Below are 60,948 nucleotides of genomic sequence, written 5' to 3'. Positions count from 1 at the left end.
TCTTTTTGTTTCCTTTGGTGGCCCATATTTTGACTGTGCATATTGTTATTGGGCCTCCTTTCTTGTAATTATCTTGTGTTGGTATGAATTTTCCTTTCTCTCAAAATTTTTTTTTCCCTGTACCTATAGCATTAAGGTAGGGGAGATTCGAAAATAGAACCGTAAGTGTATGGGTAAACACTCTTAACTATGTTAAAGTAGTTATTTTATGGGGCTTTTGGATCTAGGTCCAAAAATATAGGTAGTTTTTGTGGTTGAGTCCAATTATCCAATTACATATTTTGATATCAATTTTAACCCTTCAAATAAAAATATTTAAATTCTTTAATTTTGGATCATTTATTCAGTTTTTAAATTTTGAATATTTAAATACTCAAGCTAAAATATTATCTAGTAACCACCTACTATTTATGAAGAAAACAAAATCGATATAATCTAGTAACTACCTACCTATTGTATAGGAAGAAAAATGCTTTATATCTACAAAGCAGATATAATCTACCCGCAATACAAAAATAAACTACCTATTGTATTGGAAGAAAAATGCTGGGAACCTATATGTCGGAACATATAAATATAAATATGATATAATATACCTCCATTAAAGGAACGAATTTGGAGGGAAGAACACAAAAATATCACCCATGAAAAGAAGAGACAAAAAAGAGGAGGATTGATAGAGGGAATTGTTTGGAAGAAGGAAAAAAGGAGGGATGAAATGGACTGGGGGTTGAGGTGATTATATGGCTATAACTAATCCCACAATTAAGGGATTAGTTAAACGACAAATAATCCCATAATTAAGAAATTTTGTGTATTTACAACAATTCGTAAGCCTAAGAGGTAAATATGGTACAAACCACAAACAAGTATACGTGGAATCTCAATTATTGGACCTATTTCAATGAAGTGGACTAATTCTACTAATGGCTCACAAAATTGGATCTATATCAAGTTATCCCTTATTTTATTAGCCGTGGAATTACACTTGAAATTTGAACTTGCAATATCGATTTTAACAGACTTAGATCCTGTCCAGATCATTTCCGTGGGGATCCTCCTGACCGATTGATATCAACCGTTGATACAAATCCAACGGCCAAATTATTTTCACCTCCTTCTCTCTCTTCCCCCTCGACTCTTCTCCTTCTCCCTCACTTCGAAGCACCCACCACCGCCACACTCGCATCTTCTCAATCTTCTCAGCCCCAACCCACCCCAATTAAATTCCTTGTTAACTTTTGTATTTCTTATCTCTAAATCTTTAATTTTTGCAGTATGTTCAGTTGTATTTTTGTAGGTCCTTTGAATTGGGACTTTATTCAACAGGAAGAGGAAGAATTTGAAGCAGGGGAGGTTGGGGTAGGAGAGAGCCGGAAAGGGTTGCTGGGTTGTGCAAAATGTGGAACTACAGTGGGAGGGTGGATGTCCAGAAAAAGATTTTGAAGTATTTATACATCTATTGGAGATTAGCTTTAGAATTGGCTGAAATGGCTATTTCTTTAAGGGCTAGTAGAAGGATCCAACACTCGGTGGAAGACCATAGTCACGATCAGAATAAAAATGGAAGTTTTATGGGGAAGTCTGGGATGCTGGTTCAAATTCAGTTCGTAACATGGTGGTGGCTGGTCGGATGCTTCAAAATGATAGAGAAAGAGGAGTTGAGGGAAGAGAGCAAGGGGAATAGAGAGTAGCACGGAGAGAGAGAAAAGACGCGAAACACATTTGGCCGTTGGATTTGTATCAACAGATGAGATTAATCAGTCAGGAGGATCCCCACGGAAATGATCCGGAAAGGATATGAGTCCGATTTTAACTGATCATGTAGGCTTAGGGCTGGTTTGGTATTGTTGTACGTTGAAAAAAAACTGTTTTTGCTGTACTGTGAGAATAAACTCATTTTTGCTGCTTCGCGTTTTCAGCTTTTTTCCACCAAAAACTGTGAAAATAAGCTATTTTTAAGTGTTTACCAGACACCTTTTTGAATTCATTTTTTTATACCCACTTTTTATAAAATCACTTCACTACCAAACTAGTACTTAAGCAGTAAATACTATTTTCAAAATAATTAGTTTGCATAGTTTTTTGAATGGGCTTAATTTGATATTAATTGAGTTCAAAGCTTTACCCAACCATGGTTTGGGTAGGCAAAAGTAAGACACATCTGTTGATTGGGCTTTGACCTTCAACAACTTGTCTTCAGTTCAACTTTGTGGGGGTGTCCAGCGATCAAAAGCCAACTAGCTACTGTTTTGTAATGTGAGAGGTTAAATAGGGGTTTGTGCTCAATGTTTATTTTTTATTTATTTTTTTAACCTCTCATTTAGCAGGACGGCTTGAACTAACTATTTCAATTAACTTGGACAAGTGTCATGGCCCGTGTTTGATGCATTGAAAAAACTGGGATGATCATGATATTTAATATAAAAAAATCCTTAAGTCTTGATCGTACAAGTTGGAACAACTTGTTCTTTCTTAATGTCTCGATTCAACGCCGAAAAATTTCATGTCTTTGAAATTATGAAATAAATCAAACTCCTAGTTAGTATCAGTTATTACTATTTGATAACTGAGTTTGTGGCTATTAAGTATATTCATTACTAGCAGAGCTATCGTATACTTTTCTCGGTGTTTTGGCTAAGATCCAAGTGTAGGTGACTTGCATGAAGGCCACAGATTCCTTGAAATTTATGCGTGTCTACTTGCTACGTATGGTTGATTAAATTGTTGAAATGGACTGCTCAACTACAAGTCTGTGCGGAATCAGTTAATGCTGGTGCCAAACTGGCAATAGTTATGAGATATGTCAGTAGTCGTAATTCAACTGCCACATGCATTTTGCCTGCTTACTTCAACATACAGGGCCCCAAATATTAAGTTTGAATTGATTTATGATTGGAAGTTTGATGGAGTATTTGAATTTTAACTAGTTTTATCACCGACTATCTCCTCAGCCGTAACAGACTAACAGGTAATAGGAACCTTGAATTCAGTTCTTTTGGAGTGACTGTAATTCTAAGATAGAAAAACACACTTGAGAAATTCTGTAACCCCAAAATCAACCCAGGTAGCTCTTTCAAGGTTAATTCCAACTCTAAACCCTAAAATTAACTAAGAGAGCTCTCTCAGGGTTAATTTTAACAAGTATATATGACGAGGGGTTGGAAGAAGTGATTTGAACGGCAAGCGCCGAAGTTTTATTAGTGAATTTTGATTTTCCGATGTCTGTTTTGAGCTCATAATATATTTTTCGAAAGTAAATGGCAAGATGAGTCCAACTCACTGCTTTCATGTGACAAAAGACCTTTTTTTGACGTTTTAACATCGTTTAATGGGTCAAAAATAAATTTCAAATTTATTGGGAGTTTTGAATAATTTGTAATATTCCTTTTTAATTCCTTTTGCAACTAGAGTTTTCTCTAAGACTTTCTAACCGACTTTTAGGGTTGGCATTGATTCAACTTTCATCATATTATCAATTAAATGAGAGTTTTTCTCAATTCTTGGGATTTCCAGAGTCATATCAAAGGAGACTCGTTCGTGAATCCTGAACCGAATACTTCTGTTGTGTCAATTGGTATCCGAGCCTCGGGTTTTTGATTCGATGGCAGAAGAGCGAGTTGCAATACCAAACCTAACAAGTTTTGAAGATGTGAGTCGAGAACTTGTTGCTATAGACGAGCGTTTGTATGAAACCACGCGCAATTCCGTTGATGAACCTTAACCAGATACTAGAAGATGGTAGGTAAAAAAAACAGAATTAACTTGACTCCTCGAAAGGATGAGGATGAATTCCCTCATACAACTTTATAGCCAATTCACGTAAGTCACTGCATATGATCTTAACTACTGTTGTAAAGATTATCTCTACAAAAAATTAATAAAATATAAGAACGTTTAGTCATCAAACTGTATAAAAATAGATAGTCGGAATCAGTAAAAGTATTATAAACCGTTTATCTATTTGCTATTACTGATTGAATAAACAGATTTACTTTAATTAAATTTTTGCATAAATGATCATAATGATTTATAATATGAATTTCCGATCATAAACAAGAATTTTTATTAACCGGCGAAATGAAATGAGAAATAATTTCTCCTCATTTTTTAAGGAGCCGAGCATTCCTCTCTAGAAATATATCAACAATCTTGACAAGAAGATTATAAACCACTTTTCAACTTGAATTTATATGGATATCTCACAAACAACTTCAGGGCTCACCATTCCAGAAAAATTTTAATTACACAGTTGGGTCATCACCCATTTAAAAACCATAAAATTAAACAAGTTGAAAATAGACAACCAAAAAGAAAAGAAAAGAGAGAAGATGAAGAAGAAGAAGAAGCAAAAGTCCGGAATATTCATAGACTCATCTTTCCATCTCAATTACTTCAGGGCACTCCATGATGCTCTCCAAAGAAGGCTTCCACCCCTCAATAGCTTTGGCTCTACTTTTCTGGATCTCCTGCAAAACATCTTCCAAGTTCTTCCCTCCACTTTCTTTCAGCTGAAGCATCAACCACCCCAGCTCTTCTTTGGTCAACACGATCTTAACTCTTACGTTTCCATCTTTCCCCAAAATGTTTTCTTTCACAAATCTACCTTCATTTTCTCTCTCATAGTCTTCTTGCTCATGCTGCTGCTGCTGCATTTGAATATGTTCTTGCTCCTGCTTTTGTGTGCATGTCTCCACACAATTTCCCATGATTAACCACCTTAATTCCTCTACACGAAATTATAAAACTTTTTTGTTTTGTTTAAATCAAACCATGTAAAGCATTAGTTGGAAACAAGAGAACCACTATACATATAGTTGGTTCATGTGAAGGGAGACCATCTATTGATATAGGTGTGAAATCCAATAATTAAATAAGTACAAAGAAAAAGATTACCTACAATTGTTTTATTTATTCACGAGTGTTGATTCTTCTTACATAAAATATTGTGAGAAAATTATTTTCTCACTGCCCCTGTCATGTAAGTGTTTGTTCGTGATATTTTAAGGGACCATGATGTACAGCTAAGGCTCTCACGAGTCAATAACTATTGTCCGATATATTTTTTTAAATTCTATTTTTTTATTGTTTTTATAATACTTGGAACATATAATTTATTGTGTTTTGATTAAAAAACAATCAAAGAACATAATCATATGTCGCCCCCAAATTTCAGGCCGACTGATTCATTATTGTTTTTTTTTTATTCATATAAAACAGTTGAAACTATACTTGTGTTCACCAAATAATTGATTGAAAATTTTGAAAAATGTAAGATATATAGGACATACAACAAGAAGGAAAGAAAATACCATCTTTTGTAACGAAAAAAACCTCTTGGTCGAGAGACTAATTAGAATCTGATAATACGATACTTTGTTCAGGAGAAACTTTCGTATGTATCAAACGCATTACTGAATTTCTCTCTGTAAAAGTGTGGAATCTTAGATACCGACACATCAGAAGAACTTTACGTAAGAATTTTTGCTTGTTATTAATCTTGTTATTTTCTTCTCTTGTCAATTTCTTACTGGTGTAACAACAGTATCAATAATAGAAGTTTCATGTTCATATTAATAGAGACCCCATTCCCCGACATGTCACGGACATACAGGAAATCTGTAAACCTAACCTCCCTGCCCACCACCACGACGACAAGGTGCCAAAATTTACAGATATGCAGTCACAGGCAGTAGGTATGCGCCCTTTTTCATAAACTATCTAATACAGCTTTTGTTTTATGCATGGATATGGATGGTATATATTGCTGAAAATTATGCAGTCACCGACACCCTCTATATATTTCTACGATTTTGCCTACGTCGTCTCAATTTCTTATTTACAATTTCCTTTATTTGTTGTCAACTGAAAATCATTTATCCCTTGCCAAAATTATGGCAATGCCTCCATTTTCTTGTTCCATCAGATTTTAGGGTTTAACCAGCACCATCCTCATTTTCGTGGAATCAATGTATCCCTAGTTCCAAATCTCCGATTCCGTCTTCCGTTAACCCAAAAGCAATCACGAGGATCTATTGAAAAATAACTAAACATGGTTTGATGTGTGAATTTTACATGTAATTAATTTCTTTTTATTAGTAAATCACAGTTTAGAATTATTGACAACTTAATTTTTCTAAAAGTAATAATATATTTATATTTATTGAGAATGAGTCTCGTATTGATGGGAGAAAGGACCTTGCATGGACTAATAAGAGGTTGTGCTACTCTCCATATTGCCAATTGGTTTTATAGTAGAACTCTAACTTTTTTCATGGTATCAAAGCAGGTTATCCCACGTTTGAAGCCAAACGGCCACACACGCTCCACTTCACCCCATTGTTTGTCCACGTGTTAGGCTTGAAAATTCGCCATACATGAGAGGGCGTGTTGAGAATGAGTCCCACATTGATTGGAGGAGAGATCTTGCATGAGCTTATAAGAGATTGAGTTACTTTCCATATTACCAATTGGTTAGTTTTATGGTGGAACCCTAATTTTCTTCAGTATTAAGGAGGTGAGGGAGACTGTAGAATAAATTATGATTTTGTAAAGGTATGAAACCGTACTTTGTGCGGAAGAAAAAAAGAATCCTTACAAGATAGGAATGAAGTATATTTAATTTTCGGTACAATAATATATTTATATATCAAAGAGAATAAATTCATATTGAACTCGTTATTTATAGGATTCATACCAAAACTTCTCATTTATAATTAAAAAAAAATTATTAAACTGTAGCACTAAGTAAAAATATATTTAAAAAACATATATATATTTCCCTCCATCTCCCTAGACTGGTCTGTCTTCTATTTTTATCCTTATCCCTTTTACTGTTCAAGACAACTGGTCATCCGTCACCCCACTGAGGGAAAAGAAAAGAGAAAAGGACAAGTTAAGTCCATTTTTTCATACTGTGCATGTGGTGTACCATAATTTACGTAGAAAAAGTCTTTCAAGAGATTTACCTAAATGAGATTTTGTTAAAATAAACAGTGATATGTTTGATGTGATCAACATTCGGTGGACAATGCAAATCACTTTACCCTTTATTCTGTATGAAAGAAGAAAGAATTTCAAAGGCAGAACTAGAAAATCGTAAAGCAAGAAAATGATTACCATTTAGCTTTTGATCGAAGACATAATCTGGTGAAAAGGGGAGCTTATATTCTTTTCAATGATAAAAGTAATCTTAATTTATTTCGTTAAAAGGAGGTTCAACTTTAGTCACTGTCTAAATACAGTGACATGCAGCGCAAATTTTGTAACAAACAGAAGAACAATGTCATCAGACTTCAGGAAAAAGTTACGTTTGAAATCAAAGACTACAGAACGTTGAATTGGGTCTGCAAATGAGGCGTAAGTCCCTTGCTAACTAATTAAGGATAAAGTTTTCACTATGCTTCATTATATCGCGGATTGTATGCAAGCTTCTCATCTACATAAACTAAGCATCTGTTGAAAACTTCAAGTAAACGCGGCATAGATGACGATGGTAATTGCACCAAAATAAAACGTACGAGTCATAACACGCATGAAAAGAAATTGACTTGCACAAAATGGAAGGTAATTTTGGAATAATTCATGTGAACAGTGATAATTTTTTAACATAACTAGTTCACTAACAACCACTAACTATAAACTATATGTATCTTCCACAATATCTGATTAAAATTTCAAAGTTTGTAATTAAAAATACAAGATTTTCCTCCATTTAGGGTTAAAAAATAAAGAGAATTTCACTATCATAATTCAATGGTGCATTAGTCCACATTCAGACAGTCTCCATTGTTTAGAAAATGATTACTTTTTATTATTTAATTATCAATTAAGACTCGATCAACTGTAAAATAAAAATTCACAACATGAATACAGTCATTTCCCTTTCTTAAGAGTAAGTCAAACCGTTGAGCAAAAGGTATTGCCCATAACCCACAAAACTACCTCCAGCTCCCCAAGTTTTTGACTCCGTCAAACTGCCCAACCTTTTTTTGCTAAGCCTTGAGCCCGCTGGCGACGTCAGTTTTGATTTTGGTAACATAAGATTGAACTATAGAAAGAATCATATGGATTTTTTTTATCGATATTCCTGGTTACTAATACTAACTAGGAAATCTCTATTAAACAAAATAAAAGAATGAATTCTTTCGCTATTATGGCAGGGTTTAGGGTTTAGGCACGTCACGGAGCAAACAAAGACCCCACCCCTCTGGGGCACCCGAGGCAACGACTCTTTATGCCTATCGCCTTGGCCATTGGATTTCCAATGGTTTGATAAAATCCAACGGCAAAAAAATTTGAAAATTTCTAGTTTTGCCATGTGGCACAACTTGGGGTGTTTGATTTTCAAATAGGAAGGACATCAACTGGCATGGTAAATTCAAAGGTAAAAATAAAAAAATAATAAATTTTTACTACAACTCAATATTCATTCCCCATAATACAATTCAATATTTATTTTTACTACAATCTCTGTAAAACACAATTTATGATTTTATCTACATTAAGGGGGTCAGGGAGTGGATTAAGCCTTATAATGACATTGCCATAATAATGTAGTTCAACTTTGCCTTTGGCGAGAATTGAACTTAAGACAACTCACTTACAAGTGAAGGGGAATACTATTAAACCGTAGTACTAAGTGACTCCTTAAACACACTTAACAAACTTACAAAGTTCACTACACTCACAAACAGCATACTTCAAATCAAACACACCAATAAAATGGGGAAAAAAAGAAGAAAACACTTGTAAAGTTCACATGGAATTTTATTTCAAAAAGTAAACTTTACAAAGTTCACACTTAAACAGACTTAGATGGTATAACATATATATATATATATAATCGTCATTACCCTTGCCCAAGCCTGACGGGTGAAATTGCACAAAGACAATCACTTTTTAGAGGATAATTTACATGCCATTGCCCTCGTAATCCCAATGGGTGGTTCGGTATGGGATTCCAAACCGAAAATGGGATCCCGAATTCCAAACCGAAAATTTTCGAGATGAAATTTTGAAGACCAATCCCAAACCAAAATTTTGGTTTTCCCAATTTTTGGGAATCCCAAAATATTTTTGGTATTTTGGGATGGTTTGGTATTCCCAAATTTCATACAAATTAAAATAACAATCATTCATACCAAGTTAAATTAACATGCAATCAAAATAAAATAAGTAACAAACCCAAAAGCAAAAAAAATAAGTTACAAACCTCAAATGTTCGAAAACTAACAATACAATTTCTCGATTTTGTGTTGAAGAAATAGACACATTTGTAGGAGGTTTGTACCGGCAAATGTGGTGATAAAAAGCTATGGTTACTACATTAGACCACACCAGTTATATCGCTACTAGTAGTTAGCAACAATTCAAATGTATAATAATACATATATAAATATATAATATATATATAAATAATATATATTATTTATTTTCGATTCGGTATGGGATCACTGAAAGATTGAGTAGACAATACTGAATTCTGTACCGAAATTTCTATATCGGTTAGGTATTTCATCCTGAAAATTTTGGAAATTTTGGTTTGAGATCGGGATTTATTTTGGTTTGGTTCGAAATTTTAGGGAATTTTTTTCCAACCCTAGGTGGACCAACTCTTAGGGAGAAAAAAAAACTACTACTTTTGTCCCCTCTTGTTAAAAAGGTATTTGACAAATTTGCAATTTACACGGAGAATAGTTTCTGTCAAATCAGAAAATCACGGCCCCTAGATTTACCAAGTCGCCCCACCCCATTATTTAAGTGTCACATAGGCTCTAAGAAGAATGCTACGAGGTCACAAGTCACACGTAAGTGTGGGTGATTCCGAGACGTTGTTGCAGTATGATCACCACACTATATCAACGGCTAGGAGTCACCCATGCGTGGCCGACTTTGTCACAACAGTTGTTGAGTCTTGCTCTTACTGTCATATACACATTCAGAGGATGCATAGCATGAAACCAACCAAAACTTAAAATTCTCCAGATGTAAATGATGCAGAAGCTTCGCTAACCAGGTATGGTTCCTACTATTTTTCACACAAGATTTGATTCATTTGCTAGTTCTGCAGTCTAGTTTAGTTTCACATGCTTCATATACAATCATGTGATTACACAAAAGCACCCCGATGTATGCACCCGTGCGAAGCACACACCCGAAACTATGCATAATTAATGAACATTTCATACTGCGAATAGTGGAAGGTAACTCACAGATTGCAACACAAAAATTATATGATCCAGTTGTGCCAATAGAAGCATTGCGTGTCTAGCAGTTGAAAAAAAGCACCTCAAATTAAACATCGTAATTTGTTAGAAGATAAGTCTGCAAGGTAGCAACACCGATACTAGTACAGCATTCTAATTTCGAACAGCCTAGCTACGTAGGCTTTTTAATGTTACTGAAACCAGGATTAACTCCAAAAGCAACCATACAAGGTTAATTTAACTAGTCCATATGACTGCAGTAAAGATCCAGTTATGACTCACTCTACACGCCTGCGTTTCTTTGCTAGATTCTCAAACATCTGGTGAACATCAGCAGAGGTGATTGTCTTCGATGGATCAAACGATCCCTGCAAAATTAGGTAACATAGTTTGATCAGAACTTAAAATGGTCTCTTATGTGATTTTAGATCATAAAGCAATGCTTGGAACAAAATTAAAGTTTATAGTCATCGAGGACATACCAGGAAAGAATGAAGCTCATCTTTCATGTCTGCAATGCCACTCAGAATCTCCATTTTCTCTACATGGCCAAGTTTATCGAGCATAGTCAACTCAGCCCCCTCCTGTTCCTGCAATTTTTCCTCTCTCTTCAGCTTTGCCATTTTCTCATACTCCATGATCGAGTCTTCCTTGTCAAGCAGAAACCTAATATGCTTCTGTACGTAAAACTCACTGCATTTTTCACACTTGCAGAGTGCATCCCTCCAGTTTTTAGAAAGAAACATTGGTTTACACTCTAAAACAGGGGAAGCAACCACCAGATTAACTCCAAGAACACAAGTAACAGGTGGATTGGCATCTGTAGTGCATTGACCCGCATCTGCATTCTTCCCAGAATTTTCCCCATGTAGCAATCTATCCCCACCAGATACAGGTTCAGAAATGGTATTACAACTTCGAGAAATATCATTCTCTAGCTTTCTAGATCCACAAGCTAAAGGCATATTGCTCAAAACCTCTTTATCCTTGGCAGACTCGATGGGAGCATCCTTTTGTCTGCCAGATGCCAAGATGTTTTGATTGTATAGTCTGATAAAAGAGCAAACTGCTGAGCATCCCTTGCAAATAAAATCTTCATAAAGTGGTTCACCTTCCTCATCTCTTGGAATCTGTAGTACACAAAGGGACAAGTAGAATGTCAGCATAGTACTTTGGATAGAATATCAGCCATTTTGAAAATTGATAAAAAGTTGGGATGTGGCCTTAGCAATTGAGAGAGGTGAGATAATTTCTTTCCAACTATGTAGACTCTAACCGTATACAAACAGTCCGATAAGTCTTCATACTAAATTTCAATTTTTCATGAATGTCTAGATTCAAAGAAGCTAAAGACTTGGTGAACTGTACAACCATACTAAAATTATCATTACGTTGATCAACTTTCCTCCAGACTGATGGAGAACTGACTGATTAACTGATAAGGATATAGCTCGTCAACAGAGATCAAATTACAATCAGGAGCATAGGGTGATCCCCAAAATATTAGATTCACTGTTTCTAATGATTCATCAGCAGAACAGTGAGAAATTGTGAGGCTCATCCAATGCTTCAAATTGCAACCTGCTCGTCAATATGAGTTTAGTTTATGTTACACCTAAACATTGGCAGTTCAAAATGGCAGGATGAGTTTCATTTATGTTACATCTAAACTTTGGCAGTTCAAAATCGCAGAGAGACCCAAAGCCTATCACCATTATACTAATTAAACCACTTGAACATGCCTTGCCTAATAGAATGAACACACATAATGTCGAGATAACACCTACAATATAATACAAAAGAAGCGGAAAACAAGGCAAACATGTATCCCAAGCCACCAACCTCATCAGAAGAGTCAAGACCGATGTGTTCCTCATGGAACCAGTCTTCACACACACAGCATTGTATCATCTCTACTTGTTCTTCAACATCTGGATCAGGATAGGGGCGACTGCAGGTGCAGTATGATCCCTTGAAATTTTGATTGTAAGAATTTTCAACGTTTTCTACATCTTTATTGGGGGAAAGCTTGCAAAAGAACTCTCCAAATTTTGAATTTCCACAATCACATCTAAAATATCTTTTGGTCCACAGTTCTACAATCTGCTCCAAGTAACAATAATAGCCATCATTAGATTTAGGAAGATAAATAAAAGAAAATAACCTAGTCAAATAAAGCACAAATACATCAATGTATAATAATTTTGTACAATAGAAATTTAAAGCAATACATATAACAAACCAGGAATCCTAGATCCCAAAATAACGTCATTTTCTCCAGCCCAAGGGGTAGAAACTATCAAGGTGACACAAAAATTGAACGGCTTTAGAATGGGGGAGCAAGAGCTACTAGGTTTGGGTAGAAGGAACAGAAATAAAACCAAAGAGTTCAACTTGAAAGGTATCTTTTGAGACTTAGAGGGGTACGAGACAACCATCTTTCCACCCCAGTCCAATAAACTCCACCAGTCTTGCTCCATATAATCTATGTTTCTCTCTATGTCTTAAATTTAAATCAATTCATATTCTATTAATAAGCTACTAACCATCTTTTTGTGTTTTTAGAACAAAATCTTTTTGTTTTGGTGAGAGAACAAAAATCTTTCAAGCCAATATGGAAACAAAGATTGCAAACCCTCTAAGGATATTCATCACTTCCCGCAGTCGACAAGGTCAATATAAGGTTCTTTCTCAGTTGGAGTGATTTGAATTGTGCAACTAGTTTGGTTATAAATAATAATCACATCACAAAACAAAAGAACCCGCTTTAATTTTATTGAGTTTGGATAATGGCTCACACCAGTAAAGATATCAAAATACCTCATGGCCATCATGGCAAGACAAGCTACAAGCTGTGCAAACTCCAGCATTCCCTTCTGGGGTGCAAGTCAGACATGAAAAAATTGCTTGCCTCTTCATATAACCATTATTATAGGTACACACCTTGCCTTCATCGCCTCCCAAAACCAAATCAGCTTCCTAAAAGTGATCAAACACCAAAAAGTTGGAAATAATAGAAAACATTAGTAACTCGTTATTTGTATTCTATTCAAATTTAAAATTACGAGACTATGAAGAGAGACAAAGCAGTCCCGGAAGATTTTTGCTCATGATCCTTGAACGATTTGTCTTGGCTCGTTGATTAAACAAATGTAAAAACAGGACATTGTTTTGAAGCTCAATAGTTATATTAGCCCTATTGCAGAATCCATTGTCATTTAGATGAATCCTTCCTTATCATCTTGTTCTAGAGTACCACACATGACCATTGTTAACTTATTCAAGACTTGTGAACCAGGCTGTTCTGTGCCTAGCTATATCTCTAGAGAAGCTCTTAGATAAGTTACCAAGAGATCAAAATTATTAAACTTAACTAAATTGAGCTTGTTTACAACCTCAAAAGCAGCAATTCCTCGCAACTTAATCCCTCCTTACAAAGTTTATTGTCTTTAAAAATTGCCATTCTCAACATATACTTATTTTGTATTTACAAGAAACAAACATTCTTAAATTCATGATGAAAATACAATGACGACTCAATGGAAGAGAAGTTACACAAACCCTTAAGCCAATCGTTCCCTTGGGATCCGATTAGCCTATTATAACAAGTAACACAGAAAATCTACTCAATAATAAGCACAATATTGTCTTCAAAATATCAGAAACACAAAAATGCTACATTTTTAACCATTTAATCACACTAATTAATTCCACAAGCCAATTGAACATGAAAATATTAGTTATTAATTATGATCAAAGTGGCAAACCAGTTCCTGCTCCTCAACATCCTTAAGATACTCTTGGATCGAAACGGTGTGCTCAGCCTCATCCTCGAATGCACTGTCCATCTTCGCAAAGACAACCGATTGCTCCGGGCCAAAGCCTCTGCACCCAAATTTTAAAAGTAGAAATTAGTACAAAATTAATCGACAATTACATAATTGCAAAAAAAAGGACTAATTCGCAGTAGAACAGAAAGAACCCTAGATTTCGAAAAATAGGAAGTGGGATGTCGAGAAAAGTACCAATTTTTCAGGGGACGTGGATTAGGGCACTCAGAGATCGAAGAGAATGGTGAAGCGGGTTGGGATTGAAGCACGGAAGAGGGGTTTCGGAGAGAGAATAGGAGAGAAATAGGGTTAGGGATTTTATTAATGTTAAGGACTATAAGGACATTTTCCCGCCACATTGATCCACTAAAAGGAGAATAGACTATAGGGTATTGGCGTATTGGCGTATTGGCGTAGCGTTTTTCACATGCCGTGCCCTCCAAATATGTGAAATATCTATTTAATGATTGCCTTATTTTTCATTTTTAAACTGACCAAAAAAAAAAAAAAACCTAAACCTATGAACCTTTTAGTATTATTCTAAATTGGTTTCAATCTTTTTAAACATTCTAAATAAGTACTCAACCTATTGAAAATGTCACATCCGTTAAGTCCCAGCTAATTTTTCCATTAAATGTACATGTGGCAACAATAGGTCTTACATTTTGTTTTTAGGAAAACTAATGAAAATGGCTTGAAAACTTTGAGTTTTAATGATAAGGACAAAATAAAGGGTAAAGTGAATGGTACCAAGAGCTTTTCGTTAAAGTTCTTTTTTTTTCTCTCTCTCTCTAAAAAAGGGGGACAACTGGTGGCAAACCACGGTTATCTACCCCTTTCGGGGGCCGAGAAGACTCATAGAGGCATTTCAGCTCTCTAGCCACAAGTATGGCAACGAGTTTTAAACCTAAGATCTCGATTTTTTAGTTTGAAGAAAGCCTCGCAATCCATCATTTATCATTGGGCCACTAGCTTGTGATTCAATAGGTCTTACTTTTTAGCTTACATGGAAACTAAAATAACAATAAAAATATCTACAAAAAAGACATGAATATACAAGAAACAAAAATAAATAAACAAATTCACAAATAAAATGAAAATAAAAATGAAGGTTAATAAATATCAAACCCCCGCCACCTCCAAGCTCAACCTACAACCACTAAAACTTTATCCCAACCTTTATATTCAAAATTCACCAATTGGATATATCATGGTCAACATTAATATTAGTTAGATCCGGCAGTTTCTTACATGATACGGTGACACAATATGAAAACGACACGAAAATAACGGGTTTCGGTTCAATACGATAACTAATTGGGTCATTATCGGGTGACCTGTTAAGAACTCGGTATACACGCAGGTAACCGGTTTCGACCTGTTAAGAAAAATAAATTATAATTTTAAAGTTTAATTACTAAAAAAATTATTATAAAATACAATAGCCGTATTGTATATATTGGTTTATTCTATATTAAATATATTTTTTTGTATTATTATTCTATATAAGTTAAAAAAATTAAGTTTTATTCATTTATTTATTTTTATTATAAGAGTTTCTTATTATCATTAATAGGATAAATTTTACTTAACATGTTGTTGTCCAAAATTAAATTCAACTAGTATAGTATTAGTATAGGCAATAAGACATCCCTACAAGTATGAAAAATGTGAAAGAATATATAAACACTCATGATTCATCATTCCTCCACGAGTAGACAATGGTTACACTTACATTATCGTTTAGATTTTTAAAACCCTTCAAACCGTCATGAATAGTGTTTTTTATTTGAGTGTAAAAGTAATAAAATTAATAATAAATATTTTAGAAATGTAAAAAAAAAAAAAAAACAATATATACAATCACTGGTAGTGATAAGCTTTACAACTTCCGTGAAGGTGTCAACTTCGAAATCCGACACTATAATCCATAAACCTTAAATTTGTATTTAACATTCGATTGTTGTTTAGGCTTTATTCTTTATCTTGAATTTCATTTTTTAAACTTTCTTTTTTGAAAACACGATCTTCTGGGGGATGTAGGAAGATGAACGGTTCGGATCTTTGATATCACGTTCCGATATTTACGGTTAATTGAAATATGAGTCGATGTTATATAGTTTGTAGAGACTTTATAAACACTAAGCAATATTTTCACTAACGGTAAAACTATAATGTGAACGATCCGAATTGTTCATCTTCCTATATCCTCTAATAGATCATGTTTTCAAAAAAGAAAATCAGAAAAACAAAGTTTGGTGAGAAAAATAAAGTATAAATGTAAACAACAATCAACGGTTAAATTTTCATCTATGATTTATATGATTATAGTGGCACATTTCAAAGTTAAGCTATTCACGAAAGTTGTAAAACTTGTCATTAAGAGCATTTATATATTTTTTTCTATATTTTTCACACTTCTACATTAATTAAAAAACAACTAAAGACTTTACTTAAATAATAGCCATATGATAAATGAGAAGAGAGTGCTAATGTAGAAAGCCTCACTTAAAATATCATCAATATAACTCTTGAAGACAATATATCAAGCCAAAGTTCCAATACTGTTTCTCATGGTGATTGATGAAAATTGAAGAGTTTGATTGTAAGAAAATGTGCAAGGTTCCAAACCTTGAAACATATGTCACATCCCAGCTCGAGCCCCCACCACACCCCGAGCTCGACTCCACTGTAGCACGATATTGTCCGCTTTGAGCCCCGACCAAACCCTCACGGTTTTGTTTCTAGAAACTCAAATGAGAACTCCTAGTGGGTGACCCATCCTGGGATTGCTCTCGCGCAAACTCACTTAACTTCGAAGTTCCAATGGAACCCGAAGCTAGTGAGCTCCCAAAAGACCTTGTGCTAGGTAGAGATGAGAATATATATATATATAAGGCTTACAGGATCCACTCCCCTGGGCGATGCGGGATGTTACAATCCACCCCCTTAGGGGCCCGACGTCCTCGTCGGCACGCTTCTGACCAGGGATTAGCTCTGATATCAAATTGTCACATCCCGGCTTGGGCCTCCACCACATCTGGGCTCGACTCTACCATAGCACGATATTGTCCGCTTTGGGCCCCGACCACGCCCTCACGGTTTTGTTTCTAGAAACTCACACGAGAACTTCCCAGTGGGTCACCCATCATAGGATTGCTCTAGCGCGAACTCGTTTAACTTCGGAGTTCCGATGGAACCCGAAGCCAGAGAGCTCCCAAAATGCCTCGTGCTAGGTAGAGATGGGAATATACATATAAGGCTTATAGGATCCATTTTCCTGGGCGATGTGGGATGTTACAACATAACTCCCTTAATTTTGCAAATTTTTTGAACATTTGATATTTTGTAATGTTCTAATGTTTTTATTTTTATTTTTTATTATGCTCTTATTTTGGGTATGTAAATATGTAATACTTGAAAGACAAATGCATTTTTATGTTTTGAATGTTATAATATGGTATGTATATACTTATTTAGTATTATGTTTTTCATTTGATTATTTATTGGTTTAAAATATATTTTCCTTAACGGGTAACGGGTTGGGTCATATTGCCTGTTAATATTATCGAGTCGATTTCGGGTCGGGTTATTTTACCCGTTTATTTTAACGGGTGTTACACGAGACGACCCGTTAAGATATTAGGTATGATATGAAAATAACAGAACACAAGAAACACGACACAAAATCTAGGTCTAATATTAGTTGCCTCATAATCTAAATTTCAAACATAGAATATATAATTTAGAACCCAATTATCAAATGGGTAGTGAATTGAATCGAAAATGGACTCAAACTGAAATTACATTAGGAGGGCAATCTCCTAACAAAGAAAAGGGTTACGAATTCATATAGGGTTTCAAGGAGCTTGTTTCTAGTTATATGATTTCATTCGCCAATTCTCGGCTCGTAAAGCTTCCAGTTTTTTTTGTAAGCGGTGAAGATGGTAGTGGCTGCATCATGGCAGTCCATAGCATTTCAACAACCTTCATGACTATCTTTTCGATGTTGGCGGCTTAAGTTGTAGGGTGAAGTTGGTGATTGTGCACTGGGTTTAGAGGTGATGGCATGATGGGGGAGGTGGTGGGGGAGGTGATGACTGTTAGTTGGGGGAGGTGAGTTAATTTAACAAAAATTCAACTAAGGCTTAAGGGATGTGACATTTACTATAGGTTGGGTACTTGTTTGTAATGTTTAAAAAAATTGAGGCCAATTTAGAATAATACTAAAAAGTTGGAGGGTTTTAAGTTTTTATCCTTATAAAAATTAAAATTAAAAAAAATTTGTGCAGAAGGTCATTGCAGAAATCACTCTTATTTTCTTCTTTTTAAAAGATAAAAAAAAAAAAAAAAACAATAACTCTCCCAACAAATATGATTGAAGAGGAAAAAAACAATAATTTTTCTTGAAAATTCGCCACACTTGAGGGGACGTGTTGAAAATGAATTCCACATAGATAGGAGGAGAGATCTTGCATGTGCTTACAAGTAAGTTGGGCGATTCTTCGTATTGCCAATTAGTTTTATGATGGAACCTCAACTTCTTCAATGAGGTCAAACCCCATTTCATCTTTTTCCCTTTCAATCCAGAAACACACACTCATCTTCCTCTCTCATCCACCGCACTTCAATCAAAAGTGCTTTTACAGATTCATTTATACATCTAAACTCCTGATGCATTTGATGTAGCAAATAAACTCCACCTCCCTATATAATTTAAATTTCCTCCACCTACAAACCAAACAATCAATCCAACTACAAACTTCTACGAAAATATTTTCCCGGAAAATGAAATAATTTCAAAGCTAATGAATGAATGTATTCAAATAGATAGCAAATGAAAGCAATATTTGAAAACTTGAATTCTTATTTTCTGTTTATGTTTTCAAATTCCATGAATATTCGTTTCACTGCTTATATTGTTTCTTTTTTTTGCAGTATTTGTTGGGCAATAGGGTGGCGGTGGTGGCTGTAGAGTCGAAGGGAGAGGAAGAGGAGGGCAGTTCTCAATTTGTTGGGTTTTCTTATTCTTATTTTTTTGGTTATGTATAATTTATTTTCTTAGTTCTTTTAAAAAAAATTACTATTAAAGCTAACTTTGGTTAGTTAGTGAGACACATGGCAAGCTACTAAAAGGGAGGTGAGCGTATACTAAAGTTAATGGTAATGAGCAAAAATGCTCCTTGCTAAACTTACAGCTGAGTTGATAACTTATATGTGACACTGAATTACATCAAAATTGCATGTTACAAAAAGAGTAAAGTTTAGATAAACTAACTTTTCTGATCAAGTTTGCAAATCATGTAATGTGTAACCAATAGGAAATAAACACGTTAATTAACTTTTAAGTGATAATCCAAATATCAACAACATGGTCATATGCTTTATAAAATATAATTTAAATAGATGATCTCCTAATATTACTCTTATAAAAATATTCGAGTTCTTAAAGATTGTGATTAATTTGAAGCAAATTGCTTTGGTATTTCTTCATCCGGAGGCCATACACTTACAGAAAACTACCACATTCTTATAGAAAATTATTGGACAAAATTACATTACTTTTCACTCAGTATATTTGTAGATTTTACTGTGTACAATATTGTTTTGGGCATAGGTCAAAACATAAGTTATGATTTCTTTAAGAAGATGAAATTGGTACCAGATGGAATAACCTGTATATAAAAATTATAATATGTTGGACTGACTAGTCAAGCCCGCGAGTCAACTAAGATAGATTTGTTAGTCAATAAATCTAAAATTCAAATACCAATTTCAGATTTAAAAAACTATCCTAGTCAACAAGGCTGTAGTTCGTTGCAAGTTATCAATGTGTTAAGTGAACTAACAGTGATCACATACCATTTAGATGTTCAACAGAAATATGTACCATGTATGTGTGTGTGGGATGTGTGACACAATAAACATAACTTGAACTCAATAAACGTAACTTGAACATGAGATATTTTTGGCCAGAAAAACCCACATCTGGGTTAAAAAACCGAGGACTCTCCGCTGAGTATAATCCACTAGTGTAAACAAAGGTTCATACAAAGATCACACAAGCTCAATTCCTAGATCTCTATCTACGGAGTAGCTTTACCTTTGTGTAACCTTGCCTTACACAAGACGAACTCATTCGGTCTTAATGAAGTGGCAGCTCCTCCTGAGCTTATCACCTTGTGGCATTGAGATTAACACGATCAATGATATGATATGATTTTATGATGTGCACATGAAATCTGGATTCAAATGACCAGTCAAATTCTCCAGTCAAACTGTTGAAGGAAGAATATTACTTGAATCCAAAAGCTTGGTTTAAAAACGAATTTAAAGTTTAAAACCAGACCACAACATAAATGCAAAACCTTAAAAACAAAGCAACCCTAATAGACAATGATTGGGTGTTTAATGAATGAGGAAGGCTTGGCAGTTAAGGTTCATAAATAGAGAAGATGCAAGCTTCAAAGCCTTAAAGCAACTCTATACCTCTAAAACTAAGTTCTAAACCCCTAAGAACAAATCTGAAACCCTAGAAGTAAATATACCCAAGGAGATCATATTTTTCATCACCAACTTGTCTCAAGGACATTTGTCGGCTGCAAAAGAGATCTAGGCAAATCAATAGCCAGAAACTGACTACCATAAAAAATGTGTCAGTTAGCCCATGTGGGTTGTCTTAATCTGTGTGCCTAGATAGCTGGAAGTCAGCACACAAAAACTAACTAGACAATCAAAGTAGACAGAATGCAACACAAATAGAGATATGAAATGCACATGCATGAACAAACCTTTTGAGGTGGAATGAGCCACTTCATGAACATTTCCTCCAGCAGCAACAACTCATAACTATAGTATATTCTAAAGCTAGATTGAGCATATGTGATGGTTCAATTACAATATTTGACAAGGAAACTAAACACTTAAAGTTAGACTTTACAATTTCCCCATTTGGCTTTCCTTGATAAAATATCCGAAGCCTATAACTTATTTCACGCAAAATCCATACTCAAGAGAACATCAAGTAACAGAAGAAGACCAAGTAACAACTCCTACAAAAGAACAACTTTTGACAAGAACAAGTAAAATTTATCATGGGTAAAGGCTTGCAAGATATGAGTACAATGAAATTTTTCTTCCCCATTTTGTCATGGTAAGACAAAAAAATGGTGGAAAATGACAGAGAACAGTCAAATTTGCTGTAAATACACATGACAAGAATAACAAGAGCACATCATATAGAGAATATGCAAAAGATCATATGGATATGCCCAAACAAAGTGTAGCAACAATTAGACTAGCAATAAGTAAGCACGAAAATATGCATGTGTTGTGGACTAACTCCCCCATAATGGAAACTCCCTCAAAATTGATGCACTTCATGAAAACACTCCCCTATATTCTAAATTAGAACATCATTTATCTGATGAGGGACAGTGACTCAACGGAAAGAAATATGACCATTGAAACATAAAATTGAGCAAAGGCATAGATAAATGTACCCAAACAACCGAAGGTAGCTTATTCACATGGTAGAGATTAAGATAACAATTGAATCTTTGCACCAATAGACAACCAACAACATAATGACTAGATGAGAATGAACTACAATGTAGCTTGAATATCTATGCTTCCAAGAGATATGTAATTTAAGGAAAACAAAAAAGCAGACGTGCAATGCAGTTCTCAATGGACAAATCTTCAAAGGCATACACAAACATTAATAATAAGATTAGCACAAGCTTATAATCATGCAGTGATGTGTCAAGGTATGGGAGAAAGGATTTTGGATAGCCATCTTAAAATCATAGAACCAAACATTTAATCTCGAAAGTATTTTCAAAGTTAACTACGCTTTTAATAATCCATTGACCTTAAGAGAACACTTCCTACATAATATGGACAATGGACAAGACTCGCAAAAAGCAAGGCATAAGCCTTGAAGGAAAAGCCAACTTTGGTGAGGAACTTTGAGTAAGGCACCAATTTGAGAAGTGCCAAGGTTATTTGAATGTAGGTGAAATTTTGATGAATCACCATTGATATTTGAGAGAATTGCATACATGACCTATGAAGGGGGATCTTGAGGCACTACACACGACATTGCATGGAAGGCTAAATGAAGGGATTTTCCCATTTGATAATATATACTTTATTTTGAAGACACCCATTTCATAAAACACTCTCCCAATTGAATTTTTTGTTTTGATTTGGGGAGAGGACAAAAAGAAGAGAATTGGCACATGGTCCAGATTATAGAGTAAGTAAAGTTACTACCACTCAATTAGGCCCAAAGCAACATTAAATTCAAGAACACCACTAGATTTGGATGATTGGAAAAATGATTTTTTAGAGACCATCAAGATAATAGGGAGATCCTTTGATATCACAGTCAATAATTAACCAAGGATAATCTAAAAAATATCATGAATGTATGACAGTTAAGATAAACATATGGAGAGACAAAATGTAGGTCTCTGATGAGTATGTTCACAAGACAGACATAACCTGGAAGCGTAGTTATTCAAACACTTCAGTTTATAGCAGAAAGGCGAATAGACCACCAAAGATCTTCGTACCTTCGATTATCTAAGGCTTTAGTGAATATGTCAGTTAGTTGTTTTTCAATTCGCACAAAGTTTAGTGTAAGAATCTTAGCTTCCATTAGATTTCTAACGAAGTGATGCCAAATGTCAATGTGTTTTGTTCTCGAATGTTGGACATGGTTCTTAAAGATATCAATTGCACTTATGTTATCACAATAAACAAGAAAAGTGGATTGAGATATACCATAGTCACTGAGCATTTGTTTCATCCACATCAGTTGAGTGCAACAGCTCCCGGTAGCCACATATTCTGCCTCGGCAGTAGATAAAGAGACAATTTTGCTTCTTGGTGTGCCAAGCAACCAAATTGTTCCCAACATAGAAAGCTCCCCCTAACGTACTATTTCGATCATCAATGCACCTAGCCCAATCAACATCACTGTACCCAACTAGGTTTGTGTTGGTGTCATAAGTATATTGAAGTCCATAATCAGTGGTCTCACTCACATACTTGATGACCTTCTTGACTATTTATAGGTGAGACTCCTTGGGATAGCTTTGAAACCATGCATATACCCCAACAACAAATGTGATGTCTGGTCGACTAGTAGTTAGGTAGAGTAAGCTTCCAATCATGCTTTTATACATAATCTGATAAACATCCTTGCCACTTGAGTTCTTGTGAATTTTTGGCACAAGTGCTCATAGGAGATCTAGTAGCTTTTGACCCCTCTAGACCAAACTTCTTCACCAATTTCTTGACATACTTTGTTTGAGAGATGAAGATGCCATTCTTTTCTTGTTTCACTTGAAGTCCAAGGAAGTAGTTTAATTCACCAACCAAACTCATCTCAAATTCATTTGTCATCATATCAATAAATTGTTTCACAAGAGAATCAAAAGTAGATCTAACAACTATGTCATCCACGTATACTCGAGCAATCACAACATGAGATTTAATCTTCTTAACAAACAAGGTTATATCAACAGAACCACGAGTATAACCATGAGTAAGAAAATAAGACAACAACCTGTCATACCAAGCACATGAGGTTTGTTTGAGACCGTAGAGAGCTTTTCTCAATTTGTACACCCCATCTAGCCTGTGAGGATCTTCAAAGCCGTTTGGTTGTTCCATGTAGACCTCCTAATTAAGATATCTATTAAGGAATGCAGTTTTGACATCCATTTGAAAAAGTTTGAACTTTAAATGGCATGCAATAACACAGAGAAGTCTAATTGATTCAAGACGAGCAACAAGAGTGAAGGTTTCATTAAAATCAACACTTCAAAGTATCCTTGAGCAACAAGCATGTCCTTATTTCTGATTACATTCCCTGACTCATTAGACTTTTTCTTATAAATCCATTTTGTCCCAATAACATTAGTGTTCGTTGGATGATCAACAAGGGACCATACTTCATTCATCTCAAACTGATTCAGCTCTTCATGCATGGCTAAGATTCATTCATCATGAGTTAGAGGATCCTTGATATTCTTAGGCTCAATCTGGGAAACATACCAAACATTTGCAACTTCATCAGCTATTTGTCTACGAGTTTTAATGCCTTTGTCAATCGGATCCACAATTTCCTCATTACGATGACCTATGGCCCCACTTTGGTTTGTCCTTGAATAGGACACGAGAGTCTTGATCAATGCTTGATTCACTCTTATTGTCACTTTCTGACACCACACTTAACTCACCAGAAGCATCATCACTATCATTAGAAGAGGGAAATAATAGATCATCATTTTCAGTTGCCAAAGAATGAAGGACATTAGTGTCATCAATCTTGACATTTATGGACTCCATAATGATCTTTGTCCTCAGATTGTAAACTCTATAGGCCCGACTTGTGTTGGAGTACCCTTAGAAGATTCCTTCATCACTCTTAGTATCAAACTTTGCAAGATATTCTCGATCATGTAGAATATAACACACTCCCAAAGACTTTGAAATACTTTGCCATTGGCTTCTTACCCCTCCAGAGTTCATAAAAAGCCATATTAGTGCCAGGTTTGAGGAACACATGATTTGAGATTAGCAAGCAGTGTTCATTGCCTCGACCCAAAAGTGCTTTTCCAAGTTTTTGCTGTTAAGTAGCACCCTAGTTATCTTAATCAAAACACGATTTTTCCTTTCCACTACACCATTTTGTTGAGGGGTGATTGGAGTAGAAAACTCATGTTTGATGCTATTGGTTGAACATAAATCATCAAAGTGAACATTCTCAAATTCAGTTCCATTATCGGTTCTGATTCTAACTAGAGCAAGAGGGCTAAATATAGATTCATTCAACATTACTTTGTACATAGTGAGAAACTATTGAAAGGTATCAGATTCTTCCCTTAAAAATCATACCCAAGTGAATCTAGAGTAATCATCCACAATTACCAAAATGTATTTCTTGCCACCAAGAGATAAGGTCTGAATTGGTCCAACAAGATCCATATGAATCAATTGAAGATGCTTAATTGTTCCGATGTCAGTCACTTTCTTGTGTGCCACCCTAGAATGCTTTCCCAATTGACATGGTCAACAAACATATGAGTCAGAAACAGAAAGATGTGGCAGCCCTCTTATAACCTCATGTTTGGACAACTTCTTGAGGTTTTTGAAGTTCACATGCCCAAGTCTTTTATGCCACAGAACACTAGCTTCATCAATGACTTTGTGGCAATTGGAGTACTCAGCAATTTTAGAGACATCAAGAATGTAACAATTGTCTTCAGATCTCGAGAGAACAAGCAAGTTCTTTCCATGTTATTCTACAATCCGACACCCTATTTTTGAGAAGTGTACTTCATCAGCCACATCATCACACAACTCGCTAATGTTAATGAGATTTGACTTCAACCTATTAACATAGTTAACATTGGTAATCCAAGGATTTTGAAATCACCTTTCCGTGTGATCTGAGACTTGTTTCCACCACCAAATACAACTCCACCGCCAACAAAATGGGCAAGAGATGAGAAAGCCTCCTTATGTCCAGTTATGTGACGAGAGCACCCACTATCAAGATACCACATATTTGGTTTGGTAGCAGATAAAACATTTAGAACAAGAAGACACCTTTTTGAGTCATTCTGTACCCACTTCGAACTTTGCTTAATATTTCTAGATGAAAAAAAATGAATGAGATGAGCAATTTTGTTGACTTCGATGACCAGACGATCCACCTGATCCTTTAGCAAATTGGTCTTTCCATAGTACAATTTTCTACATTTTAGACGAATGTACCTAATCCTGTATTTGGACCTGGTTTGACATTCTAAGATACAAGTCTAGATTCTCTAACAAATTTTGTTTTGGTGGGGACAGAACTTGAGCCACTTTTTACATAACCAAGACCACTTTTGTCACCATGTAGTTTCCCAATACTCAGCATCTTGTCAATTTTCCAGCCCTAATAGTGAGACGAATAACCTTATCATTTGCCTCATTCAGTTCAAGTAGTTATTTCCTGTTGGCCTCATGATACATCACATTATTTGATTTATCAAGTTATCTTGAGATTCTAACAAGTTTTGAACCTGAGCTTCAAGAATAGTAATAACATCATCCGTTTCAACTTTGTCATTGCAATTAGAAGCCTTCACATTCAGCTCCTTAACATGGGCCTTAAGATAACCAATGGAGTCTTCCACGCAAGAGTGAGATAATCAACAACTATAAGATCTTGACCCTCAAGGAATATCTGAAACTTCTCGTTTCAAGCAGCATAATTTGTACCATCAAAGAATGGAGGTGTATTACATGACCTATTGACATGATCACGATCCATGGTGAGATTCCACCCAATACCAGCAAATCACAAAAGTCACTCTCTGTATATCTAGAGCAAGGCTCTGATACCAATTGAAATTGGTACCAAGTGGAATAACCTGTATATAAAAATTATAATCCGCTAAACTGACCAGTCAAGCCCGTTAGTCAACTAAGATAGATTTGTTAGTCAACAAATCTAAGATTCAAATACCACTTTCAGTTTCTAAAAACTATCCTAGTCAGTAAGGCTATAGTTCGTTGCAAGTTATCAATGTGTCAAGTGAGCATAACATTGAACACATATTATTTAGATATTCAATATATATATGTACCATGTATGTGTCATAGGATGTGTGACACAATAAACATAACTTGAACTCAATAAACGTAACTTGAACACAAGATATTTTTGGCTAGAAAAACCCACCTCTGGGTTAAAAAACTGGAGATTCTCCACTGAGTCAAATCCACTAGTGTAAACAAAGTTTCATACAAAGATCACACAAGCTCAATTCCTAGATTCCTATCTACGGAGCAGCTTTACCTTTGTGCAACCTTACCTTACACGAGACAGATTCATTCAGTTTTCACAAAGTGGCAGCTCCTCTTGAGCTCATCACCTTATGGCACCGAGATCAACACGATCGATGATATGATATGATTTTATAATGTGCACATGAAATTGGGATTCAAATGACCAGTCAGATTCTCTAGTCAAACTGTTGAAGGAATAATCTAACTCGCATCCAAAAAGTTTGGTCTAAAAATGAATTTAAAGCTTAAAACCAGACCAAGACAAATGCAAAACCTTAAAAACAATGCAACCCTAATAGACAATGATTGGGTGTTTAATGCATGAGGAAGGTTTGGCAGTTAGGGTTCATAAATGGAGAAGATGCAAGCTTCAAAGCCTTATAGCAACTTTCTCTCTCTAAAACTAAGTTCTAGACCTCCAAGAACAAATATGAAACCCTAGAAATAAATATACCCAAGACGATTAGATTTTCCATCAGCCAACTTGTCCCAAGGATACTTGTCGGCTGCAAAAGAGATCTAGGCAGATCAATGGTCAGAAACTGACGACCATCAGAAAGGTGTCAGTTAACCCATATGGGCTGTCTTAATCTATGTGCTTAGATAGTCAGTGTGCAAAAACTTACTAGACAATCAAGTTAGGCAGAATGCAACACAAATATAGATATGAAATACTCATGCATGAACAAACCTTTTGAGGTGAAATGAGCCACTTCATGAACATTTCCTCCAACAGCAACAATCCATAACCATTCTAAGGCTAGATTGAGCATGTGTGATGGTTCAATTATAATATTTGACAAAGAAAGCCAAACACTTAAAGCTAGACTTTACAGAAGAAGATTACGATATTTCATTGATTAAATGACATTGAAAATACATATCATGAGAACTTGGTCTCAAAAAGATCCTTGCAAATTAGATCTAAAAATATTACAATAAAGTATTAATAGTTGCAAAACAATGAGTAGACTTCAAACACTTGTCCGATCTCATCGAGAATCGCACGATTAGATAGATCAATAAAACCGTTAAACTTTGTATTACATAGAGATCATGTGAGAATAAAATCTCAAATCATAAATTGGGATAGGGAATACGATGTCCATAGGTCGATCGCATCACCTAATCACTGTCATGATCCCAGAACACCAAATAAAGTAGATCCAACAAATCAAACAGCTCCACCCTTCACACGTAGATCCAAAAGAAGTGACACACCAATACTTAAGTTACGTTGAAATCCCACATCAGAAACCTTATAATAATTTAATAAAGTTTGAAATCTCATCTCATTATATTGACCGAGTTCCATTACTAATTGCATTCAAACCTTTATTTATAAACTCCACACTTAAATTAGAGACTATATATATATATCGGTGTTATTACTAGTCATGTAAGCGACTTCAATATCTTATCCAACCAAACAATTAATATCAATTAACAAAAAATATTTGTGTTTTTGGCAATAGTATGAATATTTTCTGTTTTATTATGCGGACTTTCAATGCCACAATTTTTTTTCTTCTCATTTTTTATTACTGACGTCCATTTCTACGTACTTCAAAAGGATTAATTAAGCCAGGTATTGGTCAAATCAGATTTGGATAACGCTGCATGCATATATAGAAATTACTATACTTGCAAACATAAATTTAATTAGAGGAGTTCATACAATTCTTAAAATCCAAGCGTATTCAATCCTACCAAAGCATTCCTTAATGTTATCTAACAACGCCATGCATGCACAACTATGACCTCTACTCTTCTCGGCTGCTAACTCCATGTCCTACTGATCATGGAACATACATTGCTAGAATGGCTCCACTAACCTAAGAGGAATTCTGGGCTAAATTTGTCCCAGAAATGAGTTTTGGGTTAAAACTCATATTTGTCCCAATGGTTGGACCAAGTTGGAGTAAGTTTATAACTTAAAATTTGAGTTTTACTCCAAGGGTTGGGGTAGGTCTTAGGGGTGTGAAAGTAGCCTTGTATGTGGCTAACGCCTTTAGAGAAAAAAACATCAAAATATTTTAGAATCAAAACAAAAAAGTAAGACTTTTGAAAATTAAACATAACTTGATCAATCACTCATGGGCACCAGTTCGGGGTTGCTGTGTTATTTTCAACACTGTTTTTGCTGTGTTGTTGAGAGAATAAACAGTTGTTTATCAAACACAATTAAGTCCCCGACTTTTTTAAGGAGGTGTTTTCCAAAAGTTTAAGCAACCCCAAACTAGCTGTAAATTGCCATCTATTTTTTTTCCCTTACTAATATTAATCATTGTCGTTAATTATTTGTTAAGCTCTTTTTAAGAAGCATGTGTAGAGCTTCTTCTGCTTTTTGCAGTTTTGGACCAATGATTGTGAAAAATAACACTTTTTTTTTTATTTTTAAATTTCTCAAACACAATTAAGTCCTCGACTCTTTTAAGGAGGTGCTTTTCAAAAGTTTAAGCAACCCCAAACTAGCTGTAAATTGCCATTTATTTTTGTTTTTTTCTTCTTACTAATATTGATCATTGCCGTTAATTATTTGTTGAGTTATTACTAGTATTCAGTAATAAAGTTTATAGTGACCAATTGTGTGCCCCATTAATGAAATAAGTTGACTCTATCCATATATGTGCAGTTTCAATCCCATGGGATTTTTTATTTAGAGCAATGGGTATTTTTGCCCAAAACATTTGGGATGTGACATTATTATATTACTCAATATTATGTATTAGTTTCTCCAAAACCATCCAAAATACTCTTAAAGTAGATTTGATCTTGTCAAATATGGTTTCTTGTTGTTAATCAAATTTTTGGAAGATCCAGGATTCCAGAAGGTCATGATTCCAGTTTTCTTTCATAATCAAGAAGATTAAGAAGAAGTATTAGGTGTTGGTAAAGTGTAAAGATTAGACTTTCCTCTACTCCATGTCATTTTGAAAGACATTCAATGCCTTCATACCCAACTTCCTGCGTTTGTCTTTTATATCAAATAATCAAACGCTTACTTCTTCCAAGCCATCCCAATATGTATACAGTGTGAGCTTTGAAGTCAATGCATCCCAATATGTATACAGTGTGAGCTTTGAAGTCAATTGAAGACTTGTGGCCATCCAAATGAGAGTATTGTAATTCACAAGCCTTTCATTGTGGATGGCCACCTATCCCACTACCAATCCACTGTTCATCCCACCACAACTTTGTCTAAAGCTTTGTCTATAAAATGGATGAGAAGAAGGAGAGCAAATATACACAGATAGACATACATCTGGTAGAGGAAGAAAGAAGAGAGGAAGAAGAGAGGAGATAATAGAAAGAGTTATCTTTGTAATCTTATTATTCTAGATTATAATGAAAACATCAATGCTGCCCCGAGAACGTACTCCAGTCACACTGACTATAGAGGAACCTCGTAAATTTTGTGTCTTGTTTATTTATTCCACTGCACACACCGTCAGTTTTACAACATATATATATATATATATATATATATATATATATATATATATATATATATCTCGGTGTTATTAGTAGTCATGTAAGCGACTTCAATATCTTATCCAACCAAACAATTAATATCAATTAACAAAAAATATTTGTGTTTTTGTCAATGGTATGAATATTTTCTGTTTTATTATGCGGACTTTCAATTGCCACAATTTTTTGTTTCTTCTCATTTTTTATTACTGAGTTCCATTTTTGCGTACTTCAAAAGGATTAATTAAGCCAGGCATTGGCCAAATCAGAATTGGATAACGCTGCATGCATATATAGGAATTACTATACTTGCAAACATAAATTTAATTAGAGGAGTTCGTGCAAATTCTTAAAATCCAAGTGTATTCAATCCAACCAAAGCATTCCTTAATGTCATCTAACAACGCCATGCATGCACAATTATGACCTCCACTCTTCTCGGCGGCCAACTCCATGTCCTACTGATCATGGAACATACATTGCTAGAATGCCTCCATGCTACCGAAGCCTGGAGACCTCGGTCCCTGACCTTGTCAATCTCGTTGGTGCGCCCTGCCGCCAACATGGATGCCCATGGCATGGATTTCACGGCCAAACTCCACGCCATGACATTTCACTTAGAAAATTTTTAGCTTAGAAAATTTAGGTTTTAGTCCAGATACAATTTTTCTTCTCCAACCCGAGAGTATTAAAGAATGAATTTAGGATAATTTTATCTTAAAATAACTTAAAAAAGAAAAAGATTATGTAGACTATCCTAATTTAATTTTATGGACATTTTAACCTAAAAATATTTAGATTCCGATAAATATTCAAGAATCTCTAACTGACACTAAGAAACTTGTGGAACACTATAAATGAATATGAAACACATAAAATAATTTTTTTAATTACCTTAGCCATTGGATTTTAAATTTGAACCGTTAGATATTTATTTTTACCATTGAATTTGATCTTATTAGATCTTAACCGTTGGATTAAATGAATTTATAAATATAAAACTGAAAAAAATACACATATATGGTGGGCCAGCTCCACTAACCCAGGGCGAATCTTGGGCTAAATTTGCCCTAGAAATGAGTTTTGGGTTAAAACTCATATTTTCCCCAAGGGTTGGAGCAAGTTGGAGTAAGTTTATAACTTAAATTTTGAGTTTTACTCCAAGGGTTGGGGTAGGTCTTAGGGGTGTGAAAGTAGCCTTGTACGTGGCTAATGCCTTTAGAGAAAAAAAACATCAAAATATTTTAGAATAAAAAAAAAGGGTAAGACTTTTGAAAATTAAACATAACTTGATCAATCACTCATGGGTGCCAGTTCGGGGTTGCTGTACTTTTTTCAACACCGTTTCTGCTGTGTTGTGATAATAAACAGCTGTGATAAAATAGAAGTGTTTAGTAAACTATAGTGCTAAAGTGGTTTTAGTAAGAAAAAGATAGGGGTATGATTGTCAATATGAAAGTTTCATTAATAGGTATTGTTCACCTGCCTACAATGAAAAAAACGCTTTTTAAGAGGCATGTGTAGAGCTTCTTTTTGCTTTCTACTGTTTTGGACCAATGATTGTGAAAATAAGACCTTTATTTTATTTTATTTTATTTTTTTTAAATTTATCAAACACAATTAAGTCCATAACTTTTTTAACGATGTGCTTTTCAAAAGTTTAAGCAACCCCAAACTAGCCGTAAATTGCCATCTATTTTTTTTCTCTTACTAATATTAATCATTGTTTTTAATTATTTGTTAAGCACTTTTTAAGAAGCATGTGTAGAGCTTCTTCTGCTTTCTGCAGTTTTGGACCAATGATTGTGAAAAATAACACTTTAATTTTTTTTTAATTTCTCAAACACAATTAAGTTCCCGACTTTTTTAAGGAGGTGCTTTTCAAAAGTTTAAGCAACCCCAAACTAGCTGTAAATTGCCATTTTTTTTTAATTTTTTTTATTACTAATATTAATCATTGCCATTAATTATTTGTTGAGTTATTAGTAGTATTCAATAATAAAGTTAATAGTGACCAATTGTGTGCCCCATTAAGGAAATAAGTTGACTCTATCCATATATGTGCAGTTTCAATCCCATGGGATTTTTTATTTCGAGCAATGGGTATTTTTGACCAAAACATTTGGGATGTGACATTATTATATTACTCAATATTATGTATTAGTTTCTCCAAAACCATCCAAAATACTCTTAAAGTAGATTTGATCTTGTCAAATAAGGTTTCTTGTTGTTAATCAATTTTTTGGAAGATCCAGGATTCCAGTTTTCTTTCATAATCAAGAAGATTAAGAAGAAGTATTAGGTGTTGGTAAAGTGTAAAGATTAGACTTTCCTCTCGCTCCATGTCATTTTGAAAGACATTCAATGCCTTCATACCCAACTTCCTGAGTTTGTCTTTTATATCAGATAATCAAACGCTTACTTCTTCCAAGCCATCCCAATATGTATACAGTGTGAGCAAAGAAGTCAATGACATATTCTCCCACGGCACCCACATGCACGTCCCGACGTCCAACTGCTTCCAACATCATGCTAAAATGTCAAAGGATTTAAATTTTCTTGTCATATCCTTAGATATTTGGACTAGTCCACTTATTAAAGGATTTAAATTTTCTTGTCATATCCTTAGATATTTGGACTAGTCCACTTATTACACTAATTATGATCAAAATATTATGAGTATGCATTTTACCTGACCAACCTCGAATATATTTAACAATAAATCTTATCTGAGACGCTTATTAGTAAAATAGTTTATTTGAAAGATGAAATGAATAGGTCTAAATATTAGGGGTCTTGCTTTACCTAAAAAAAATCAATCATGACATTGAACTTACCTGCCACATAAATAAATTCTGTGCATTTTTGAAATAAATAAAAACTTGGTCTCTCTCTAAATTATAATCTTATAATTTGATTATGTGTGTATAGATAGAAGTGACATAATTTATATTAATAATATATTAATAAATGTGTTGATTATGTTAATTCTTAACCTATTATATTAATATATGAAAGTGATTTTCATACATATATTTTTGCCTCATTCATTCTTGTTAATTCTTAACCTATTATTTTTTTTCAATTAATTTGATTTGACATTTGATATAAACATTACGTTTGTACAAATATCATCACATTTAGCTATGTCTTCGTGTCAGTATTTTACCCTTATTTCTAAGACCCACACATTTATATAGCATTAGGCTAGCTATGAACCACTCTGTGCCTACCTAGCTAAAGCTTTCACCAAACAACTTCCAGCAGTAGCAGATCAAATGGCTACCGTACAACTCTTCTCATTATTCTTACTTTTCTTGATCTTCTTCGTCCATCCAACAAGGGTTTCTTCCATCTGCCCTACATCGAACTGCCCCGACGGACCGCCGGTCCGATTCCCTTTCCGGCTTCGAAACCTCCAACCCTCACGATGTGGGTACAATCCAGGGTTTGACCTCTCATGCAGCAACCAAACCCTGATCACACTCAGGCTCCCGGCCGCTACCGACAACTTCATAGTCCAACTCATCGACTACGAGTTTCAAACGCTTTACATCAACGACCCCAACCGCTGCCTCCCCAGACGGTTCCTAGACAACGTCTTCAAGCTCCAAGGCACGCCGTTTCACATCGAAAGTTTCAAGAACCTCACCTTCCTCAACTGCTCCTCTCAGGCACGAGAAAGCCAAGCGACGTCGTTACCCGTCATGGCCGCGCGTATTTCATGTCTCAGCACTGAAAATCACACGGTCTTTGCTGTTCCGTCGAGGGCGTATGAAGAATGGCTTCAGTCAACGTCATCTTCGTCAACTTCGCCGTCACCATCACCGTCACCGTCAGAGGCTTTGTGTCTGGTGATTTCGAGTGTTTCGGTTCCGAGTACAGCTGCTAATGAGATGCTGGATATGTTTGGGGATGTTAGGAGTGGTGTTGGGTTGACTTGGTCAACGCCTGATTGTCGTGATTGTGAAGCCCGTGGTGGAGATTGTGGGTTTAACGGAGATACTGATCGGGTTGTGTGCTCGAATATTCCTGTGGCTAAGAGGGAAGGTAGGTCAACTTTCCAATGACTCCACTACATGTACTATTTTATAGGTTACTTGCATATAATTAAGCTGCTACCCCTACTCTTGATTTTCATGGCTTATACTAATAAATCTTTCATCTTTAAACACATCTTCAAAATTATTGATTTTCATGGCTTATATTAATAACACATCTTTAAACACATCTTATGGTTATAATCTACAAGTTTGGGTGACCATACATACACAACTTAAGTACGATATATATGTTCTTTTGAGTTATAAATTTTTGATTTAGATAGTTGATCAAGTTTAGTTTTGTCGAACAATATAATTGAGATTGGCAGTAAGAAATTTTTTTTTAAGGATAAATTAGGTTCTCATCCTTCTTTTACTATTTCATTGATTAAAATCCTATTTTTTTTTAATTTTTGATCAAGGTCTTGGGTATTAATAACATCATTAATTATTTGAATAATAAAATATTTTTTTTATTTCTAAATATATTCATTTAATGTTAAAAATGTTACAATTAGTATATTTATATTTATGACTAAATTTTTTATCATACATTTTTAGTTTTAGTTTGTACCAATTTTTAATTTGTAATTCTTTTTTAATTTGTACCAATTTTCTTTTTATTTTTAATTTGTACCCATATATGAATTTCTTTTTGTGCCCATATTTTTTAAAGTTTATTTGTATTTGTATCCATATATTTTTTATATTTGTACTTTTTATTTTTGCTAAATGCACCTATGCTAATTATATGTACCTAGTCATATAAAACTTTTTATTTTGTTATATGTAAAATATACCATTTTTTTTTATATAAAATCAATTCAATTTTTTTAATCCATTTTTAAACTTATAAGGGTACATTCTTTTTTCTTTGATTTTAAAATGTATCCATGTCAATCGAAGAAATTTACTAATGTTATTAAGCTTAATATCTTTTTTTGTTTTTTTGTGATTTTGAAGAATATACCCATGTTTTGATACAATAAATTTTTTGGTTAATTTTGATGAATGTACCCATGTTTATATATATATAAACACACAATATTATATTTATATTTTAATATTTTTAATCCCACAAATTATGGTTTTTTATTTAAAATCTCATTTATATAAACAACTAAAATTTTTAATTTTTAATTTAAAAAATATAGTAACGTACATAGAAATAAATTATCACATTGATTTCAGGGACCTCGATAAAAAAAATTAAAAACCAACAAGGTTTCAATAAAAGAATATTCATAGTTAAGGACCGTATCCAAAGTCTCTTTTTTTTTAATTTATTTTTATAAACTTAGCAATACGAAAGGAATTAAAATAAGAAAGTTACACCTTGTTAGAGACATAAACTTTACATGTCAAAATAAAGAAAACTTAAAAAACGAAAGATACATGAAACTAATTAATTTGTGGTATGATGTTAAAGTGAGCCAAGGCTAATTAAACTTAGTTGATTTATTGTAATTAGAGTTTCCTACAATCTTGTAATTATTTTTAACTTTCTAGACTAGTTCGATCGGTGCTATATATGGAGCAAAATGTGCGGCCATTTGAACTCCATCCACCTTGATGTGAGATTACTCTACGTTTTCTGTGTTTAGGAATTTGTTGACTATTGTGACTTAGAATTCTAACGTTCCCTGAGTTGAATGAACCTCGATCAAGGGAGAACGTATGACACAGTGTCTAGTCAAGTAAATATATTTTGAACAAGTCAATGCTTGGGGAGGGGGCTTATTTCTTGTCCTTCGGTCATTAGCAAATCCACCGCGTGGCATTAATTAATGGCCTGTAGCATGGCGGCTTTAATTAAAGTGCCTACTTTGAATTTTGGATTATTATTCGGAACTTGACTGAAGGTTCCATGCTTACCAACTTACAGATTCAAAATCTTTAACGTCATGATCATGTCCTCTCAAAGAAATTGTGTGTGTTGACTTGAATGCATTATCATTTTTTTACACTGTATAGACAAGTGAGTCACATTATATGGTATAAGTGATTTATTAAAAAAAAAAAAAAAAGCTTTTAAAGAATGCCTGTACTTTGCAAAATATTCAAATTTATGTAATTTTCTTAACTTAATTATGTTCACATATATATGTCAAACTCCAAAGAAACAGATCTGCCATCTAGTTACTAATGAAAGTTATAGATTAATATTGAGGTCCATTCCATTGAAAACGAAGTGAATATGAACTAACCAATTGCAATTCCATTGATCTTTCACCTTCAGCTCTTCCAAGAAGTGCAAAATATGGCATGATCGTAGGTGTGGGAATACCCGGACTCTTATGCATCATTGGACTCGCAAGTTATGTCTTCGGCAGGATAAAGGCTTGCGGTCGTCGCCACCAACCAACTGTGGACCTCTCTACCTTAGCGTCTTGGCAACCTGCCTTCGTCACAGTAGGGCTTGATGGCCCAACCATTCAATCGTACCCTAAGACTTTTCTCGGGGAGAGCAAGAGATTGCCCAAGCCCAACGACAACACGTGCTCAATATGTCTAAGTGAGTACGAGGCCAAGGAAGCGTTGAGGACTATACCAGAGTGTAACCATTACTTCCATGCTGGTTGCATAGACGAGTGGCTTAAAATGAATGCAACATGCCCCGTTTGTCGAAATTCACCAGAGGGCTCATCTCTTGCTACCCCTTCTTCCTCAGTGTCTTCATCAACATTTTCTTTAGCATCACCATAGAATTTGATGATCTATATTTTTTTTTTTCTTGTTAAATTTTTTCATAATTTAGGTATCGTTGTGATTTGAGTTGTATATATTATGTTTGGCGTTGTGACAGAGGTGGTGATTTGTTTTATACTAATACTCTAAATACTATATGTGTGCTTTTAATTAGTTGATGAATTAAACGAGGGTGGTTTATTTGGTTTATTGTCATGACAATCCTAATGCATTGACAATCCTAATGCATTGACAATCCTAATGCAATGACAATCCTATATGCATTACAATCAATATGTACCCAATATTAATCTGGTTTTCACCGCCTAGCTCATATGGCTACCTTAGAAATCTTCACCATCTTATTCTTCTTGTTCCTCCTCCCTCATACAGCTACCACCTGTGGTATACCAAAATGTACAGCCGGCAGCCAACCAATTCGATTCCCGTTTCCGCTAAGCAACTTTCAACTCTCAAATTGTGGGTATCCAGAGTTTGATCTCTCATGCAACAACCAAACGAGAACCATTCTAACTCTCCCATTATCCGGGGAGTTCATCGTTGAGAGCATCAACTACAGGCACCAAATCATATCCATCAACGACCCCAACAACTGTTTCCCTAGGGCGGTTTCTCGACCATGACATCAGTCTTAGAGATTCACCCTTCTTTTATCTGCATGGCCTCGAAAACTACACGTTCCTCAACTGCTCGTCTCAAGATGAAGCAGCATGGACTTACGCACCCATTTCTTGCCTCGGCAGTGAAATCTACAAGATCGTTGCAGTACCGACAAGTTTGTTATTGCCACCGGGTAACCAATCATCTAGGGGCAGGTGTTTTGTGATCTTAACAGCATCGGTTCCAAGTTTATTTGATCCATTGGAAAATGTTCAGTTGCAATGGGACAAGCCTGATTATCTTTCTTGCGAAGCAGTTGGTCTTTATTGTGGATTGAAGAGTGGTTCGCAAACAAAGTGCTTTGGTTCTTCAAATTCTTGTATGTTAATTTTCTTAACACAATGAAGAATCAGCAATTAACTCATAGATGTTGAGATGAAGAAGATGAACAGTTTTAGACAAATTTGATTTCTCTCTAATCTCTCTCTACAAATCTGTATTTCTCCTCTTTACAAAACTAACTAGATATATCTCAAAACTCTACTTTTAACTCTCTCTAAGACAATGACTTAGAGAGTAAGCTATCAATCACATGTGCACAGCACATGACACATACAATCCTATCTAATACCATGTGCACAGCACATGCCAATTACATTTGTATCCAATACCCCCCCCCTCAATCTTAAGAGGGATAACCCAACTTAAGATTGAAACAATGCCTCAGAAAATCAGGTCCGTGCAAGCCTTTGGTGAGAACATCTGCAATTTGATCCTTGGTACACAGATACTGAATGGAGAGATCCCCTGCTTGGACCCTTTCCCGAACAAAATGATAGTCAGTTTCTAAATGTTTGATCCGAGAGTGTTGGACAGGATTCAAACTGAGAGCAATGGCAGACTGATTGTCACAGTAAAGAACGGGAGGAGAGGACAGACACACATGTAAATCTTTAAGAAGTAACCGAATCCAAGAAATATCTGCAGTTGTATGAGCTAAAGCACGATATTTAGCCTCTGTGGAACTCCGAGAAACAGAAGACTGCTTCTTTGATTGCCAAGAGATCGGATTGTCCCCCAGAAACACCACATAACCAGTGATAGAACGCCGAGTATTCAAATCAGCTGCCCAATCAGAATCGCTATAGGCATTCACTGATAAAGATCCACCAGAAACATATGTCAAACCATTATAAACTGTACCCTGCAAATAGCGCAGAATCCTCTTAACCATGGCAAGATGCACATCAGTTGGAGTACTCATGTATTGACACACAGTGTTAACTGCAAAAGCAATATCTGGACGAGTAAAGGTAAGATACTGCAAACCCCCTACCAAACTGCGATACAAGGTAGGATCAGACAACAAGGAACCATCAGTGGTTAGAATCTGATTATGAGGTTTACAAGGGGTGGAACAACATTTACAATCATCCATACCAGCCTTATGAATAAGGTCTTTAGCATATTTCCCTTGGTTGATAAACATATCACCATTGGACTTGTAAGTAATCTGAAGACCAAGAAAATAAGATAACCTCCCCATATCCTTCAAATCAAATACCATACTAAGATTAGTAATCACAGATTGCACCAGCTCAGAATTGGATCCTGTGATGATAATATCATCAACATATAAAAGTAAAATAACAACCTGATCACCTTTGGTCTTCACAAATAAGCTGGAATCTGAAAGAGAAGCTTGAAAACCAATTGCGAGGAGATAACCAGTGAACTTGTCATTCCAAGCTCGAGGAGCTTGTTTGAGGCCATACAATGATTTCACCAGCTTACAGACATGTGTAGGGAGCTTAGGATCAACAAATCCCTGAGGTTGTTTCATATAAACCTCATCTTGTAATTCCCCATGTAAAAAAGCATTTTTAACATCTAACTGTCGAAGCTCCCACTTGGAGGTGACAGCTAATGCTAAAATTAATCTCACAGTTGTATGGCGAACTACAGGACTAAAGGTCTCCATATAATCAACACCATGTTCTTGATTAAAACCCTGTGCTACCAACTGGGCCTTAAATCTAGAAATAGACCCATCACTATTTCGCTTAAGTTTGTACACCCACTTACTGCCTATAACATGCTTTTCCCCAGAATTAGGAACTAGAATCCAAGTACCCTGAGATTGAAGAGCATCAAATTCCTCTTGCATTGCCAACTGCCATTGAGGAATTTGAGAAGCTTGTTTAAAACTGGAGGGCTCAGACACATTCGTAATGTCAGCAAGGAAGGTAAAACCCCCTGAAAAATGAGCAGCATCTGCAAGATTTAAGGAATGAACTTGAGGAAAAAAAGTAGTAAGAGCAGAGTAATCCTTGCGAGTGATAGTGCCTGTTCGCAGCCTGGTTTGAATTCCCTGTGAAGACATGGAACTGGGAACTGAGCTTGGTTGAGGGACAGGCAACAAGGAATTGGGACCGGAAAGAGTACCAGCAGTTCTGAATTCTGAAGCAGGACTAGCAGATGAAGGTGTGCTTGTACTTGGAGAAGCTGTAGACAAGTGTTGATTAGCTAAAGAACTGGAAGAGACACTAGGAGAAGTGTCAATATTAGCAGATATTTGAGAACTGTCTTGTGAAGCTGGGAAATACATCACCACGGGTCTAACAAGAATAGAAGAGGAGGATGAACCAGAGTTCTGCAAACTGAGCATCTCCTCATAAGGAAAGGAGCTTTCATCATGCAACATATGGCGAGAAATAAGAATCTTGTCTGTGACCATATTATAGCACAGAGAGCCTTTATAACCATTCGAGTACCCCAGAAAAATACATTTGACAGATCTGGATTGCAGTTTGTTGACATTATAAGGGCGAAGATAAGGATATATAGCCGAACCAAACACCTTCAAAGTAGTCAATACAGGTTTCTTGCCATACAATTGTTCAAATGGAGAAACCATTTGCAAAACCTTACAATGCATTCTATTAATCAAGAAAGCAGCATGAGCAACAACATAATACTAGAACCTGTGTGGTAATTTAGCCACTGACAAAAGAGTAATAGCTGTTTCAAGCAAATGACAATGCTTCCTCTCAGCCATACCATTTTGCTGAGGGGTGTATGGACAAGAAATATAATGCAACATGCCATTCTTCTCTAAATAAGCCTTAAAGGAAGTATTCACAAATTCTCCACCACCATCAGATTGAAACACCTTGATCTTTGCATTGAATTAATTTCCAACATATGCACAAAATTTAACAAAAGCACCAAAGACATCTGATTTATTGAGGAGAGGAAAAATCCATACAAACCTAGTAGCTTCATCTAGAAAAGAAACATAGTATCTATAACCACCAATAGACAGAACTGGAGATGGTCCCCAAACATCACTATGTATCTTATAAAATGGAATATCTACCCTATCAAGCCTCTCTGAAAAAGGTAATCTACTCATCTTTCCACAGACACAGTGAGAACAGACTTGAACATGTTCATCTGGACTAGACACTATATCAGAAGCTTTAAGCATCGCAACAAGGATTTCATTGGACGGATGACCCAAACGTTGATGCCACAAAGACTTTTTCACAGTATGTCCCAAAAAGGCAGAAGAAACAACACCTGAATTGAACAATGTAGGAAACACACGTACTGGAATTCTGAACAACTCTTCTTTGCTACTCTTTCCGTGGTATAGAATTGCCCCTGTTGCCTTGTCCTGCACAAAAAACTGAACATCATCGCAAATGAACCAGCTATGATTATCTTTGCACAATTGTTTGACAGACAAAAGATTGACAGTAAGCAGCGGCACATGTAAAACATTTTTAAGGTGTAAAACATGAGACTGAGTAAACAAGGTAGTACTACCAATATGTTTGACTTCCAAACCTGCACCATTACCAACAACTATCTTCTCATTTCCTTCATATGGAGTAGCCTGATTGAGAACATGAACATCAGGACTCATGTGATGAGATGCACCTGTATCAATGATCCATAAGTCACCATTGACAATAGCATTCGAACTCTGTGCATTCATACCAGACAAATCAGCAGGATGAGCTTGAGGTGTATTCAGAGGGAAGGAAGGAAACTGTGATGCAGAGGAACACATAGGTACTTCAACTTGAGGTGAAACCCTTGATAGGCATAGTTAGCAGACAAAGAGGGAGGTGGCTGATGACCTTGATAAGCATAATTTGATCTATGTCTGCAGTTGAGTGCAATATGACCTCTTTTCCCACAAATCTGACATTCTTGAACATTCTGACCATTTCCAGGATCATTCCTATATAGACAAGTAACAACAACATGCCCCTTTCGAGAACAGATTTGACACTCTGGAATCTGCTCATATCTGTTAGAAGTGTTACCAGACCACGATTGCCATGAAGTACCAGATCTTGAATTATTGAAACGAGGTTTGTAACCACCATTATTTCTGGGTCGAAAATTATTAGACGGATAAGATCTCCCTCCATGATTACCATTAAGACCATTAGACTGATAACTAGAATAACCACCATTATTTTGCGAAGAACCAGGGCCATTAGAACCATACCCAGAATTAGATAACCCTTGAGAAAAAGAACCAGAATTATTCGAACACAAAGAACCACTAGTGTCAGAAGTACCAGTTGAAGAATTGGTACTGACATACATAGCAGCCATGCCCTGAACCAAAGACTGGACCCTTGACTCAATAGTCTTCTCAGCACCAATCAACTGTACCTGAAACTCTTTGAAAGAAATGGAAGTATCTCTAGCCAAAATTACCATACGAATCGTATCATAATCAGGAGGTAAACCACTGAGAGCAGCAATGATAAGATCATTATCAGATATCTTTTCCCCTGCAGCTTGCAATTGATCCTTAATTCCTTTCAACCGTAACAAATACTTATCAATTGTATCACCTCCTTTTTGTAGAGTGTAAAGCTCAGCCTTCAAGTGATTGATACTCACACTAGAAACATAAAGATAACGATCTTGCAAAGCTATCCAGGCTTCTCTGGAAGTTTTACAACCAACCACATGTTCTATAGCATCATCACTCAAGGTTGCAATTAAAAGACTCAACAAAGCCATATCTATTTTAATCCATGCCTTATAGACAGCACTAATCGCAGTTGTAACACCCATCTCAGGAGTAAGAACAAATTTGGGTGGACATACAGATTCACCAGTAAAATGATCAAACAAGTCATACCCACGTAAAACAGACGTAAACTGGAAATTCCACTTTATGAAATTCTCATCAGTAAGCTTGATAGTAAGCATACCCAGCAGATTTTCAATCTTCACTGAATCCGACATGATTACACAACAACAATAGTCCGGAACAATATAGACACTCGTATGTGAAGAAGAAAAACCCAGATACCAAATTGCAAGAAACACCCAACTTCAATCTATATATTCTTCAGAAATGATCAAGAAAGAAAGAAACACAGGTATGACATCGGCCTTCAAAAATCAAGAATCACAAGAATAAACGAATTCATGAACATAAGTGGCATCGGCCTTCAGATTGACAAGAAAACAATGAGCACCATTGGCATCGGCCTTGAGGTAACTCAACAACAAAATCTTTACACAATAGTCGTGTAGGGCATCGGCCTTCAAATTCCCAAAAATAAAAAATTCCAACTTCAGTAAACATGCGAAGAAAAATATCACCTTAGCAGCAATCGGATCGACAGAAAACAAAAGCACCCACGCAAGCGATGTTGGCTCTTGATACCATCTTAACACAATGAAGAATCAGCAATTAACTCACAGATGTTGAGATGAAGAAGATGAACAGTTTTAGACAAATTTGATTTCTCTCTAATCTCTCTCTACAAATCTGTATTTCTCCTCTTTACAAAACTAACTAGATATATCTCAAAACTCTACTTTTAACTCTCTCTAAGACAATGACTTAGAGAGTAAGCTATCAATCACATGTGCACAGCACATGACACATACAATCTTATCTAATACCATGTGCACAGCACATGCCAATTACATTTGTATCCAATAAATTTTATGAACAATATTGTTACATTAATTATTATCATTATGCTTGACGACGATCTAACACTACATGCATTAATTCTTATCCAATATTTTTAATACCAATTGATGTGATACATAACATATTAGTTAACGAAGATACTTCAAATTGAAACAAATAAAATGATGTCACATGATCAGTTGTGGAGCTTTAAAAGTTAAAACATGAGTTGGTGCCCCAAGATTTTTACTTGATGATGAAGATACGGTTACAATTTCAGTCTTTTCAGGTCTCTCAAGAATTGCGAAGTTTAGCATACTGGTAGGCGTGGGAATCCCAAGCTTTTGGTGTCTCATTGGCCTTGTGATTTATTTTTGTGATTTTATGAATGGTACAGTTCACCATCCTGCTACAGAACTATCCTCTGTAAACAGTCGACCACCTCCCATAATCGCAACGGGCCTTGATGGTCTGATCATCGAGTCATATCCTAAGACTCAGCTTGGTGAGAACTTGGAATTGCCGGAGCCGAAGGACAAGACTTGCTCCATATGTTTGGGTGAGTATAAGCCTAAAGCAACACTAAGGACCATCCCAGCATGCAACCATTATTTTTATGCTAGTTGCGTCGACGAGTGGCTTAGATTGAACGCGACGTGCCCTCTTTGTCGAAATGCACCGGACGATATTAAGTTAAGTGCGTCTTAGACATGATTTTTCAAATGCCTGTCTTGTATGTTTAATAAATGTAATCTGCATATTAATTTAGCGACAAATAACAATTTGAGGGAAGAAGAAGAGTTAGATGAGTGTTTTCCATTTATTTATCAAAGGGTAATAGGGTTGAGTTCAGTTCAAAACGGTTTGGTTTAATTTCGGTTCGGTTCATTTTTTTTTCAGTTTGGTTTTTTTCGGTTTCGGTTTTTTCCGGTTTGGTTTTGGTTTTTTTTTTTGTTTTTAATTTTTATTTTTAAATGATGTAAATGGAAGGAACCTACCTATCAACCTCCCAGTTCTCATATATCAGAGAATTGAGAGCCTCAAAATCCTGAATATATTCAAGTAATTCAACTACTTGTGATCAAGCAAATCGAATTCAAATTTTCAAAAGTTAAGCAAATACAGAAACATATATTCTTCAAGGAAATGTACATCGCCAGGATTCAAAATTCAAAAACTTAAAATTTACAAAATCATGAAATAACTCAACAAATTAACTGATCGATGCAGATCCAAAAGAAAAAAAAAGCAACTGGGTTCGTCTAAATGCTATAATCGGACTTCAATATCGCATGCCCAGTGCCCACATTCAAATTCATAGTCAAGTCCACAATAGATCTAGAAAATTCCAAAACATATTTAGAGAAAAATACAAACATTTTCACCTTAAATTACATAAATTTCAAATGAGTAACCATACAATAAAAAACCTATGAACTGACAAATATATAAAACCCACAACCTTTGCTGTAGCGATATCGCCATGATTGTCGCAAGCTCTTTCAATTCCTCTTTTCGTCGAGTCTCGAAAGGGGCGAGGGAAAATCATGGTTTGGAAGAAGGAATCCGCGAGGAGGATAGGAGAAGATTGGAGAGAGAGTGATTGGAGGAAGAAAGAAAGGAGAGGGAGAGACGGAGAGACAGAGAGAGAGAGAGAGAGAGAGAGAAAAGAAGCAGCGGACGGAACAAAGAGAAATGTTTGAGATCTGAAATGAAATGGGAGTGAGACGGCTAGGGTTTGTAAAGTTAAGAAATTTTATAAAGCATTAAACATAAGAAACCTATAAATAAATGACTGGTACAATTATAACAACACAAAACCTATAGTCAAGTTGGCTTACAGCAACAAATCCCGACCTGTAGGGAAGAGGTTCAAACCTTGACGCCAACATGTTTTTTTTAGTATTTATATATGATTTTTTTTCGGTTTGGTTCAGTTTGTTAGTTTTGGTTCGGTTTTTTTCGGCCTCGGTTCGGTTCGGTTTTCGGTTTTTTTCGATTTTTGATTTTTTGAACCCACCCCTAAAGGGTAATGCTAGGAAAATTAATCATTAATTTCCATGTCATTTGGTTTACAAAATTAGTCTACAAATTTGGTCTACCAATGAAAAATATAATATTACTTCAAAACATAAAAACACATTTGTCTTTCAAGTATCTCATAAATATAATTATGTAGAAGTGTGAAAAATAATAAAAAGAATATATATAAACACTCATAATAACAAACTTTACAACTTTTGTGAGGGCCCAACTTCGAAATTCGTCACTATAATCACATAAACTATGGATCTAAATTTAACCATTGATTGTAGCCCTCACTAGTTGGGGCAATGACCTTGTAGCAACAAGGTAGGAAATGAGGTTCAGACTGTAATGACCTTATAGCCCTCACCGTTGAGGCATTAGAGCGTTGGTAGTTCCTTTCTATAATTTGGACCGCGAAAGGGTGGAATGCAGTGACGAAGCCACCAGCAGGTTTCCTTAAAAAAAAAAAAAAAAAAAAAAAAAAAAAAAAAAAACTATTCACGAGGGTTTGTAGGGTTTTAAAAATTCAAACGACAATGTACCCATCTCAAAGCGTAAAGGATCCGATCACGAGCGTTTGCATATTTTTCACATATTTTGCACTTGTATATTAATTATTATAACATTTTTTTAATGTGTTGGTATATTTAAATTGCTTTGATATTTTTAATCTTTAATGTGTTTTATAATGTTTTAATCTCACTTTTGTTTTGCTTTTTTTGTTTTTTTTTTGATACATCGATATTTTTACACTAGGTGTCACATTTCGGCCCGGGCCCTCACCGCAACCTGGGCTCGACTCCACTGTAGCACAATATTGTCCGCTTTGGGCCCCGACCATGCCTTCACGATTTTGTTTCTGGGAACTCACACGAGAACTTCCTAGTGGATCACCCATCATGGGATTGCTCTCGCGCGATACTCGCTTAACTTCGGAGTTCTGATGAACTCTGAAGCCAGTGAACTCCTAAAAGGCCTCGTGCTAGGTAGAGATGAGAATATACATATAAGGCTTACAGGATCCACTCCCCTGGGTGATGTGTGATGTTACAATCCACCCCCTTAGGGGTCTGACGTCCTCGTCGACACACTTCTGCCCAAGGATTGGCTTTGATACCAAATTGTCACATCCTGGCCCAGGCCCTCACCACAACCCTGGCTCAACTCCACTGTAGCACGATATTGTCCGCTTTGGGCCCCGACCACGCCCTCAAGGTTTTGTTTCTGGGAACTCACACGAGAACTTCCCAGTGGATCACCCATCATGGGATTGCTCTTGCGCGCTACTCGGTTAACTTCGGAGTTCCAATGAACTCCCAATCCAGTGAGCTCCCAAAAGGCCTCGTGCTAGTTAGAAATGGGAATATACATATAAGGCTTATAGGATCCACTCCCCTGGATGATGTGGGATGTTACACTAGAGGGAGGGGGAGTTTGGCTAAGCCACACAATGGGCAACCTAATTTGGTATTGAATTCGCCATTCATGAGATTCAAACCTAAGACCTCTCACTTCCAAGTGAAGAGGAATACCACCAGACCGTAGTACTAAGTGGCAATCTCACTTTTAAAATGATAAAGCATTTATGAGTATAACTGTATGGGAGAGTAACAAACTTTTGTAGGTCGTTGACTCTAAAATTGAAAGTATGTCTTTTTGCCTATACTATAGGGGTGTATTCAACTGGAATTTTAAATGATTTTAAGAATTTACAAATTCATAAATTTTGATGGAATTTAATTAATTGTAGAAATTCTAATTAAAATTTTGATTCAATTCCAAACTCTCAAGATTCTGCAAAAACTTGAAACTAATGCATTAATATAAAACTTTAACACATGCATAAATTAATGCAGAGAGAGAGAAAGAGAGGGAGAGAGAGATAATTTCAGAACCAGTCCAATTCCAAACCCCGGATTCATGATTTTCCTGGCATGCAATTTGTTATTTTGTTTGGGAAAATTGACTGAATAAGGTGGAGGAGCCTTTTGGAGTTGTCGAGGAAACAAAACTATTTTTATCCGCGAGAATGAGCATAACATAGCCCGCTAAAAAAACCCTGCAAGTAGTGTATTAACTGTTGTTTTTATCCCTTCTTTAATGTTCAAAACTACGTAGCTTATGTTTTTACTTTTTTGTCCCTATTAATATAAAAACCTTAGTTGCATTCCTTATTTTTCAACGGGGGCATCTTAGGGGTATTTGAAAGCTTCACCATTTTAGGGAGGTAGCTTTATATATAGAGATTTTGAAGCCTAAAATGACTTTTTTGAGTGCTAACAACAACACTCAATAAAAATGATATCGTGCGTGTGTGTGTGTGTGTGTGTAATTCTCATGATTTATCTATATATTATAGATGAGTGATGTAAGAGAGACCTTCTACCTGAATTATATATGAAAAATGCTAGAGAGTCCACGATATTCGCCGATCGCTAATGGGCATGCTCACTTGTTTATGCGTAGACCAAAAAGTATGGTGAATTAAATCCAAACAGGGAAAACGGCTCTACAAAAAGAGGGGCTTGGGCTCAAAGCATCGATCCAAACTCAAGACTTCAAATTTAATTGGTGTGTTTAATATACCCGTTAATTTTATTTAATGATGAAGTGGTACAAAACCACGAAAGCTCTTCAAATGGTTATCATCTCCTTTTGATTCCAAAATATCGATAGCAGCACATTCTTCTTTAAATCACTAACTGTGTAGAAGAAATGATGTTAGGATCTTTCCCACCAAATACTTGACTTTACCGGCAAAAATAGTTTGTCGGCAAAGTGTCTTTCTCAATGAAAAAATTTGTCGGAAATTTGTCACACAAAGCATGTTGCCTAAGAGTTTTTCCGACGAATTTTGATATTTCGTGGGCTAAGATTCAACTTTTCCCGTCAAAATCCTTTTTGTTGGCATTACAAACATTTTAGTTGGCAAAAGTCCTTTTAGCCGACGAAAAATACTTTTCAGCCTACAAAATGTGTTAAGTCGCCATGGATATTTCGCCGACACCACCTTCTCTCTCCCGACAAATTGGTTTTGTCGAGAAGACATTTAGTTTATAAAAAATAATAAAAGCTTTAATGCTTAACTGTCATGTATGCATATCAAAATATAATACGCAAAATTGTTCAATGGTAATAAACCAACATTTTATCAAAGTCTAGCAAACATTCGAATTGCTATCCCCTTCCTTGTCGGAGCCCAGCTCCCTTCCTCGTCGTCTTCCTTGTTAAAGCCCAGCTCCCTTCCTCGTTGTCCTCCTTGTCGAAGCATAGCTCCCTTCCTCGTCATCCTCCTCCTCGTCGAAGCTCAGGTCTGAATTGCTATCCCCTCCTTATTGGAGCCCAACTCCCTCCCTCATTGTTCGCTTCCTCATTGTTCGCCTCCTCGTTGGAGCCTAGATTCGAATTGCAATCCCTCTCCTCGTCAGAGCCTAGCTCCCTTCCTCATCATTCATCCTCTTTAGAGCCCAGATCGGAAGAATTTGAATCATCATCTTCCTCCTTCAACCCTAAGGAAAGTTTTGTTGTCAAAGATTGAAGACAACTGGATGAGTTAGGAGGTAGGAAGGGAGTGTGTGTAAAGAGAAGGGAGGAATATAGAAAGAAAAAAGAAAAAGACGACAAAGATGAACTTGTGATCTAGATGAGAGAGAGCAGGTGATGCAAGAAAGTGGAATGAGGGCGCTACGAGAGGGACAAAGTGAGCGAGAGAGATTCTACCAGACTAATAATACCTAGGTTAGATTCGTATCTTTTTGAACTGCTTTTTAGATTGGTATCTTCTTGCAGGTTTGTTTTTTATGCTTGGTGATATGGTTTTTGGTTTTATAGTAAGTGTTTATTTTTTTTACTGCATTAAAAGTACTTCATGCAATGACACATAACCAACAATTGTGCCCTTAGGGTCGGTCTCTGTGCAAAAGCAAGCTGATCTTCAGATAGACATATAATTGTAGATTCTTTTTTATGACACTAATGATAGAAATTGTGTGCACTAAATATTAATAAATAATAAATCATTCTACTTTTCATTGGGTTTAATAATTATAAATTCCTTTTTATGACACAAATGTTAAAAATTGTGTCCAGTAAATATTAATAAATAATAAATCACTCCATAGCAAAAGAATATGTAGGCACAATTATGGATTTGTGCCTTTATTCTAGTATAAAACGTCCACACTCCCTTACTAATTTGTATTTGGAAAATTATAAGGTTGTTTCATACAGTTGTGTTTCTTTTGAATTTGATCAAGTTCAACATCATTGAGCGACGTCGTGAAGTTCGAATTGGAACCAAATCTTCAACATCACATTCATCTATTGCTTCCAACATTACAACAACAAATTCCACAACGAATTCTCCAACTCAACGTCCACGACAACTTGTTAATGTTGGGCGCATACCTCGTTCTATTGATAATCAGTACATTCTTATTATTGTTGCTGATGGTCGCCTTGGCTACGCATTACCCTCCAATAATGGATGTGTACGCTCACCTCAAGGAAGTGTCTTGCCAGCATAGGCAAACCCAAGTAGGACAGAACAATACCTTACCAATTTGGTTTCTACTGAAACAACAACTGAAGAGTCTACTAGTTCTGTCGTTTTTATTGAAGAACCACGCATTTATGAAGCACAAATTCGTCCTAGAGACCTGTCTCTCCCACATATGAGCTCACGAAATATGCAGAATGTTATCGTTGAGATTTTAAGCAGCGATGACGAGGACAATTAATATATTTTGTATTATGTTATATTACACACCATTATATTTCACTGGTGTGTGAAAATATAATTATCTTATGCTATGTTGGACTCCTCTTGGGTCCTCAACTTATGTAGTATTATAATATAATAATGTTTTCTTTCTAATTGGCCCATGATATAGATACTCCCAACATTGTATATTTTTTTGTTTATAATTATGTTTCCCGTCTGGTTCATATCGCACAATTCAATGAATTCACAGCATGGCAACGCAAGCCTTTTATGTCCTCTGATCTGACAACTATTTTACAAACACCATCTTTGTGTCATACTTTAGAAATCTGAACATAAATATATTTTTTTATGAAAGAGAACACAAAACATATATTTGTGCTTAATAACAAATTACACTAACTAGCAAATTTTGAAAAGTGATCCCAACACTATTTGTAAAGGACACAATTATTTAATTTTTTATTACTTTATCATGAAACTAGCCCCACCCGCACCCACAATTTTTTTAAAACCGCCTATTTTTTACTAGCCGGTCCAACCCTTATCCCTTCTTGTTTGTTTGAAATTATCTTCTTTATGTAAAATTGGAGTGAGTGCCACTGAGACCCACACCTCAATTCCCTTCCTCTGTTCCCTCTTCTATCGGTCTCATTCTGCTCTCTCAGTCAAACTCTCTCACTTCTCTCTCATTTTTTTTCCCCTCATCCTTAACTCTCTCTAGTCACTTTTCCCCGAGCCATATAACTATGAGCCACCACCTTCTCCGACAGCTTTAAACACCAAACCACCACCATCCTCGTCTCCAAACACGACACTAGTGCCCAAACCTTGACTCGAACCTCAAATCGGAGAACCACGGGTCTCAAACCCGAGAGAATTTCGGTGAGTTCATCGCCTTCCCGACCGAGGTAAGGTCTGTAACTACCTCTGGTTAATTCCTTCGTTGTTCTAAGTCGATTTCTGGCTTTGCATGAGAAAATTTCCACCACGTTTGCGAGATTGAACGAAGAACTAACGATCTTCACTATTCTGGTGAGTTGCAGGTTTTCCGAGCTTTTCCTGCCCAAATCTCGTTGAAGACGATGATATTGACACCATAAACAAACTCCTTACAATCCTAGGGACCAGATTTGAGCTTTGTTGGTTAAATCTATCATGGATTCGTAGAGACCCAAACTGGCCGTGACTTTTAAGCCATTTTCCAGCCACTTTCGGCCATCATTTGGCCTCAATTTAGGTAAAATCGAACTCCTCTTAGTCCCGGCTTTATTTTGATATATTGTGTGTTACAAATGGTTGATATTTGAAGTTGATCTGCTTCTGTTTCGAATCCGACTAATAGGTATTGATTCATAACCTTTGAATTTGGGTTTCATTTCATAACCTTGGCAGAAAAAGGTCCAGATTCCACATAGACCATCTGATTAATTTGATTGTGAAATAACAAAGATGGGTTCTATTCTTATGTGTTAAGATTATCTTGTTTTACATTACCATAATCATTAAATTATTGAGTTTACTGATGTTGTTGTGTAAGAGGATAGGGAAAAACTATTTGAAGGAATACTTAAACAGAAATGGAAGATCTTTTCCTGATGATCATCTTCATTAATTCGGTTATGGAGCAGCAGAGATTCGATGAGGTGCAAGGCTTGCTGGGGAAGATGCATCTGTCCAAAAATGTCTGCTTTCAAGTTCTTTTTGCATTAGAGATGAAATATGTAACATTACAATATATGTTTGTGAGATTGAGAATGTCTTGTAGGCTTTCTACATTTTATGAAAATTTAAAAAAAAAAAAAATATGATTATTTTTTTTAAATATTTAATTCATGCAGGCACAATTACATTTTAAGTGCCAAAATGGTTGGAAAAGGTAGTCTGACAACTTTGTCAGAATAGAGGTACAAAACACCCTTTATTTGTGCTGACATCATAAGCACAGAACTCAGTATGATGCTCTTTGATCAAAGGTGATGCCCATAGAGGGGACATATACAAACTTAGTTTTTGCATTGTTGCTATTGGTCTATGGGCACATATGTTGGTGCTCTTTGGCCTCAAAAGGCACAAATAATTTATTGTGCACAGTGCCTATTTTTCTTGTAGTGTGGGCTGCACTAGGGATCTGAACTTTCAAAATGCTGCAATGGCGGAAGCTGCTGCAATCTGTGTAACTCTGGTGATGTGCATAAATGAAGGCTTAGATTGTATTAAGATTGAATCTAACGCGAAGACTATCATCTAAATGGTAAACAAATAAGTTGGAGGTGACACAACAATAGAGTTTTTTCTTCATGATATTTTGTATCTTGCTCAAACTATGAGGTCTGTGGAGTTGTTGTTTGTCCCTCATAATGGTAATTGAGCAGCATACTTCGTGGCTTCATATGTGTTTAAACATGGTGGTGCTCATTATGTGGGGTTTCATCGATCCCAAATTTATTTTTAGGCGTTCTCCAATCGATCCAGCCAAAGGGTCATAAGGCTAAAAATTACCCGTAATGACGCGAAAATCTTCTCTAACAGAGGGCTAGGCCAAAGGGCTTGTAGGCCCTACCGGGCCAAAAACACCAAATCAGGCCAATTAGTTGGCCTAAATGAGCCAGCCTAAATTTCAAATGCCAACGGCTACCTGGCATCAAAATTAAAAAAAAAAAAAATCTAACTTTTTTCCTATAAATACCTAAGTCATTCCTACACCATTTCTCACATGATTTTCACCATTCCACACTATCTTACTTCATTTTATTTCAATTATTCACATTCTATTCTCTTACCTCTTCCAATAATCTTTCCTTCAGATTTTTCAATAATTTTCAAATGGCCACATCTGCAATGAAAGGTAGGGCTTGGACCCAAAAAGAAGATGAAACTCTTTGTAGGGCTTATATTTAGGACTCGGAAGATAGTGTGAGGGGGAGTTCTCAAACAAGTGAAGGTGTTTGGACTCGTATGTACAAAAAGTACTATGAGTTCTATGAAGGCACCACTCCACCGAATTCCTAAAACCATGAGAGTTTCTTCAAGATGGAAAAAAACATCTTCATCCAAGTTTGAATAAATGGCATCAAGCAGTGTTAAAGGTCGCAAGTAGACATGAAAGTGGAGCCATTTACTACGACGAAGTAACTATTTTTGTAAAAGCCAATTACAAGTTATTTTAAATATTTAATTATATTACATTTAATTTCATAAATTAATTTCCCTTATCTTTTGTAATTATATTTTCTAGGTACGCCAAGCGGAGGAACTGTATATGGAGGACAACTCCAAACTATTTAGTCATACGGTTGTTGGGAAATTTGTAAATGATGGGTGTTATTTGAAGATCCACCTCAAAAAAGAGTTGGTCCTACATTGGTGTTTGGAAATGCATCCTCAAATGCAGATGGGGATGAAGATGGATCTCCTACCATTCAAGAAACAAGGGTAGAAAATTCGTCTCCGGATGAAGGTTCCATACCTAGGGCTACAGGGCAAAACAAGGCCCGAAAATTGAAGGAAAATGGCAAGGCAAAGGATGATTACGCCTTTCAATAGGAAATGGCAGCCTCATTGTGATTAATGACGGAGCAAAATGCCTTTGCCACAGAAGAAAGGAAGCGTAGGCACGAAGAACGAGCAAAACAAATACAAGAAGAGATGGATGATAGGAACATGCAAATGAACACTTCGGATTACACTCCAATGAATAAGGCATATTTTGATAGGAAAAAGAGGAAAATTATGGCCCGACGGGAGTTGTTTACATCCGACTATAGTCCTACAATGGTGGATGATGATGATGATGATTATAGTTTTTAAATTTAAGTTGTTGTAGTCTTTAATATTTAAGTTGTAGTTTTTTATATTTAAGTTGTAGTTTTTAACTTTAAGTTGTTGTAGTCTTTAAATTGAAATAATAAATTATGTTTGGCCTATGGCCCTTTGGCCCCCTCGGTTGGAGATAGTATGAAATATGGTCGGGTACTGTCCATTAAAATATAATTTCTTAGAGAGCTATAGGGTTAAAGAGAGTCATATGGCCCTCCTTCAGTTGGAGATGTCCTTAATATCTTGTCGGGGGCTATAAGCATTTCAACTAGTATTTATTAAAAAAACCTACCTTTTTGTCAAAAAAACCAAAAAAAAAAAAAAAAAATGAAAATCATCAATCAAAATTTTATCCCCTACCATGAGGAAGGTTGGGCTAGTGGTTTGTTAGAGAGTAGGGTTTGCTTGGCTGCTAGGGTTTTTGCATTTTAATTGGGGGTGTGCTATTCGTACTTCCTTTTTTATTTCTCACACATTTTCTTAATTTTTGACCGTTAGATTGAATAAATTAAAGAAGATCAAATGTCATAAATTAATAAAAGGCGTGAGAGAAATAAAAAGAGATATGTGAATATCACATCCCTTTAATTATATTATAATGGTAATTTAATTAGGGAATTAAAACATTAAAATACATTTAATTGTATTAAGTGACTTGGCATGCACATGCCATTGATGTTTTTAAAATGTGGTTCAAAAATGAGATTTTCTTAGCATTACTTTTAAATTATTAAGAAATGTATTCAACCATCAACTATCATATTATATAATCTACCAAATAAAACATGATCTCTCTTACATTTTCCATTATAGATTTGGCGTGACAAGGACATGATTGTTTTTGGGATGTGATATCCACACACCCCATTTTACTTCTCACACACCTTTTTTAATTTTCAACCGTAGGATCGGATGAATTGAAGAAGATCAACGGATAGAAATTATCAAGGAGTGTGTGAGAAGTAAAATGGTGTGTGTGGATAACACACCCCTTGTTTTTCTTTATTAGAAACTTTGCCTTTTTGAGGAGTCGCAGTCTGCTCTCTTACCGCTGAAAAACTGACACGGACATAATTGTTACATATTACTATGACTGGAATGTGGCTTCTAATTAAATGAGCTGGCTAAATCAATAATTGTTTTGCTGTTTTATTATCTACATTTTTATTGCAGTTCTACATTTTTTTTTTCCAGAAACTGTTGTAGTTGTAAATTTTAGATGGCTACAAAAATTGAATTTAGCTATTTTTTTTTTCTTTTAAAAAAAAAGGCCTTTGACGATGGGTGTTATTTGAAAGATCCACCTCAAAAAAGAGTTGGTCCTACATTGGTGTTTGGAAATGCATCCTCAAATGTAGATGGGGATGAAGATGGATCTCCTACCATTCAAGAAACAAGGGTAGAAAATTCGTCTCCGGATGAAGGTTCCATACCTAGGGCTACAGGGCAAAACAAGGCCCGAAAATTGAAGGAAAATGGCAAGTCAAAGGATGATTACGCCTTTCAATAGGAAATGGCAGCCTCATTGTGATTAATGACGGAGCAAAATGCCTTTGCCACAGAAGAAAGGAAGCGTAGGCACGAAGAACGAGCAAAACAAATACAAGAAGAGATGGATGATAGGAACATGCAAATGAACACTTTGGATTACACTCCAATGAATAAGGCATATTTTGATAGGAAAAAGAGGGAAATCATGGCCCGACGGGAGTTGTTTACATCCGACTATAGTCCTACAATGGTGGATGATGATGATGATGATTATAGTTTTTAAATTTAAGTTGTTGTAGTCTTTAATATTTAAGTTGTAGTTTTTTATATTTAAGTTGTAGTTTTTAAATTTAAGTTGTTGTAGTCTTTAAATTGAAATAATAAATTATGTTTGGCCTATGACCCTTTGGCCCCCTCGGTTGGAGATAGTATGAAATATGGTCTGGCACTGTTCATTAAAATATAATTTCTTAGAGAGCTATAGGGTTAAAGAGAGTCATATGGCCCTCCTTCAGTTGGAGATGTCCTTAATATCTTGCCGGGGGCTATAAGCATTTCAACTAGTATTTATTAAAAAAACCTACCTTTTTGTCAAAAAAAACCAAAAAAAAAAAAAAATGAAAATCATCAATCAAAATTTTATCCCCTACCATGAGGAAGGTTGGGCTAGTGGTTTGTTAGGGAGTAAGGTTTGCTTGGCTGCTAGGGTTTTTGCATTTTAATTGGGGGTGTGCTATCCATACTTCCTTTTTTATTTCTCACACATTTTCTTAATTTTTGACCGTTAGATTGAATAAATTAAAGAAGATCAAAGGTCATAAATTAATAAAAGGTGTGAGAGAAATAAAAAGAGATATGTGAATATCACACCCCTTTAATTATATTATAATGGTAATTTAATTAGGGAATTAAAACATTAAAATACATTTAATTGTATTAAGTGACTTGGCATGCACATGCCATTGATGTTTTTAAAATGTGGTTCAAAAATGAGATTTTCTTAGCATTACTTTTAAATTATTAAGAAATGTATTCAACCATCAACTATCATATTATATAATCTACCAAATAAAACATGATCTCTCTTACATTTTCCATTATAGATTTGGCGTGACAAGGACATGATTGTTTTTGGGATGTGATATCCACACACCCCATTTTACTTCTCACACACCTTTTTTAATTTTCAACCGTAGGATCGGATGAATTGAAGAAGATCAACGGATAGAAATTATCAAGGAGTGTGTGAGAAGTAAAATGGTGTGTGTGGATAACACACCCCTTGTTTTTCTTTATTAGAAACTTTGTCTTTTTGAGGAGTCGCAGTCTGCTCTCTTACCGCTGAAAAACTGACACGGACATAATTGTTACATATTACTATGACTGGAATGTGGCTTCTAATTAAATGAGCTGGCTAAATCAATAATTGTTTTGCTATTTTATTATCTACATTTTTATTGCAGTTCTACATTTTTTTTTCAAAAACTGTTGTAGTTGTAAATTTTAGATGGCTACAAAAATTGAATTTGGCTAATTTTTTTTTTCTTTTCAAAAAAATGGCCTTTGACGATGGTCTAATGTCACATCCCGGCTCGGGGCGGATCACTTCCCGGGTCCGCTCCACCACTGTAGCACGATATTGTCCGTTTTGGACTTACCATTCCCTCATGGTTTTTTTTTTAGGAACTCACGAGCAACTTCCTAGTAGGTCACCCATCATGGGATTGCTCTAGCCCCTTTCTCACTTAACTTCGGAGTTCCTATGGAACCCGAAGCCAGTGAGCTCCCAAAAGGACTCGTGCTAGGTAGAGATGGGATATACATTTAAGGATCACTCCCCTTGGCAATGTGGGATGTTACAATCCACCCCCCTTAGGGGCCCGACATCCTCGTCGGCACACTTCCGGCCAAGGAATAGCTTCGGGTTCCGTAGGAACTCCGAAGTTAAGCGAGTTTGGGCGAGAGCAATCTCGTGATGGGCGACCCACTGGGAAGTTGCTCGTGAGTTCCCAAAAACAAAACCGTGAGGGAATGGTAAGCCCAAAACGGACAATATCGTGCTATGGTGATGGAGCAGGCCCAAGAAGTGATCCGCCCCGAACCGAGATGTGACATCTAAAATATAGACAAGTTCGATTGTTGAAAGGCATTATGGTATTGGTAGCCGTTGGAGGGATATCCAAAAACAGTTTTAAAAAACATTTTAAATAGCCTTAATTAATTTAATGAACTATAAATGTTTTTTTTTTTGTTAGAGAACCTCAATGGTACATGTATTTTTCAAGTCAATACTCAAAATGGAGGAACTCTTGCTTTTTTTTTTTTTTTTTTAATGATTTTATATACGAAACTAAGTGGACTAATAGTTCTTGTGGTGATAGAGTGTCCAGAAGATAGTTCATGTGGTAAAAAAATTAGGATTTAAGCTCATGTGGTAAAGTCTGTTAAGATTTAATCCCAAAATTGAAAATTTCATTAACTCTCCATTAATTGTTAGCACATGAGGTTCACATGTGAGGTTAAACATATTAAGTTAGCCTCACATAAGCCTCGAGTGATAACAATTAACAGAAAATTTCGTTTTAGCCTTATATATGTAGCTTATGTGCTAATAATTAACAGAGAGTTGACAGAATTTTCAATTTTAGACCTAAATCCTAACAGACTTCACCACATGAACTTAAATCCTAATATTTTTACCATAGAGACTATTTTCCGACTACCCTATTACCAAGGAGACTAATAATCCAATTAGGCCTAACAAATATATGCTTACGCCTAACATATATATATATATATATATATATATATATATAAAATAAGTTTGACAAGTTAATAGATGATCAAATCTGCAATATAAAAGACCATTTTTAAAGGAAATGTCAAATTATAATTGACGGCTGATGTGGCAATTTGAAGCCTTATGTCAAATTTTGTACTTTCTTCAACCCAATTGTCAAATATTATTTTATTATTTAAATAGAACTTTAAATGCTTGTAATTATTCAAAATGTTGAAACAAAATTTTTATTGGTTGAAATGTTAGTGGAACAAAGGTCCACTGTTAAAATAAATAAAAAATAAATTTGATATTGATGTCAAATTTGACTACAAATCACAAAATCTTCAATTCCAACTAACAAATAACACTTTGGTTGGATAAATTTTTGATGTCAAATATGCATGGTGACAATTCACCTAGAAATTTTACATCTCCTTTGAAGATACTCTAAGATGACACCTGCCGTAAGAAAGAGTTTTGGAGGAAGAGTTAGAAAATGAGTATGTTAATAGTACGTAGCAACATGATGGCAAATGTATACATATATATTTTGCTAAATAAGGGAAAGGTCAAAGGTGTATCATACTTAAAATTAAAAACATGATTAACATATTACTCTGATTGGTATGTGGGCTTTAATTTAGCGACGCATACAAAGACATGTGGTTTTAAATTATTAGTATTGTTGATGATTGTTTTTATTAACACTAACATATGGGCACACATAAAATTTTTTATTTTTGATTTTGAAATAGAAGGAGAGAGAGAGTGATAGAGAATGTAGGAGTGTAAAGTTTTTTATTTTTTTAAGTAGAGATATGTTAGGATTACATGTAAGTGAGGTTTTGAAAAAAAAAATAGCAAAATTTGGTTGTGTGAAATTACATTTCTGTTCCATATTTCTTGTTCATGTTTTGTTTTAATTCGAGGGATAAACTGGTACTTTTATAGAATTTTAGTTGACAATTAATGTTTTATTAATTAGTAAAGATTATCGTCACAGTCATAGACCTCGTATATTAAGCTTATTAATAATAATTACCAAGAGCTTCCACCGTTTATTGTAACCCACCACATGGCTTCCTCACAAATCTTCACCCTCTACGTCGTGTTCTTATTCTCCCTTTTCCTACCCCACGCTGCCACCAAAACCACCACGTGCGGTGGCTCCACATGCAACATCCTATTGGTTCGTTTCCCTTTCCAACTAAAAAACAATCAATCAACCAATAGTATTTGTGAGTATCCAGGGTTTGATCTTTCATGCAAAGGCCAAAAAACCGTTCTCACTCTCTCAACGTCCGGGGAGTTCATCGTCCAAAACATCAACTATGTGGACCAAATACTATCGATCAGCGATCCCTATAACTGCCTCCCTAAATGGTTTCTCGAGCATCAACTAGTCTTGTAGATAATTTACCCTTCACAAACTTAAATCTAGGCAGCCCTTCAAATTACACATTCCTCAACTGCTCCCCCTCTCATAGAAAGGAACTACCAACGCTCTATTGCCTCAGCGGTGAGGGCTTCAAGGTCATTGCAGTCCTAACACCATTTCCTACCTTGTTGCTTCAAAATGTTAGGAATGTCGGTACTACAAGATAGAGAATGCACAAAATAAAGTAGAAAATGGACACCAAAAATTTATGTGATTCGGTAATTTATGCCTACATCCACGAAACAGGATCAATCTTCACTATATGAAAAAATGACTACAACAAAAGTAGTCTTACCAAGCCAAAGACAAGGCTTGATGGATACAAGAAAGTATAACACATACTTTCTATCACTCTAAACTTCACTCACACAATGTGTAGTGGAACACTCTCACTCTCACTCTTGGAGTGGAACTCTAGCTTTGGACTTGATCCTTTTCTACTCATTTCTTTCTAGATTGGTTACATCACTACAACATGACACCCATATTTATAGGTGAGGGCTTGGCATTCTACTAGTTTCTAGTTCCTTTTACTAGTTTCTAGTTCCCTCTACAAACTTGTTTCTAGTTTCTAGTATATTCTACAAACCTCTAGCTTAGATAATTCTAAACTAGCCACAAAATTGTAGCTTCTAGATCTTTCCATTTGCAACCAAGGAAGTTAGTACTTTCTAGCTTCTTCCACCAAATTAATAACTTGCTAGAATTGTCTAGCATGCTTCAGCCACCTTACTTGCTTACTAGAATAATTTAGAATATTCATCATGGGCTGGACCATATACCAAAAATCTCCCCCTGCAAGCCATGAGGGAGAAATTCAGATCATGACTCCAAGTTACTTGGAGTCTATCCCAGCAGCCTTAATGCAGAATTCCAACTTTGATTTTGTGACGACCTTTGTCAACATGTCTGAGGAATTATTATCGGTATGAATCTTCTTCAGCTGTAGCAGCTTGTTCTCGATAACATCTCTAATCCAGTGATAA

At 35.5% G+C, this 60,948-nt stretch overlaps 3 protein-coding genes across 4 annotated transcripts; 1 reads left to right on the top strand and 2 right to left on the bottom strand.

The window, feature by feature from the left end:
* Positions 1-4,373: 4,373 nt before the first annotated feature.
* LOC137710097 (uncharacterized) lies at positions 4,374-4,709 on the bottom strand. The gene has a single exon (XM_068449051.1). It carries the CDS (start codon positions 4,707-4,709, stop codon positions 4,374-4,376), a length of 336 nt encoding a protein of 111 aa, XP_068305152.1.
* Positions 4,710-10,168: 5,459 nt separating this feature from the next.
* LOC137711018 (uncharacterized) lies at positions 10,169-14,384 on the bottom strand. 2 transcript variants are annotated; one of them, XM_068450210.1, is made up of 6 exons: positions 14,234-14,384; positions 13,976-14,093; positions 13,029-13,187; positions 12,051-12,314; positions 10,691-11,338; positions 10,169-10,576 (listed from the first exon to the last, which is right to left on the bottom strand). In XM_068450210.1, the coding sequence occupies exons 2-6, from the start codon at positions 14,054-14,056 to the stop codon at positions 10,487-10,489; spliced, it is 1,242 nt and encodes a 413-aa protein (XP_068306311.1). In that variant the 5' UTR covers positions 14,057-14,093; positions 14,234-14,384; the 3' UTR covers positions 10,169-10,486. The 2 variants fall into 2 exon arrangements, with proteins under 2 accessions (XP_068306311.1, XP_068306312.1); XM_068450211.1 differs by having other exon boundaries at positions 12,051-12,311.
* A 19,183-nt stretch (positions 14,385-33,567) lies between these two features.
* LOC137711381 (putative RING-H2 finger protein ATL21B) lies at positions 33,568-37,254 on the top strand. Its single transcript, XM_068450617.1, has 2 exons — positions 33,568-34,417; positions 36,650-37,254. The coding sequence occupies exons 1-2, from the start codon at positions 33,646-33,648 to the stop codon at positions 37,114-37,116; spliced, it is 1,239 nt and encodes a 412-aa protein (XP_068306718.1). The 5' UTR covers positions 33,568-33,645; the 3' UTR covers positions 37,117-37,254.
* Positions 37,255-60,948: the final 23,694 nt, after the last annotated feature.

The sequence above is a fragment of the Pyrus communis genome, chromosome 12, assembly GCF_963583255.1.
Source record: "Pyrus communis chromosome 12, drPyrComm1.1, whole genome shotgun sequence".
NCBI lineage: Eukaryota > Viridiplantae > Streptophyta > Magnoliopsida > Rosales > Rosaceae > Pyrus > Pyrus communis.
Note: the sequence above shows the minus strand (reverse complement) of the source record. Positions and strands in the feature narration are given on the sequence as shown.

Excerpts from the sequence above, each read along its gene's own strand:
- LOC137710097 (XM_068449051.1), bottom strand. The coding sequence starts at position 4,709 with ATGGGAAATTGTGTGGAGACATGCACACAAAAGCAGGAGCAAGAACAT.
- LOC137711018 (XM_068450210.1), bottom strand. The coding sequence starts at position 14,056 with ATGGACAGTGCATTCGAGGATGAGGCTGAGCACACCGTTTCGATCCAA. Across the intron at positions 13,188-13,975 it reads ATGTTGAGGAGCAGGAACTG|GAAGCTGATTTGGTTTTGGG; the intron begins GTTTGCCACTTT and ends GATCACTTTTAG. Across the intron at positions 11,339-12,050 it reads GTCTTGACTCTTCTGATGAG|ATTCCAAGAGATGAGGAAGG; the intron begins GTTGGTGGCTTG and ends TGTGTACTACAG.
- LOC137711381 (XM_068450617.1), top strand. The coding sequence starts at position 33,646 with ATGGCTACCGTACAACTCTTCTCATTATTCTTACTTTTCTTGATCTTC. Across the intron at positions 34,418-36,649 it reads TCCTGTGGCTAAGAGGGAAG|CTCTTCCAAGAAGTGCAAAA; the intron begins GTAGGTCAACTT and ends TTTCACCTTCAG.